At 37.5% G+C, this 72089-nt stretch overlaps 4 protein-coding genes and 1 long non-coding RNA gene across 6 annotated transcripts in view; 3 read left to right on the forward strand and 2 right to left on the reverse strand.

The window, feature by feature from the left end:
• The first annotated feature begins 1510 nt into the window (after positions 1-1510).
• LOC104596151 (Tetratricopeptide repeat (TPR)-like superfamily protein) lies at positions 1511-4456 on the forward strand. The gene has a single exon (XM_010257194.2). The coding sequence runs from the start codon at positions 1651-1653 to the stop codon at positions 4177-4179; it is 2529 nt and encodes an 842-aa protein (XP_010255496.1). The 5' UTR covers positions 1511-1650; the 3' UTR covers positions 4180-4456.
• A 3261-nt stretch (positions 4457-7717) lies between these two features.
• Positions 7718-20785, reverse strand: LOC104596152 (shaggy-related protein kinase theta). Of its 2 annotated transcripts, XM_010257196.3 has the most exons (13): positions 20160-20785; positions 17122-17376; positions 16909-17001; positions 15165-15224; positions 14788-15060; positions 14576-14650; positions 12438-12494; positions 12226-12366; positions 10001-10051; positions 9824-9919; positions 9533-9616; positions 8406-8508; positions 7718-8308 (listed from the first exon to the last, which is right to left on the reverse strand). In XM_010257196.3, the coding sequence occupies exons 1-13, from the start codon at positions 20217-20219 to the stop codon at positions 8247-8249; spliced, it is 1410 nt and encodes a 469-aa protein (XP_010255498.1). In that variant the 5' UTR covers positions 20220-20785; the 3' UTR covers positions 7718-8246. The 2 variants fall into 2 exon arrangements, with proteins under 2 accessions (XP_010255498.1, XP_010255500.1); XM_010257198.3 differs by lacking the exon at positions 17122-17376 and having other exon boundaries at positions 20160-20464.
• Positions 20786-24659: 3874 nt separating this feature from the next.
• Positions 24660-35324, forward strand: LOC148804261 (uncharacterized). The gene is made up of 3 exons (XR_016080799.1): positions 24660-24795; positions 33798-34581; positions 34650-35324. It is a non-coding gene; the product is annotated as an uncharacterized LOC148804261 (long non-coding RNA).
• A 14799-nt stretch (positions 35325-50123) lies between these two features.
• Positions 50124-56912, reverse strand: LOC104596153 (homeobox-leucine zipper protein ANTHOCYANINLESS 2). The gene is made up of 9 exons (XM_010257199.2): positions 55938-56912; positions 55560-55771; positions 55339-55456; positions 54556-55233; positions 54290-54391; positions 53980-54195; positions 52286-52460; positions 51832-52199; positions 50124-51234 (listed from the first exon to the last, which is right to left on the reverse strand). Exons 1-9 carry the CDS (start codon positions 56100-56102, stop codon positions 50833-50835), a joined length of 2436 nt encoding a protein of 811 aa, XP_010255501.1. The 5' UTR covers positions 56103-56912; the 3' UTR covers positions 50124-50832.
• An 11731-nt stretch (positions 56913-68643) lies between these two features.
• The window catches only part of LOC104596154 (large ribosomal subunit protein eL24), a 4021-nt gene continuing 575 nt past the window's right edge, over positions 68644-72089 (forward strand). The window contains exons 1-4 of the mRNA XM_010257200.3: positions 68644-68779; positions 70558-70633; positions 70791-70892; positions 71025-71173. Of these exons, the coding sequence (XP_010255502.1) occupies positions 68769-68779; positions 70558-70633; positions 70791-70892; positions 71025-71173 (338 nt within the window). The 5' untranslated portion in view covers positions 68644-68768. The remainder of the gene's footprint in view (positions 68780-70557; positions 70634-70790; positions 70893-71024; positions 71174-72089) is intronic.

A 72089-nucleotide genomic window follows, 5' to 3' on the forward strand; every position in this document is an offset into this window, starting at 1 on the left:
ATGGGCATCTCCAACCCTTGGAGCCACATCTCCCTGTCCTCCGAATCACTATCTTGATGCAATGAAATTCTTTTTGCTTTTGACTTCACACACATACACGCATAAAAAAAACTAGCATAGGGTGTATTGACAAAATCTGAATAACTATTTTAAATCTCCTTATGAGAGGTTATGTTTGGTTTATGCATTGTGGCCTATATATAAAATTGTGGCGCTCTGGGCTTTACTTCCTAAACTTATCTCTCCCTACCAATCAGCTTTTACACTAACAACTGAGTGGTTTGCCATGAAAAGGCAAAAGGGGAAGATATAGTACTTCATGCTAAAGCTTGACCTAAGCAAAGTTTAATAGCTTATGATAGATTAGGATGGAACTTTGCTATGCATGTTCTTCAATTTTTGGGGTTTTCTTCTACTTTTTGTAATTTGATTTACCGGTGCATCTCCAACATTAGTTCTGCAGTTATGTTAAATGGAAGTATGGAAAATGACTTGAGGCCATCTAGAGGTCTTAGACAAGGCTGCCCATTATCACCATATCTTTTCATTCTTTGCACTGAGGCTCTCTCTCTCTCTCTCTCTCTCAAATTGCATACAAGGGAACTACATGGCAGTAAATTCGACAGAAGCAGACCTACATGTCTTCATCTCTGAGAAATGCTCCATGATAAAAGTGGAATGTTTTCAAGAACAATTTTTGGCTGGGTCAGCGATTTATTGATCAAAATCAATGGTTTTTTTTGCCAATAAACAATTTTCGAGTGAAACGGAACCAATCGAATAACCGATTCCTGATTTTTCCGATCCAATCCGATTTTGAAAACACCGGGAAAAATAATTCCTTACAAACTCTTTCAAACAAACACAAAGATCGCCCAACTACTAAACATCGACAAACAAACACAAACTTGATTTTTTTTCGGTAATGCAGGTTTAATTAGTGGAAGTTGATGCGTCGTCAGCTAAAATGGCTATTGCCTATCCGAAAAAATTAAAAAAAAAAATGGTAAAATGGCCGTCATTAAGTCCAAATCATGGCAATATCTATGTGGCTGCCCATTAGAGGAAGGATTGTAAGATGCGTCACGTTTTCTCCATTAATTAACCTAATTATGTATTTATATCTATGTTCCTAATTAATTACTAATTAAAAAATAAAAAGAATGAAAAACCTTGACCGCATGTGCGTCACTGCCCTCCTAAAGACGCCAAGTTGGACATGTTCGTGCCAACTGCCAAGCCCTTGCATGCAATAATTTACCTAATAAATTATTTAAACAAAATGCTATTGAGGCGGAGGTTGACCCGTTTTTTCCTCTCGGTGGCGGTCAGTGGTTCATCCGTTTGGGTCGAATGGTTCATCACGTAACCATATTTTGTGTATACATACATGTCTATTTACTATATAGTGTATTTTTATTTTAGATTTAATTTATGTTTATGTATCATTTTTAAATTTTTATAAACTATGAAAACTAAGAAAATTATATGATTGTCGCGTTGACGTGAAGCCAGACCAAGCATCGGATCGGCATTATATGATTGATGAACACAAAATTATATGATAAAGATGACGAGTAGGATGAGGATTACGATTTTCAAAGGCAGTTGAGATCAGACGGTCAACAATTGTGCGTGTGTCCAATTTTAATGGGCTCACTTAGCTTGGCAGTTGGAAGTTGGAACTCTACTCCCTCAGCGCTAGGAACAGAAAAGGCGGGAAAGGGGGTTATGAACAGATTGCGTTGTCGACCGTTGTGCTCTCCTCTCAAATCATGTCTCCAACGCATCCACCTAGATTCAGTCCAACAAACTCAATTCCCTCTCCACTCTACTGCTGCTTCCTTTCCCTCCATTTTTGTTTCAAATCGACTTTTGGATGATTTGTCTAAATCGGGGCGGGTTGATGAAGCTCGCCAATTGTTTGACCAAATGCCATGTCGGGATGATTTCTCTTGGAACACCATGATCTCCGCGTATGCCAGATTGGGTCGACTAACCGAGGCGCGACAGCTCTTCGATCAAACTCCAACCCAGACTTCAATCACTTGGTCCGCCCTCATTTCTGGTCATGCTCGTCAGGGGGATGGGCTGGGAGCGCTTGAATTATTTTGCCAAATGCGGTCAGATGGGCTGCAGCCGAATCAGTATACGCTGGGCAGCGTCCTTCGTGCATGTTCAGTCTCTTTTATGCTTCGAAGAGGGGAACAGATTCATGCCCATGCGATAAAGACTCGATTTGATTTAGACATTTTTGTTGTCACAGGGCTTGTCGACATGTATGCCAAGTGTCAGCAAATTTTGGATGCAGAGTATCTATTCAACATGATGCCTGATAAAAAAAACCATGTTTTGTGGACTGCTATGGTTACTGGGTACTCACAAAACAACTATGAGCTTAGAGCAATGCAGTGTTTTCGAGACATGAGAGCAGAAGGTGTTAGGTCAAACCAGTTTACCTTTCCGAGTGTATTGACCGCTTGTGCAGCACTTTTGGAACGTTGGTTTGGAATGCAGGTGCATGGTTGCATAATTCGGACTGGTTTTGGGGTCAACGTATTTGTTGAAAGTGCATTGCTTGACATGTATGCAAAATGTGGAGACTTGAATAGTGCAAGGAGAGTGTTGGAAAGTATGGAGGTCGAAGATATTGTTTCTTGGAATTCTTTGATTGTTGGGTGTGTGAGGCAGGGGTTTGAAAGAGAAGCTATATCCTTGTTTAAGAAAATGCACATGAGAAATATGAAGATTGATGATTTCACGTATCCATCTGTACTGAACTCACTTGCTTCCGTTATGGATGTAGAACATGCCAAGTGCGTTCATTGTTTGATTGTAAAAACTGGTTTTGAGGCTTACAAACATGTGAGCAATGCTCTCATTGATGTGTATGCAAAGCAAGGTAACTTAAATTGCGCTTTCAGTGTGTTCCACAGAATGCCTGAACAAGATGTTGTCTCATGGACTTCACTCATCACTGGCTATGCACACCATGGCTTCTATGAAAATGCACTCAAGCTGTTCTGTAACATGAGAATTGTGGGCATTGATCCAGATCAATTTGTCATTGCCAGTATTTTAAGTGCCTGTGCTGAACTAACAATTTTGGAGTTTGGACGGCAAGTTCACGCAAACTTTATTAGATGTGGCCTCAAGTCTTCTTTGTCAGTAGATAATTCACTTGTTACCATGTATGCAAAATGTGGGTGCATAGAGGATGCTCATCAAGTCTTTGATTCGATGCTGATGCGGGATGTGGTTTCTTGGACGGCTTTGATTGTTGGCCATGCACAGAATGGTAGGGGTGAACACTCTTTAAAGCTCTATGACCAGATGATCCTAAATGGAATAAGACCTGATTATGTTACTTTCATTGGCTTGCTATTTGCCTGCAGCCATGCAGGCCTTGTGGAGGATGGTTGCCGTTACTTTGAATCCATGGGTGATGTTCATGGCATAACACCAGGACCCGAACACTATGCCTGTATGATTGACCTTCTTGGAAGATCTGGAAAAATTGCCAAAGCAAAGGAGATTCTTGAAAAAATGACCATCAGACCTGATGCAACAGTATGGAAGGCAATGCTGGCAGCATGTAGAATCCATGGAAACTTGGAACTGGGCGAGAGGGCAGCAATGAACCTTTTTGAATTGGAACCTGCAAATGCTGTGCCTTATGTGCTTCTATGTAATATGTTTTCTGCAGCTGGTAGATGGGATGATGCTGCGAGCATACGGAAACTGATGAAGTCAAGAGGAATTTGTAAAGAGCCAGGATGTAGTTGGATGGAGATCAACAGCAAAGTGCATACCTTTACAGCTGAAGATAGGAGCCATTCAAGGATGTCAGAGATATACTCCAAGGTTGATGAGATCATGAGCTTAATTAAGGAAGCTGGATATGTGCCAGACATGAACTTTGCACTCCATGACATGGATGAGGAGGGTAAGGAGCTTGGCCTCACCTACCACAGTGAGAAGTTGGCTGTTGCTTTTGGGCTTCTCAGTGTGCCTCGTGGAGCACCTATTCGGATTTTCAAGAACCTCCGTGTCTGTGGGGACTGTCACACTGCTATAAAGTTCATATCAAGAGTCTTTCAACGGCATATTATCTTGAGAGATTCAAACTGCTTTCATCACTTTAGTGAGGGCAGATGTTCTTGCAGGGATTATTGGTAGAATTGTCAAATGGTTACCCCTTCCACCAGTGATCTTCAAGCTATTTTGGTAGTCATGCCATGGTTATGAAAATATATTCAAGTTAATTCCTGCTAAATTGGAGTTTGAGTGGCCAGTCTCTAGTGGTTGAAGTAATTCATTATTTGAAACACCATTCTCCTTTTTCATTTGTTATTCAGCATTCTAATTTTGTACAAAATTAAGTGCTCTCTCTCTTTGATGTACCAACCTAAGGAGAGATACAATGCAGACTGAAACCTGTCTGACCTGGATAAAATTGGTCCAGAAGTAACATAATATACAGTTAAAAGTTCAGCCAAGTGGCTTATGATCCACCAGTTCCTAGTTCTCCTCGTTTTAGAGATAAAATAATTACTCAATGCAGTTATGGTCACATATCTAAATAAAAGTGCTGGTTGCAAAACAAATGTGTTGAAGGCAACAGAAAAAGACAGCCCTGTCATGTAGTGAGAGGGGAGAATGGTGCAAGTTTTATTTGGGGGTGGGGAGGGATTTGGACATATACAACTTCATCTAAAATGGTGGGGGTGGCAATTCTTAACTCATCTATTACAGCTTGGGTTGTGTTTAGTCATTTGCATTTTGCAGGTCAGAACACCCAATAGTGAGATTCATTTTCCTGCGTTTGTTTACTGAGAAAATCGATCAGTTTTGCAATGTGATATTTTCAATTGCTTGACATTGTTCACACCAACACATGCGATAATATGCTATGTTTGCTGACATGGACGTGTGTTTTTCCACGTGGCAATCAAATTTGACAAAACGACAGTTCTTGGGAAATGGGTTAAAAAATCTTCTCTTCATTTCATACAGTATAATATAATCATGGCTAGTAGGCTGACCACGAGGCAACTAATGATCAACCATTCCATCCGAATTTGTTCTCTCGAAGATTCCTTGTTCGCATCATTTTCTTGCGTGAAAGAACATTCCTCTTGGAGTTTAAGCTGATGTGTGCCATACTGTTACAGTTCAAAGCAAGCTTAGCCTTGCCTATGCTTGGTAGGCTTACGTTAGGGACATGCCCGTCATTTTCGCCTGTAAGATTTTTGGGAGAACTGATGTCATCTTCAGGCAGACCACCAAAAGCTTAACGTACTCTTTGAGGAGGGGTGGTCGACCTCCTTGGGTGCCTAATCTTGGCACTCCTAGACCTTCATCTCCTTGCGGGGCGGCCCTGGTTAACGGCTAGCATGGCTATCAGGGTTCCTCATGGGCGCACACTTGCTCATGGGGACAGTGTTGGACCGGCACTGCACTACCGATACTCAAGGGAAGCTTGGCATGTGGGCCTGGTTCAAGCATGTCCCTTCACCTCGCCAGTCCCTTGCCCAAGCTGATTGAGCTATCCCGTTGCCCCTTGCGCACGGGTGTGTACCGGCCCAAGCGGTTGCCTATCATCATGGCACACAGGTGCCTGTCATCATCGGCATACAGGAGACCCTTCACATCGGTGCCAAGTCACCTCATCGGTGCATGGTCGCCTTCCATTATGGTTGTCCCCCTTTAGCACGTAAGCGGCGCCTCCCATGGACCGGTCTGAGCCAGGAGAGTGCCCCGGCCATTGGACTTGAGGTCATGATCCAGTGCTACTGACGTTGGTGGAGCCATCCCATCGGGCAACTCCTAGCCTCTAAGCGCACAAAGGCTTGTCTTGGCCTGCCTTGGCCAGGACGCCGCATGGGTTTCTTCCGCTGTAGAACTACCCCCGTGACAATACGGTGTGGAATTTCTACTATAGTACATGTGAAATTGATGTACGGCTTCTTCGTACATCTGCCTATGTCAAGTATACCCCAGGGCAATGACCTTTGATGACAACATAGTATGTGGCCATTAAAACCTGTAGTTAAGATAACAATGGGCATTAAAACATGCTAAAGATCTTATCAACCCATATCCAAAAGGCTTAGGAAAACCTGTCCAACAAGAAAACATGTCAAACATCATCCATATTCAAAAGAAACAACTAGTCATATGTATCCTGAAACTCCTTCAACCCCATTCACATTAGAATGGAATAAGAAAACCTGTCCTCCATTTCATTGAGAAATCCTATCCAACATTTGTTCCAACAAGAAAACCTGTCAAACATCATCCATATACCTAATCTGTCTAACAAGAAACTTGTCCATCATCATCCATGCAAGTTGACATTTCATTAGGAGAGAGATAGATTTCAAAACTGAAATCTTGAATAAGAGAGAAATAAGGTTTTGTGGACTGTGTGTGCATGTATATATATATATAGATAGATAGATAGATTTGTGGACTGTAAATAGATTTCAAGACTGAAATCTTGAGAGAGAGAGAAGAGATCCCAAATCTGAAATCTTGAGTGTTGCATACATACAAAGAGAGATTTCAAATCTGAAATCTTCAGTTATAACATGAATTTCTGTGATTCTAGACAACCCCATATGATTGAGTTCCCTGATCAAATTCGGTTACCAAGCCATCCAATGGAAAAGATTTTTTTTAGTATGGCAATTATACATAAACAACACCATATAAGTTGTAGGCCTAGTATGTGTTTACAAAGAGAAGACAAAATAGCAATTATTCATAATAATAGTTAAATCCTTTTAACCCATTCCAACAACCTTTCTTATTTTGTGGTGATAATAATAGTACAACACCATGGTGCTCATCAATTTCATTTGTCCACTTTTAAATGAACTTACCCCTACTAATCCTATAAACTCAGCTGTGTATACCCTGTTATCAACAACATTCATCCCAAAATTGGTTTGTATTATCAGCAAAATCAGCACAAAAAAGTATCCATAAATATATTGGTTTGTGTAGGGTTTGTATTCATCCCAAAAATCAGCAAAAAATGGTAAGTATTCATCCCATAAATTAGCACAAAATGAACAGTTAGAGCCACATGGCCCACATCAGTGTTAGAAGAATCGACGTTGAAATTTCTGTTTGGTTAGTCAATTTTGATGATTTTCAGAAAATCAATCAAAATCGATTATTGAAATCAGCCCTTTTTAAGGATTGCCTTGTTTTGGTGATTTTCTGATTTCTAACTGATTATGATTTTTTGAGGATGACATGACATTGAATAATAACTCTAATACAAAAATAATCAGCCCTTAAAAATCAATACCAAATAGACTCGACGCTGGTTTCTCAATACCAAAAATAATCAGCCCTTACTTAGCATAAATGATACTAAACAATAATTTTTTATGATTTTTCAAAAATCACCAATTTCTTTAATCATCATCGATGCCAAACATCACCTATATCAGATCAAACCCAACAAAACAGCTTGTTACCATTTACTGATCTACTAGGGCCTAGGGGTACTTAGGCCATCGGCCTGGACCCTTCAAAATTCAACAAATGCTCAACACGAGCCAGTTTAATTTTAGACTACCTAATGAGTAGCCGATACTCTTGACTTCTGGCCCGATTATTACTTAAATCCATCTCAGGCCCATGTATTTAAATTTTAAAGGCTAGCTTCAACTGCGGAATTTTATCACAAACACAAACCAGGTTCATCAAAAAGGTCTTACTTCTTGGGAACGACATAAATGTCTACAAATCCTCAGATCATAGATCACTAGTTCACTACAGTATAACTACAGTTGGTGGGAAGTCAATTTTATCACAAAAGAGCAAACTAAAATGCCTGATGGCTACTACTGATCTGTAATAGTTGGTTATATATATATAACATCAAAAGTATTACATTGTCATAGATATAATGCCTGCTGCTTGCGATCTTCCAAAACTGCATTCGGTGCGCCTCATAATGGCAATGCTGCACAAAGCCTTTCCTCCGTCACCGCCTAGTGTTTAACCATCATCCTCCCATACCAAATTGGTCACCTTCCATCGCCTATATAGTATAAACCCTCCTCTTTGTTATCTGGCCTTGCTTTGCCATCTTGACCTCTAAGCACCAAGTGGATGGTGAGCTCTAGGCTTGACAGGGCAAGCTGGTAGCCCAATATAGGCTACGCTGCTGCATCAGAGCCCCTATATATTAACAACTACCGCCAAAACCACAATGCCTGACAAATTTACTTCTTCACGTGCTCAGGGATGAGACGCTGAAGCAGTTCAGGAGATGCACCTGCTAGCTCTGTGAAAGGTTACCCATACAAGAAAAGATCAGCCAAAGTGGAATAATGTCAATTGTCAACTGTCAAGAAGAGCAAGGAAAGAGTATTCTACTTTACCTTGAGCTGTGAAATTGAACAATGGTGGAAGGGGCCGTCCATTAGGCAAACGTGCATTAGGGTCCCTCAACTCATCAAAGAAGGGGTGTGCGCATGCCTCCAACTGCAGGAGCCCAGGGCAAAAACAAAACTATAAGTTGATGATTCATGAAAACTGATGGAAGCTTCCAAACAATATCTTCTTTTCTTGGCCACCCTATTGGTCTTTTTTCAGTAGCTTTAGTAAATGACTGATGAGTATATGGAAAGAGTTACAACTTGTGACAACTTCATTGTGTCTGTCATTGGCTATTGACTTGAAGATTTATACGACAGAAGAACACAAGTTTCATTTTGTTTATTCTAATCCTTTATAGAATATAAAGTTTAGCTTCTGACAACTTCATCGTGTTTCATTTTGTCTATTCTAATCGTCCATGGAATATAAAGTTCAGCTTGATGAATTCTGCCAGCCGCATACAGTCTCTACAACGTAAATGAATTGGACACACATGGATTTCGACACCAACAGGTTCTCAACACACTTAACACTCGATTATCCTACAGACATCAAAGAACACAAAGGTTCAAGCATACATCATAGTTTCACCTTCTGGTATAGATACAGTGTACCGAGCAAATTATTCACCAAAAAAAGTTACAAATATCATAGGATCTCCCATTTTTTAATGGTAATAAACTAATAATGTGCGTCCCATGTCCTTGGATCTCATTCCTAGAACACTGCTTGAACTTCTTTCAAAGAGGTTAGGACTTTGAAACTTCACCAATTAATCCACAGTTTTACAAATTTATAACATTCTCAAACCTCTAAAAATTTTCACTTGGGGTTTAATGCAATTACTAAAATCACTCCAGTTTTTGGCAAGTAAGCAGGTCAGGAATTAAAAGGACCCAAATTCTCAGCTGGTGACGGGTTCACTAGTCTGACCAGCTGGGTTGATGACAGGTTGAAAACCTTGGTTGACAGCCCTAAGAATTAACTTTGTAGCTGAAGTTAGTGAAGAAACCAGCAACTTAGAAAAGAATTTGTTGCAGTACTATGAGACAAAAGAAAGAGATCTGGTCCATCAAACAACAATATCGAGACAAATTATGAATTCATTTAAGGTATTTAAAATTCTTACAGCAGTGTAACGCAAATTTGGTGAGTATTGGAGCAGCCTTGACACAAGATCTACTGCTTCAGGAGGCAATCGCTTGTTAAAAACCTGCAAGATTTAAGAGTTAGTGGAGTTTCCAACTGGAAATGGATCAAGATAACAATTTCCAGATATCAAATAACACACACCCCACTTGACTTAGTTTTCTTCCAAAGGTCAAGATGTATGGAAAAACCCACTGAAAACAATTTAACAACTGCCACTAACTATGGGTTAATTTCTATCAATTCCAATCTGACTGAATTGTTAACAGACCTTATGCCATGGGTGAACTTTGATTTGAGGGAACTTGAACTCTGTATAAGTTGGATTCATGCACTTAATCTCCTCTCTTGTAGGCGTCCCCAGAACCTGGTGTGTAACAAATTCATTCATGAGACCTACATTTGTAACAAGTAAACAAGCATAAAAATAAACCAAATAGTACCACACCTTAATGATTTCCACCAGCTGATCAACACCACTTTCTCCAGGAAATAATGGCTGAAAACATTGTACTAAATATGATCAGCAGTCATATGAGATCTTCATAGCGGAAAAAATGATCCACAAAAATGCTTGGAGGACCATAAATGTGCTTATTATTATCAGGGCAAGTTATAACAAGACTGCAGAGATCTACTTTTGAGTGATGTAAGAAAGATGTCCTTGGCAATAGAAACACTTGCTGAGAAAATAAAACTTAAAAGGAAAAGAGTGATACAGTACATTGGGTCTATAAGTCTGCAAATTGGCTGGCAGATGGGTTGGCACGTGGCAAAACAAGGGGTATAGAGAATTTATTTTGGGGGATAGGTGCTCCCATTAACGTATTTCTTCTGAGATAGATCATCTCAACCTCTAGGATGTCTGATCTATTGCATATTTTTGCTTGTTTCATTAATAAACATGAAATAGGGAAATCATAGCAAACCCAAACAATAAAAAATACAATTTCTTCCAAGAGAAATCCTAATATGCATCTCAGATCAAGGTTCAAAGTATCGGAAACGCCAAGTGTATCGGAAAGGCAATTTTAAGAGACGTAACGAGATACACGTTGGATACGCATGCTTATCGGAGAAAAACTAAGATACGCATAAATACGCTTGGAAACACCATAAATACTTTAATAAATCATAAAAATACATCAATAACACTAAATATAAGACCTCAATGAGGTGTATATACATTAAATTAATATATTTTAATGGTTTATGAAGAAATATATTATAGTTAATTATAACTTCATTAAAAATCATATGCTTAACTATAATTTATAAATTATAATTCTTAAGTTTTAATGTTTTATGGGATGGGAAAAACCCAACTCTCCTATCCAACCATAAAACATGCATTGTCACTTCTAAGTGAAAATAAAAATAATAATTATTTATTATTTATTTCCAAAAATATAAAAAATAAATAAACATTATATAATATATTCAAAAAATAGTTTTTAAAGAAGAAATTCCAATTGCTTTGTAGATACGATAGATCATCCATAGAATTATAATATATTCAATCATTGTGATCAAATGATAAAATATAATTAATTATGTATTTATTTGTTAATTCTAAAAATATAAAAATAATAAATTCAATTGATTTGTGTATATGATAGATCATCCATAGAATTATAATATATTCAATTGTTGTGATAAAATAATAAAATATAAATAATTATTATTTATTTTTTTATTCTAAAATATAAAGAAATAAAAAAAATACTAAAGAAGAAATTCAATTGCTCTATGGATATGAAAAATTACATTTTAAAATTTTTATTAATTTATATTTTCCCCAAATATCTTCATGAAATTTCCATAAATTTATTAATAACACAAAAAATTATGATTTTGAATGTAAGAAATGTAGATCAACATAAATTTAAACATTCAAGAAAAAAAATGAAATCACAAGATATTATAAAAAATTGAAAAAACTTCCCTATTTTTGCCATATTTTTTTTAATTTGAAAATTTTTCAAAAAAAATTAACGTTTCACACTTGTTTCTTGCAAATTTTTGCAAACCTAGCACTCTAGGAATGAGGTTTGGAGTTTTAGAGTCATTTGGGGGTGAAAGAAGGCTTATTTTAGGGAAAAGAAGCTTGTTTTTTCCCTTTATTTTTTTCAGTTTTTGGCCATATCTTTTTTGTCAATACGCTACCGATACACCCTCAATACGCCCCGCTACGGTCCGATACACATGGAAAAAAAAGACTAGACGTCCGATTTCCATGTGTATCCCGTATCTGTTTTCGAAAGATACAATACAATACACCCCGTATCGGGCGTATCGTATCGAAATTTTAAACCTTGTCACAGATGAACAAGCTCCACTCTTGGACTATAAAGGAAATTTTAAAGTAGGATCATAAATCATGTTACCAATGCTCAATTATTACTTGAAGCCATGTACAATGCTTCAACAGCTTTATCCCATGCAGATCAACTAAACTAATTCCAGACAATTGTGAAGAGAGAAGCATGGGTTAACTTAAAATGTTCCACATGCTGCAAAGCAATTTGTGCCAAACAATAACATAAAGACAATATTATCAGCAACTACTTCTAATAAAGAAAGACCAAAATGCTAAGTCAAAGGAAAATTGCACTTGATGACTCAATTTCAACAAAAACCATTACTGGGAATAACTTACAAAAGCACACCCACCTGTCCTAGGAGAAGCTCAGCCATGACACAACCAGCAGACCACATATCAATTGCTGTGGTGTATTCGGTAGCTCCAAATATCAATTCTGGAGCCCTATAATATCGTGAACAAATGTATGATATATTTGGTTCTCCTGGCACCTGAAATTAAACAAATAAAAATTATCTTGGAATGAAAAAAAAAATCCAATGCCAGGAAAATAAAGACTCACCAACATTTTCGCACTTCCAAAATCACAAATCTTTAGCTGATGAGTGTGAGGATTAACCTGCAACATGCATCAAATTTTCAACTTAACTTTCCCAAGGTCAAAAACAGCACAAGTACCAAATAATAGTTTCAATTATGTTACAAACACAATAGACTGACATCACTATTTCAAAATGGTTTATAGTGCTCTCACCCATAATTACATATCCAGCCAATTTGGCTGTTTTAACCCTTGGGTGTGTTTCTCTTGATGGAAACCCCAATAATTGAGATGATTTAGAACTTAAAATAAACATATGAAGTTCTATTTAATTCCTCAGTAATTGACTTGGTAGAATCATATTTCATTTTGGAATAATAATTGCATCCAAGAATAACAAAATATTTCAAAAGCACTTGAAAATACCAGCCTTTTTTTGTAAAAAAGAAAATATGATTTTACAAATCCATTAATCCCAAATTCAAGTGGCAGTAGATAGATTCAAGAAAATGGGTCTCTTAATCTTGTCTTACATCAGCTAAGGTGGATGCATAAGACATGCACATTGATACCAAGAACAAAAAAAAGGACCATTATGTATCAAAATCCAGGATATGGATATGGGTGCAAGCATCCAATGCAGTGCGCTAGCATTATACTTCAGTACTTACATCATACTAAATTCAGTGAAATCTCTAATGTTCATGGAGTTCCCCCAGTAAGACCTACAATAAACATATGCATGTGTGCATGTAATAATAATAATAATAATAATAACTGACAGTAAATTGGGAATTTTCAATTCTTAGAAATAGCATCAACACCTTAATATATTCATGAACATGCTACCTTGTACTTTCAGATTCCAACACACTGCTGCTGCCATTAGCATTCTATCAGTTTTGAACTTTAATGAGATCATTTTACTCTCCCTTATTGCATCTCCATTCTCCATAACCCAAGCTTTGAACTTTCCAAACTATTTCTTTTCTACATTTCATTTGTTTAAGAGAGAAACAAAGGAGAGTTGAAAAAGGTACAGGGTAGCTCATAAAAGTTCAAAACTGACAGAATGCCAATGGCATTAGCAGAGTGTTAGAATCTTAGGGCCTGTTCATTTCCTCTTAACTCTTATCTCTTAAGAGGAATCTTACAACTTTAGGAGGAAAATGGGTGTTCATTTCCTCTTATCTTTTATCTCTTAAATAGAAATCTTACAAATTTTTGTTTTCCAATGATACCCCCAAAACACAAATAAAAATTCTCATATATGGGGTTAAAAGGGATATTTGACAATTTTCAGAATTCAGAATTCAAAAATCAGAACATCATTCTCTTCATTCATAGTTCAGAGGAAAGAAAAGTTCACCAATACCAATATACCTCTTAATGTAATTATTGCACTTTCAGATGTCAGATGTCAGAGCAAACAAACAGGCCCTTAAAGTACAGGGTAACTCTATGTCAAAAATGAAAGTTTGGGGACCTAAATGTCACTACTCCTAAAGTACAAGGTAGTTCTCTGTATTTTACCCTTTCTTATTTCACAAAGTACTCAACTAATTAATATGAAAATAAGCATAATGCCATGAAGAACAAAAGCTCTATTTTAAAATGCAGCAAAAAATTGTCAAGCTTGCTATCAAGGAAATAAAATCTCCTTTTAGAACTATATCTCCAAGTTTCTAGATATTAAGTGATGGCTAACTGAAACCTATCGGACAAATTTGTGTCCACTTAAGCATAAAAACTTCTTAGCTTTACAACAACCATACCCACTTCTTGAGATGGAAAAAGATTAATATTTTTTAAACAGTATGAAGGTTTTTTTCAGATGGATAAACATTTTAATAGCATCTGATCATAATGTTCCAAGCAACAGAATGTAATGTCAACCACCTTCAGGTTTATGATATCCAGTTAACATATACTCCTTTAAAGCAGCAAGTCAAATGCCTGCTGAGGTTGACCATGATCATTGAGTAATTTCTAGTCATGTAAAATTTGGTAGGCATGACAATTTCCAAACTCAGAATTGTTCAATGACAGATCTAAAATGGTGCCTAATCCAGATCCACACTTAAACAATTTATCAGAAGTGCTAAACATAACAATCACATTCATAAACCCCAAAGACATAGCATGGAAGAATTTCTTACCAACAGATTCTGAGGTTTAATGTCACGATGGCACACACCAACGACGCCATGTATGTAGTTAAGTGCACGACAAATCTATAACATGATTAGATAAAAAAGGGTTTAGGAAATGAAGAAAGAACTTTGAAAGATCAATATAAATATGGTAAGAGAGTAAGACCCAAATGTACCAGACAGCAGTGCACACGCACACACACACACACACAGCTCACCTGATAAGTATAAAGTTTCACATAGATCAGAGGCATCTGTTGGTTCATCCTGCTATAGTGCCTCGTAACTCTGTAAACAGTCTCGGAGACATACTCCAATACAAGGTTAAGGTAGAGCTCATCTTTGTCAGTAGTTGAAAAGAAACAATGCTTTAGTTGAACTACATTAGGATGGTCAAGTAACCGCATAATTTGCAGTTCTCTGTTCTTGTATCTCTTATCCTGGAGCACTTTCTTGATGGCAACTGCTTCCCCTGTTTCCACACACTTGGCCTGAGATGAATAAATTGCTAAATTTAACAACATTACCAAGATCCATACAGCATGTGACCAAATAAAAGTTTGATTACACACACAATAAAATCAAACCTGTATACCTGAAAGACAACTCCGAATGAACCAGTGCCAACCACACGCTCTGCCATGTATGAGATTGTCTGTAATCAATTACATAAAAAACAGTTTAATTATTTTTCAGTAGCCCCCAAGTAAGTACAGCACAAATTTTATACCCAACTAACCAATTAGGACAATCAGAGATCAAACTATGATGAAGGTTGCATACAAGGCCAAATATGTTGATGCAGGTCAACATCTAAAAAAGGAAAGCAAGGTCCATCTTTTTCTCTCAGTTACACTCATTTATCTGTACAATGGGAAAGCAATTTGATTTTTATAAATCCACATGAACCCAACCAATTCCATGGGCCTAAAAAGCTGCAGCAGTAGTCAGTCCATTCTAGATTGAACCCAAGGCCCAGAAAGTTCAGTCCATTCTAGAAAGCCCAATAAGTTGACGTCAACTCAAGTGGACCCCATATCATTTGGATTTGATTCTCCCAACCAAATGGTCCAAATCTTTGATTCAATTCTGAATGTATGCTGAATAATGGCTGGAACTCCAAGATTTACTTCATATCTTCAAGACATTTTGAATCAATGTTAAAAGGTGTGGAAAGCGTATGCCTCCAGGCAAGGTGCCCCCAAAACACCCTGAGGCGTATGCCAGAGGCATTGATGCTTCTGAGGCATATGCCTCAAACACCTTTTCCATGAGCCTTGCTAGAGGCGTATGCCTCATGTGCCTCATGCACACACACCTCATACAGAAAGAAAGGAAAGGAAAGGAAAGGAAAGGAAAGGAAAGGAAAGGAAAGGAAAGAGAAGGGATAGAGAGTTTTGCACCCCCCCCCCCCCCCCCGCCTTTTCAAGTAGTGTTATACATTTTCATTCTTCCTAATACAAGACATCTCTCATAAAAAAAGAAACAAGAAAAAACATGATGAGATCCGCCTCCTCCTCTTAAATAGGCTTATGCCTCCTGCGTTCTGATCATAAAAAACTTATATTGTTTGTCAATAAATACTTCACCTACTAGTTCATTTAAGCCATCCATTGAACGAAGGATGAAGATTTTTTTTTATTTATGTATTTGGTCCTGAGTCCTAATTCCTAACTTACGAAGCTGTTGTCTCATGAATCTCTAGATGCTGATTCCTAGAGGAACCTAGTGGTGCTGACTCCATTGGGATCTATCTCTAGTTTTTTTTTCCTTTCTTTTGATTGGTAAGATCTATACGTTGTTCATAGTACATATTTCATTTATTAATTGAACATCAGCTTATTAAATTCCTATTACTATTTTTAGACTTATTTTTCTAATTGATTTTTCTTTCTTAATTGCTAAATTACCACTCTCCTACTGTTTCTGTTATTAAGTTTCAGTAGAACATGAACTAACACATTTTTTTGAGAACAAAGGTACACCCGGATTATATCTGTTCACCTTTGTTTTATTTTTTTTACTTTTTATTTCTTATTTCTTTTTGAGAAACTTTTAAGTTCTGTTCAATCACTTGTGCTTGCCATGCTTAAGCCAATTCACAAACAAGCAAGTTTGAAGCCCTCTGTTTTTCATCCTTGTGCTCCTTCTGATTGATTTGCTTACAGCAACATTTCATACCTCATTGATAATCGACCATCATGCAACATGATAGAGGTAGGACAAGGAAAAGCCCAAATCTACTCACTAATTGATGTATGGAAGATGATACTGAAGAAGACAAGAGGCATGCTTTGTAACAAATGAAACAAGTTCACATGTGTGGTTTAAAGAATTACCTGTTTTGGCTGACCATTTCGACCACCTATTGTTGTTGCAATAATTTGACCTGCCTCTGTCCCGTTACCATTTACAATTGTTGCCTCTGCATCCTGCAAAATCAAATAATACAATCAGGACCAATTTTTTTATAAATAAAACAGAATTGGTAAAGGAAAAATTTTGATTCAATGATATCCACAGAAACAGGATTCTGAACAGATGATGACTACCTTATCATCATGGTTCTCAGTTTTGTCATCTCTGATTTTCATTTCATGCATTTCCTTTGGAAGCTGGTCATAACCAGACTTTTCAGTTTTGGAGGTAATAGAAATATTGGATGTGCTCACATCAGTTTCAATAGAAGTAGAAGCCACATGTTGTTCTAGGCCTATACTGGTTTTCTCCATTAAATGAGTCTCATTGGTAGCATTCTGTTCCATTTCCTGATCAACCTTTGCCCTTTTTGATCCAGAATCCCCACCCTAACATAAATACATTAGAAAATTGTTACAAAAAGATAACTAAATAGGTAAAAATGCATCACCAAAGTTTTCTCAAAGGATCTAGCTGCAACAAGTCAGTGTGGGTTCATCTTGATTCCAAATCCTGGGAAGACTCGTCAGGTATTTCACCAATCAGAATTAAATATAAAGAAATCAAAGAAAGGCTTCATAGTTAAGAGTGGAAATTGCCAAATCTCAGGGGTTTGGCATATACAACCAAACCATAACACCATAAGCCTTTTTTTATTGGAAGTGTATGTGTAGCTTGATCAATTCTGGAAGTGTATGTGTGGCTTAGATACTCAGATAGACATTCTTAGTTCCTTACTGACAAGCTTTATAATTGGTACACCCATAAAATTGATCGGAAATCTTACAAGCTGTGATGCTAAAACAATTATTGCTGGTATGCAATAAATGGGCACTACTTTAAGTAGAAATAACACAAAATAGAATACAGATGGCAGCTAAAAACAGTGAGTTTTTTTTTTTCAAGTTTTGGCATGATCTCTTTCACTTAAGGGAAAGGATACTTCACAAATTATGAACTATATAAAACTAAGCTATTCCTGCACTAGCTGACAGCCTGACACAAAATATCTAAAGTGAACTTGTTTTCTATTGGCTGTGTCTGATGCAGAACATCTCCAATGAATTTACATTGATACATAGCAGGCTTCTCAAACCTGTTGAGCTTTAAAACAACCATGGACAAATGTGCAGAGAGATGCTTGGGCCTCTTGCTTAGTACCTCCCTGGGACATCTAATAACTTAGAACCTTGGGAATTTCTTCCTAATTAAAAGAAATGCCATTCTTATTCTTGTAGCTAATGAAATTACTGAGTAAAAAAAAGAAAATACAAATGAGGAAAAGAGTTATTCATAGAAAAGAAAAACCAGGAAAAGTGTTTCCTCTGCCTTTTTCTGATCACAACATTCCCCCAATTGCAATGAACCAAACTGAACCACTTGATTCCACAACCAAAAGGACAGTATACCTTCATATCAGAACGGCATTGCAAATATCCAAATTTTAGGCCAAATATCAATCCTGATTTTTTTTGAAGAACCAGAAAAGCATTCAAAGTTTGAACAACTAATCCACCCTTGCACGATGGTGCCAACTGGCTAAGTTGGCAAGGTCATTGGTTGGTTGTAGCAGAGACTTGGGATCAAAACCCACTGTCACCAGGGTTGGGGGGCATGGGTCGGGAAGGGCTACCTCCCGTTGTGTATCCCCATGAAGAGGGAAAAGAAAAACAAAATCCACCCTTGCACAAGGTGTAGAGTGCAAGTAGTAGTAAACAATTAGTTCCAGCATATAGCATTGACATTGATACACGCTAATTTCCCAATAGGAAACAAACTAGATGAGAAGTGGCCTTGCACACATTTCACATTGCAAAACCACTGAATTTAAGTCACTCAAGCAGTAAGCACCTAGTATCATGTAATTTACTAAGTATTTTAGAATTTCAGTTGGTATTCTTTATACGATGCAAACTTTACCTAATTCTAGATTATGAATAGCACTTCTTTTTAGATGATATAGTAGTAGTTCAATCGAAGTGATGAGTTTATTTCCTATGATGCACCTGGAATGGGGATAGGACTTCAGGTCAGACGAGAGATGAAGAATTCACATAGAAAATCAAAACTGAGGGAAAATAGTGATAAACATTATCAAAATGCTTCAAAAGAGAGGAAATAATGTCTTCCTTTTTGCTCAATAAGAGAAAAGGTATATATCATTCAAAACTATGTGCTTACTTTTTAGCAGCTTGAGGAGATTAGCTTTTTTTAAGCTTACATAATAATTTAAAAAAAAAAAATCTACACTATGATGCAACTATGTGTAGGAATATATTTCAAAGCATCCAAATGGCCTATATCAAATGCAATTTGAATGCTCTTTCATTTTGTTTATAAATAAAATAAAATAAACTTGCGTCTCTGAATGAAGTTAAAAAATAAGAAAATAAAATTAGAAGTAAAAAGGTTCCCCAATACCATCCCGTGCAATTCAAGTTGTTGGCTTATGGTGGTCCATCATTAAATAATTGAATACAAATATACAACATAAAATCCGAAACGAAGTTGTCATAAGTGCTTCCCAAGCAAATACCCATATGCATGGTCCCAACGTCGAGCATTTCAATTCAACCAATAGGTCGACATACTAAGTCATGTCCATGAGATTAGGGCTTTGAGTTCAGTTTACCCACCATTTGATAAACAACATTCCAGTTAATATTAGAAAAGCAAAAGAAAATTCTCTGTAGCTATCAAATGAAATGCAAGACTGCCAAGACCCCAACTGATCCAGGGAGCTAGAGAAATCCAACATAACTAATATTCCAAAAACAGACAAACAAAAACATAAATCAAGCAGCCAGAGAGAGAGAGAGAGGGAATCGGCACTCTAAGGTCCATCGCAAAACAAAAGAAAATAAAAGACATAAACAAATAAACATACAAATATCTCCAAAATAATCAATAAATGCAGATAGAAAGGTAATTAATGTAAGCCCAAAACCCCCTAAAGCAAGAATACATAAACATATAAACCCTAAAGTCTGACATCAATTGAATGTTACTTCAAACTTCACCGATTTACAGAGAAACAAAGAAGGATAGTAATAAAACGATATATCACAAAAAGGGGAAAAACGGAGGTAAGGAAACAAAGAAACACAAACCAAGGATAAAACCATTAAGCGTAAAAAAGAAAAAAAAAAAAAAAAAAAGGAGCGGGACTTACAGGATCAGAAACGGAAGAGCGACCAGAGGCAATACTTTTGAGGCGACGCATAACATGCATGGCTATCCAACGAAAACCCTAGCTTCTCTTCCCTATGTTGTCTTTTTCTTCTCCTGCTATCCCACTCTTCTGATTCTGCGCAGCTCCAGAGAACAAAAACAGACCAAAACAAACAACCCCAAAGAGAGGCCTCTCCTTTTCTCTCTCCTCCCTGTTTTGCAGAGAGAAACAAACAGGGGAGAGAAAAGGAATTTAAAAAAAAAAAAAAAGGAAAAGGAAAAAAACTAAGTTCTAGGTTCTAGCCCTTCCAAATCCACCCACAATCCAAAACAATAATGTGTTTCACTTTCAGATTTTTCTTCTTTTTGCCCTTTGCGGTCAAAATCTGCTCCAACCCAATCATTCCCTTGGAAGGTACACCAGTCAAAGTTTGTTTGATAGCCGTGGATTTCCTATAATGCGACATCCAACGGTGAATAACCGAGCTCAGTTGGTGAATCCAACGAGATGATGTTCCGAAATTACCCTCCGATGGTCGAATGGTTTACGAGAATGACAGCTGCGGGCTCGGTGTGTGACCGGAATATCCGGGAGCATTGTCCCCCCCACGGCCCCACCCCACCCCACCCTCTCTCACAGTTTTAAATATTTAATTATTTATTGCCTCATTAAGCGCGTACGAATCGGTCATTATCCATTGATATTGAACTTCTCGGAGAAATCAATGTTCAATCAAGCGGTTAATCTGATGCCTGTAGCTTAATTAATGCCGACTGATTGATTTGAGATTTGAAAATCTGCCACGTGTACAGGATTTGATCCCTTGGGTGGGCCTATCTGGAGGTGTGTGGGGCCTGTTGGCAAATGGCAATGACACGATGTTAGCTTAGCTCCCAGAAGGCCAGAAGACCGCAAATTCAATGATTATGGGTATAAATTTACCATAAAACCCCACTTGGCCAAATGTGGATAACGCGTCTTCTTCTTCTTCTCCAAACTTTGGTTGGTGTTGACTGTTGAGGCGTCGTCATCTTTTCTTATTTTTTTGGTGAAGTAATGATTCAAATCCAACCAAATGTCCTCCAAATATGTTCGGTTGAACCGACTAACAATTAGCATCGTTCCAAAAAAAAAAAGCTTAAAAAATCATCGTTCAAAAAAAACTAACAATTAAACTAAAAAAGATATGGCTCAGATTTTTTTTTTTTAGTGCAATTATCAATTTCTTGTGTCATCTGTCATGTTATCATGTAATGGGTTGTGATCATGTGAATTAAATCAGAGCAATATCTAATATCTGCAGGACGAAATGGGATTCAGTCAGTGCAAAGCCCTTCAAATAACCATCGTAGCCTTGCATTGAGAATATCTTCCCATAAAAGTACGAAACCGTTCTCGATGCAGGGCAAAGCTGTCGAACGGGCAAGCGCAGCTGTTTCTCTGTTTTTTTTTTTCTTTTGTTGGTAATAATATTCCTATACAAGAGGGAAGTATCTCATACAAATAAATGAAAACAAACTCGCCACGAAGGGGCATAGGGTGAACAACATTAACAGAATCTAGGCTTTCTATATATCCGGTCATGCGCTTCGGCACAAAGCTTGATGCAATTATTCACCTTGTGAAGACCAACGACACCTTTTAGGCTCTTACCAATATAGCATAAGCCATGTTTGGTAGGGGTGAAAAAAAAATCGAAAAATTGAATCGTCCAAAAAAATTGATCAAAATCGAACTGAAAAATTGGTTAATCGAATTGATTGGTTCGGTGCTTTCAAAAAACCAAAAGTACCGGTTCTATTTGGGTTAACTAATATAGAAAACCGATAGTTAATCAAATCGACCAGTATACATATGTTTCTATATTATATATATATATATATATATATATATATATATATATATATATATATATTATATTTTTATATAATATAAATTAATAAATATGCATTATATATAAATATATATTTATAATATATGATAGATTATTTATTATTTAAAATATAATATTTTACATATATTTATAGCTTTTTATTATATTTATATATATATATATATATATATATATATATATATATTATAATATATTATAAAATTTACAAAAATCGAAAAATCGGTGAACCGAACCAACGGTTAACCGAATCAATCAATCGGTTAACTAGTTGGCTCCGGTTCGATTTCGGCTACCAATTTTCCAAAAACCGATAGTACTGATTCGGTTACAAAAAAAGGCCCAAGATTTGGTTAACAAAACCGTGAGCACCCCTAATGTTTGGGAGTGCTTAAATTAAAAATAAGTGCTTATTAAATAAGTGATTATTCGAATAAGCATTTCTTTGCATTTGGCACCCAGCTTTTTCAAGTGTTTATTTTAAAAAATAAGCATTTATTTCATATTGGGCGTTTGGTGGTCTTTTTCTCCAACAAGCACTTAAATAAGCAATTGTGGCTCTTTTATCCTTCATTTTCTTTCAAATTTTCAAAATACCCAATCCAAAGTGAATGAATAAAAGTACTTTGATAAAAGTGCTTTCATAAAAGTACTTTCATAAAAGTGCTTTTGTAAAAAGAACTTTTTTATAAAAGTGGTTCTAAAAATACTTTTCTAACAGTGCTTTCGTAAAAGTGCTTTCATAAAAGTACTTTCATATAAGTGCTTTCGTAAAAGTACTTTTTATAAAATTACTTTTATAAAAGTGTTTGTAAAAGTGCTTTTATAAAAGGGTATAATTGGTATTCTAAAAATTTATCGGGGACAATTATGGGAGAAAATTTTTGAATAAGTGCTTATTGTATGAGCACTTAAAAAGAAGCTAGAAATTTAGGCTAAGAAAAAGCCCTCATTTTTAAAACAAGCACTTATTTCGGGCTTATTTCCCAAACAAAATAAGTGCTTAATGGCCCTAGATACGAAGTTTCTTTTTCTTATGATGAATAGCCTAAATGCAAAGAATTGACATTGTTCTTGTTCTCCATCTTCTAAGCTTATAGAATCTTTGCACCCAACAAAAAAAAATGATAAGGCTCTCAGTTAGGGAGGAGTACAAATACAAATATGTAGAGTGCGAAACCTTGTTTTTCTATTATTTTGTATGTATTTGCATTGTACACATCACTGTTTTCAAAACCGGATTGGACCGGAAAAACCAGGAACCGGTCACCTGATCGGTTCCGTTTTCCTCGAAAACCGCTTTTTCCCTCAAAACTGTTGATTTTGGTCAGCAAACCGCTAAACCGGCCGGTTAACCATTCGAACCGTTCTAACAGTTTTGACCGTTTTCCAATTTTTTATTTTTTTGTCAGAATAGGCCAGCCATTCAAGTCGAACAGTCGGACCATTTGAATCAGTAACCGGACCCCTGACCGGTTCGGTCACCGGTTTATTTTTAAAAACCATGTTACACATTTGTATTTTGTATTCTTTACAAATGAATATGCTTTGTGATGGCGCCATGACAAGTTCTTGAGATGTTAAGAATGTCCTCAAGTCAGAGGGGAAAAGATTGCACCGGATCCGGAGTCCTCCCAATTATAATCTTTTCTAGTATTTCAGGCTTTAAAATAAATAAATAATAATAATAATAATAATAATAATAATAATAATAATAATAATGATAATAATAATAATAATAAAGTTTTATGAATTGATAAAATCAGATAGTTTGTAAACAAATTATAAAAATAGTAACAAATACAAAAAATAATGTTTTAACTTGAATTGTCTTTTCTTACATTCCTGTGCATCGTACCAAATCCTAAGACCATTGTTTATCCTCTCCCTCCTTTGAACACCACTATCACCATCAGCAAAACAAGACCTCTCTCTCTCTCTTCCTACCTTTCCATTTCTTCATCTAACCTTAAGTCCAAACCCCATCGGACATCATGACAGAGCATTGAGCCACCATCTTCCACCCTCCAATGGAAAGAGAGCAAAACCTTCTGTCTCCACCTCTTTCCCACTCTCTTTGATTCTTCTTCTTCTTCCATTATCCTCTAAGTTTTGTCACTACAACCCGATCCACATTCCACTGTCATCAGCCACCAATGGTTACAAGTAACATACAAGCCAGCCCCCCCCCCCAAATTTGTATTAGCAAAATTGGCATCAATTTCTCTATTGTCACTATTACCAAACATAAGGTGAAATAAAAATCTATGAGGTGGGGTAAACTAGCATTCTTTTTTTTCGAATTTACTAATTTTTTAATCACAAGTGGAAAATATATTACCAAAGAGATTCCCCTATCCTTAACAGTAAAAGGAGGATAAGAAGGCATATTTCGTACTCCATATGGAGTCTGATGATAATTGAAATCTAAAAATTAGATCACAGATAAGAAGGCATCTCAATAATAGAACCCAAAGATAAGAAAGAATCTAAAAACATTGTAGTCTTTCCAAAAGATAGCCCATTCTGTCCATAAATAAGACTCAAGTGTGAGTTTAGTGGGGGGGGGGGGGGGGGGGGGGGGGGGGGGGGGGGGGGGGAAGGTGTTGGGAGTGACTTGAAGTATAGCTTTCTCTTTAAGAGTTTTCTTGTATAAGTTTTTTGTTGAGTGTTGTAAGTTTCAAAAATCTCCTTTTGTAATCTTTGTCCTGAAGAACTAGTGTAAGCAAGGCTAAAGAACTCTCTGTAAGTATTTTACTACAACAATAAATATCTTTTGTATGTTGTGTTCTCATCTCTGGTTTAATTCTCCTTTTATTTTTTTTTTCATTATAACTATCAAAGTTCTATCAATAATCTATGTGTTCTATATAGATCTTCAGTAGTTGTTCTAGTTTCCTTCTATTAATTTGGTATCAGAGCCAGATTGAACCTAGAAGTATAATCTTTGTCTTACAGAGATTTAAAACATGTATAGAGTATTGTTAAGCTAGAATCCTAACTATTGACCAAGTCTAGAACCCTTGAACTAAGGTTGAAGTTGTGATAGGGTATGAAGATTTGTTTGACATTGATTGACTGTGTATTGGTGGAGTGGAGAACAAATATAATGAATAAGTTGTTTAAATATGGATCTAATAGAGAAAGTACCTCTAAAGAAGGTAGCTCAAGCTCTTCTCCATCTAAATCTATGTCTATGAAAAATATGGAAGAAATAAATTATATTAATATAGGAAAACACACCAAAACTAGACAATTCCTAAAGTAGCACCCTTAGAAATATATAAAAAGGGAATTTTTAGTCTCAAAACAAATTTTAATATAAGAACTATAGCCCTAGGAAATGAATGCAAAGACTTTCATCTAATAGATAAAAGAATGATAGAGGCATACAAAAGGAAAGTTGATAGTAATTTTATTCATTTTGGACTTGTTCAAGTAGCCATAAAACCACTAATCAGACTAGGACTCCAAACTGCAGCCCTAGCTTGTCTTAGAGATACCAGTCATAACAAGTTCAATGATTCCTTAATAGGAATAATAGAAGAAAGTCTACACCAAGGACCTATTTATTTTAATGCATTTCCTAGCTTTACAGTCTCAATCACATACCAAGGGATTCATGAGACATTAACCTTAAGACTACAAACCCAAGGTTTTGATATGAAACTATGACCCGAGAATGTTACTTTAGTATACAGAGTTTACTTTAAGACTATGAATATTATATGTCATAATACTAGGATCACAGGAATAAAGGGAATAACAACCCTGTTCCAAACCAATGTTAGGAATAATGTTACTATTCCAAAACCAATTATATAGGAAGGTGTACAATTGCCAAAAAGATGGATTATAGCTAATCCAGAGCCACCTAAATCGATAGAATCCATAGAATTAGAATCTATAATCAGTGAAAATGATGGATCAATAAAACTAAGATTCAAAAGGGCATCTATCTCATCTAGACCTTCATATTCTGAACCAGTAAAAGCAAGGTCAATCCCTTATAGGAGATCTATGGACTTATCAGTGCCAGCTTCACATCCGGGAATTATTATGCTACTTATGATACTCCAGTACAGAGTACTCTACCATCAATGTATCATACAACGCCAAAGATAGTTGTATCCTCAGTAAAGTCTTATAAACCAATTGAGGCAAATTTTGAAATAAATATTTTAGAAATTAAGGAGGAATTTCAGATAAACAAAACATTTTTTAAACTAGATTTTAATTCTAAACTAAAGAGAAAACAATGGTTTTTTACTAAATTCTCTAGAGAATAGTGCATCCTTCAATGGAAGACCGCCTCTACTGAGAAATAATAGAATTAGTGCATCCTCCAATGGAAGCCATAAAAATAGGCAAAGATAAGTTAATAGCTATCCCTATTAAAAACTTTATAATCATAAAAGAAGTCGGAGAGGTTACCCCAGAACATTGTTCTCTAGTAGTATAACAGAACAACTATACTAATGTTTTTTTTTTACAAACTATAGGGAAATAGACAAATAGAATAAAAACTCTATTAAACTCCTTATAAGTATCCCATAAGAAAACTACCATTATCAAGAAAGAAAAACCCATGGGAATCATGTGACAATTTCCATTGAACATAAAACTAAAGAAATGGCAACGAGGTCACTCTAAATTGAACATAAAACTACAAAGAATTAATATCAAAATTAATTTCTTTTCAAGGTCACTCTAAATTAGGAATGGCAACGGGACGGGGAGCCTCTCCCCATCCCCATCCCCATAGGGATCCCTATCCCCAAAGGGATCCCCATTCCCCGCGATTCTTTATAATGCTAACCATTTTATTTTTGTTTTTTATGTTATTTAAAAAATAAAAATAAAATAACTAAAATTTACAATTGTATTAGAAAATATTCAAACATATTTTTAAAAATATTATTATATAGATGTATGTTTACATATTTACATATATAACGTATGCATACATATATACATATATATAAGTGGGGAACCCACGAAGCAGGGATCGGGGTCCCGCGGGGTGGGGAGTGATCTCCCCGTCCCCGCCCCATTCCCGCTAACAAGGATGAAAATTTCCCCATCCCCATCCCCATGGGGGAAAAATCATCTCCATCCTTGCTCCATTCAGGGCGAATCCCCATGGGGATCAGGGAAATGGGGAAAATTGCCATCCCTACTCTAAATGGGGAAAAGGAGAATCTTCTACCACTCCTCTCAAAAGGAAAGAGGAAGAGAAGCACATTAGTCAGAAACTATCTAGGACTCCTGACTAGCATTCTCTTAACTTATTAAGTGAGGTATCAGAAACAGTCAAGAGGGCAACCCCAATCTCAAATGGAGCTAAACAAGCTTTCATATAGGAGCTAGAAGCCTTATTACCCAAGGCACACTCCAGTAGACTTTATTATTTGAGGAGCTGGTCAAAAGCCAAGTAAGTTATGATGGAAATACCTTTTATGAGTGGAACCTAGATGGAAAATTTGAGTATCATATTCATGAGCTTATACATCACATGTCTATGTATGCTAGTGCTAGTAAACTAGTAGGAAATAAGGAAAGAGTAATTGCCATGGTAATAACTGAATCCTTTACAAGACAACTTAAATGGTGGTGGCATAATTATCTCAATTATAGAGAGAGAGAGAGAGAGATTACATTCTCAATGCCATCAAAAGAGATGAGGACAAGGAAGTTATGGTAGATACACAAGGTCATCCAACCCAATATGTTGTTACTACCTTAATTTTGAACATCCTTGGTTGCTTTATAGGAAATTCAAATGGCATGAAAGAGATGATAAGCGAACAACTTATAAACCTAAAGTGTGAAATACTATATGATTTTAGATGGTATAAGGATGTATTCTTATTAAAAGTCCATAGATTGGATAATGCAAGGAAAGATTATTGGAAAGAACAATTTATTTCAAGACTTCCCCCTTTGTTTGCCAAGAGAGTTAGAAACCACCTAAGAAGCATAGGTTGAAGAAGATCATTATATCCTCATTATCCATTTGGATATTTGGTACAAGTCATTAAACAAGTAGGACTAGATTTGTATAATGATTTATGCCTTAATGGGCAAATTAAAAGAGAAAAAAGATGGTTCTAGAAAAGAACTAGGAGACTTCTGTTATCAATTTGGAGTAGGACCAAGAATCCTAGTCCAAAATCACTACATAAAAAGCAAAAGTATAAATCAAAATATTGTGCTAAGAAATATAATAAACAAAAGGAAATTCTAATAACAAGAAAACAAAAATATACCTACTTGTTATAAATGTGGGAAAAAGGGTCATTATGCTAATAAGTGTTTTAACAAAAATCCTAAAAATCTTAACAAATTAGCATTAATATGCATTCAATCGAGAAAGAACAACTTGTAAAGATCAAACAAGTACAAAGGAAGGATCAGATAGCATTAATATGCTTTCAATCGAGGAAAACAACTTCTAGACATTCTAGAAGAGATTCCAGATGAGGAGAGTAAAAGGAAACATCTACTTAAAACAATTAAAGGAAATCAAGAAAGGGATAGAAGATTAAAATCTAAAAAAAAAGAACTCCTTAAAGCTGAAAACAAAATCTCATATGAGCAGATTATGAGAAGAGCTAGAGAGAGTACATCTTGCCCTCCTACTCTAATAGATCTTAGGCAAGAGGTTCAAGACCTCAAAAAAGAAGTAAAATTGCTAAAATTAAGAGTGGAGTAATTAGAATCATATAAAGACCCAATTAATTAGGAAATGTCCCTAGAGTCATAGGAAGCAGAAAATATAGAACTTGCAGAATTTGTGGGAGCAAATGAATAAACTCATAAGAAGCTTCAATGATTTCATTATTCGTAAATCCTGGCGGAGCAATAAATTCCCTCGCCTCTAAATATCTTGAGGGCACCATTTTATTGTATGTGGTATAAATAAAGACCAAAAATAGTATGAAGAGATTCTTATTCAAACAAGATCAATTGGAATTATTACAGAGATCCAAAAAAAGACAGATGTAGCTAATTCAAAGCTAGTGATTATTAAATTCCTTACTAAAGAAACGTTGGGAGAATTTAACAAACCTAAATTTAATTTTAGGAAAATTAATAGGAGACCCGGTTATTCAATTACAGGGATTACTAAGATGCTTGGTATAAAGCATTCTTAATCTAGAACATGGTATTTTGTCACTCAAGCTTTATCAGATTTTCTAAAGAATTCCAAGGACCTTACCCCGATTAGGTGTATGTTTGGTGGTCCTCTTAGGGAGCTTCTGAAGATATTTTCCCCCAAAAGGAATTATTAGATAAATTCACAAATTTTAGTCAATGATGAATTAAATTTGCTTATAAGCATGTAGAGCAATTTGAATTCTTCAAGACCTATAAGCTCCCTTGGATTTTGCGGTGCTCCTATCATCTAGATAATTCTTGGATGGCATTTGCAATAGAGTGAGAGATGGAGATTAAGTGGTGGGATAAATTCAACCTCTCGTCAATATTCAAGCCCATCCCACAAGATGACATCTTTCAATCTTTTTTCGAATCATATCAGCAATAACTTTGGAACAAATTTCTTGACCTAAACCACATCCAACTAGAAGAAATGTCCCTCCAGCTTGTCGAGAAAATGAAAGAGAAAAGTAAAGCTGCCACTAAAGATTGTGACTCTGAAAGCATGATGTTGGCTGGTTCTCAATAAGGACTATAATGTTGAAAAAGAAAGAGATTCCTCCTCCTTAACAGTAAAAAGGGGATAAGAAGACATCTTTCGTACTCCATAATGGAGTATGATGATAATTGAAATCTAAATATCAAATCGTAGATAAGAAGGCATCTCAATAATAGAAGTTGAAGATAAGAAAGAATCTAAAAAGATTGTAGTCCATTATGTCTATAAATAAGACTCAAGTCCTAGTTTAGTGGGGGGGTGAGGGGGAGGTGATAGGATTGTGTAGAAATTGAAGTATAAGACTTCTCTTTAGGCTTAGTTTGGAAGGAGTATAAGTACAAATATGTACAATGCAAATACATACAAGATATAAGGTTTTGCACTCTACATGTTTGTATTTGTAATTGTTCCAAATTGGGCCTTAAGACTTGAAGTATAGTTTTCTCTTTAAGAGTTTTCTTGTATAAGTTTCTCATTGAGTGTTGTGAGCTTCGAAAACCTCTGTTTATAATCTTTGTCCTGAGAAACTAGTGTAAGCAAAGTTGAAGAACTTTCTGTAAGTATTTTATTACAATAATAAAGATCTTTTGTATGTTGTGTTCTCATATGCAATATCCGTAGATGGTAGAAAATTGGGAATCAAATACAAGATCCCTATTGTGCACATATGCAATAAGGGAACCTACCTAAAAATTACTTTCCTTATAGTTAAGGATTTAAAGCAAGATGTAATTCTTGGAACTCCTTTTTTACTATCAATATTACCTTGTCAAATAGATTCCTTAGGAATTACAACCAATATATGAGAATACAGGTCACCTATGAATTTTTCCAAAAACCTAAAGTAACAACATTGAATATGCTTAAAGAAAGCCGAAAAAACAAGGTTAAACTTATTCTTGAATTACAACTAGAAATAAAAGGAGAACAACTTTCTAAAACTCTGAGTGATTCAAAAAACCCAGTGGAAATACACAATTTTCAAACTAAAATAGAAAATGAGATATGTGTAGAAACACCAAGTGCTTTCTGGCATAGGAAAAGCATATTGTTGATCTTCCTTATGAGGAAAGTTTTAATGAAGCCAAAATTCCTACTAAAGCAAGACCTATTCAAATATATAAAAGGTTACTAGAAATATGTAAAAAAGAAATCCAAGATCATAATCCAAAGATTTAGTAAGGCCAAAGAAATCTCCTTGGGGTTGCCAATGTTTTATGTGGAACATGCACTAGAAATAGAAAGAGGAATCCATAGATTAGTAATTAGCATACATTCTTCCCCATTGTGGTTGATGGGTGTAATTAGCATACACCCATCAAGCCATCCCCCCATTTGTATTAGCAATTTGGCATGGTGAAATAAAAATCTATGAGGTGGGGTAAACTAATTAACATTCTTTTTTTCTAATTTACTAATGTTTTAAAAGAGAACCTAATATTTTTTATATCAGTACTTCTTTCCCAATAACCAGAGGTATAAACTATATCCAAAAGTTTGATTTTGTATTCAATATTCAATATAATCAACTTAAATAGCTAGAGAGAATGAGAGAGAGAGAGAGTGCTACCAAGGTTTTAAAAACCGACCTAGAGTCAGAATAATTTTGGCCATCGGTTTCTGGGTTGATGGTTCAGCCATCCGATTCAAAAAGATGACCTAATAATAAAGAAAATTAAAATAAAAATGGTCAAAACCGTTGAACGGGTTGAACAAATCGACGGTTTGGCTGCCTGCGTCAATGGATCAATGACCAATTTAACAGTTTTGGCCAAAGACCAGGTTTGGGGTAGAATGGAGCCAATTTCCTGGACGATTCCCAGGCTGAATGGTGCGACCATCCGGGTCAACGGTAGTTGAAAAACAATGGATGCTAGTATTGAATAGTGATTTCTGGAGGTATTAACCCGTTGTATCCTTAAAGGGTAATCACAACAACTTTATTTGTGATGCGTAATGTGATGAACTATCTACTCAACTGAATTTATTCGTTTTTATCAAAAAAAAGTGAATTTATTCTTATATTGTATCAGATATCTATCTATCTATCTATCTATCTATCTATCTATCTATCTATCTATATATATATATATATATATATATATATATTAAAACAAAGCGGTGAAGAAAAATTTCTCCTTTTTTGAATTTTTTATTTTTTTATTTAGATGGGGGGCTACGGTAATAGCGTAGCGCACCTGGGGCCACGGAGTCAGTGTATGCCATGGAGCAAGTCGGGCCATGCCAATGTGGCCGGGGTGACCAGGCGATGATTGGGCAGCCACGTGTCACCTAAGGCCAATTCAACCATGACCTGAACACCGCTCCCCTAGTTCTGAAGTCGAGGAATGAAGTGTTCGGCCGAGGTATAGCGTGGTAGGGTGCTTTGTTTCTCGGCTGAGGAACTCTAAGTTGAAGTTGGTTGAGCGTCTAGTCCACTTAGTATTCCTTAGTGCTTGCCAAAATTTGGGATCCACGTAATGTAGGTCATGGCTGAGGAGTTCTTCGATCATCTGCTACATGATTCCAAGAATTCTAGCTTCGAAATCCGAAGACCACTCCTCCAGTTCCGAAGTCGAGGAGAGGGAGTGCTCGGCCGAGGTATTGTGCAATCATTTATTCCGGCCAAGCGCCAAGGAGTTAAGTTGAGCTTCAAAGTCTGGGCCTCTCTGATGCTCGGTTGTGCTACGCGGCAGAAGAGCTCTTCGTTCTTCAACTGAGGAACTTGTGCATGAAATTTCGAAATCCGAACACAACTCCCCCAGTTTCAAAGTCAAAGAGTGGAGTGCCCAGTTGGGGTGCAGCATGGGCTCCTTTGGTTAGGGGTCGTCGTTGGGCGTCTTGAGGAGACCCGAGGGGTTAGTTGGACCGACGGTCTTGGGTGGACCGCAGGAGTTCGCAGAGTTTGTTGGACCGGCGCTTCAGGGCGGACTGGTGCAATTAATGTCTTTACCGTTGCTTGTCAAGATCGTCGCTTCGGTTCCGAGGCTTCGCTCGTGCGGTGACAGTCACGTCGATTGGTCTTCTAGAGCTTCATCAAAGTGGCGCTTGATCTCCATCGTTGATTTGGATTCAATTCGCACTTCTAGGGGTTATAAGAAGGGGTGGAAGGGCATTTCTCCTTCGCCATTTGCGAGAGGAACTGCTTAGATAGCTCGGCAAGGGGTTGTTGGCATTGCTCAACTTTCGTTGATTCTGCGACTTCAAGCTCGGTAAGATGTCTTCCTCGCCTTCCCGTTCCTCTTCTTCTTCTTCAGGTTCCTCTTCCAATTCAAGTGGCTCTAACTATGAGTCTGAGGTCGGGGACTTTGAGGTTGTCGAGGTCGAGGAAGCTGAGGTTGGCCCTTCTAGAGTGGAGATAGAGCTTCCAGCGTGGGTTGGTCGTTGATTCAGGACCACCCCCCTGCATTTTGGCTCCCGAGGACATGACTCGAATCCGAGCCATGTATGACATCCTCGAGAAGCTCAGGATGAGGTGTCCACAAGTCGGGGAGAGGCCAACGGATGCTTGGCTAGGTGAGTGGTGCGTGTACGAGAACATCTTGGAAGTCGGACTAAGGTTTCCTTTGAACGAAGGGGTAGCCAGGGTGTTTGAATGGTACCGAGTGTTGTCGGTGCAACTGATGCCAAACTCTTTTAGATTTTGTTCGGCCTTATGTCTTATTGCACGGTCCATGACATAGAGTTGACCGGCATGGTGAGCTATCTCCTCTAGCTGAAGCTTCACCAGCAGGGCTACTATTATTTCTTGGCCAGGAAGAACATCAGAGTGTTGGTCGGGGCCCCATCCTCTATGAAGCATTGGAATGAGGAGTTTTTCTTTGTGCACTATCCTTGGGGCATACCTTTCCCGGCTGTGCTGCAAAAGCCGAGGACGAAGGTGCAGCAGCCCAAGTGGCATATGCTTACTTGGGAGGAGAGGTCAGCCCTAAGCATGACCGGTGAGATAGATGTGGTGGCGTACATGTGCTCTGAGATGTTGATGCTTGCCGGACTAATGCGTAGGGTGGTCAGTCTGTTTTGTTGCTTCGGTTTACTTGTGGAGTCCTTTTTTCGCTCTTATGCTTACTTTGTTACAATTATGCAGTGGAGGTGTGGAAACAGCGAGCGAGGAAGAGATCATCCACTGAATGAAGGAAAACTAGAGGCGAAGGGGGGATGTGTGGTCTCAGCCGCATCCGGAAGTGATCCGGCCACCGAGGTCTTCTGAGAGGGCATCCTGTCAGCAAAAAAGGGCTCGACAATGGGGTGACGATGAAGATTTGGTGGTGGTGGAACCAGAAGTCCATCGGGCTTCCGTTCCTCCTTCTTGGTGGATGGAGGTGGGGGGTAGTAGCTCGGCCTACCATATGTCGCGGTGGACGGTCCGTCCCGAGGATGGGCTTGAGACGGTGGAGGTGCCCAAGCAGCTTCTTTGCGGAATCATGACAGCATCCATCACTTGGGAGGCCGAGGAAACTGGAAGTGATGCCTTGGAATGCTCACTCATCCACTGAATGAAGGAAAACTAGAGGCGAAGGGGGGATGTGTGGTCTCAGCCGCGTCCGGAAGTGATCCGGCCACCGAGGTCTTCTGAGAGGGCATCCTGTCAGCAAAAAAGAGCTCGACAACGGGGTGACGATGAAGATTTGGTGGTGGTGGAACCAGAAGTCCATCGGGCTTCCGTTCCTCCTTCTTGGTGGATGGAGGTGGGGGGTAGTAGCTCGGCCTACCATATGTCGCGGTGGACGGTCCGTCCCGAGGATGGGCTTGAGACGGTGGAGGTGCCCAAGCAGCTTCTCTGCGGAATCATGACAGCATCCATCACTTGGGAGGCCGAGGAAACTGGAAGTGATGCCTTGGAATGCTCACTCATTTGAGCAGCGGGTCAGGTAAGTCCGTACTTGTTTCTATTGTTTTAACTAAGTTTCTCCATGCTAAAACTGTTTCTTGTTTGTAGAATGCGTGCTCGGCAATTGCTCTGATTGACCGCCTTCGGGACTTGTGGGGGATGTATGAGAGGGAGCACTCCGAATATTTGAACCCGAAGGCTCAACTGGCCGAGCTTTGAGTGGCTGGGGAGCGGACAACCGCGTTGGAAGTGGAGGTGGCCAAGTTGAAGGGCCAGATAGCCGAGCAGACGAACGTTGTTCGTAGCCTGAAGCAGCAGATCACCGAGTTGAAGCCTGAGAGGGAGCGGCTGAAGCAAGAGGCCATTGAAGCGACGGTGACTCAATTCAAGGGCTCGGTTGACTACCGATAGGAGACGGATGAGTACGCCTCAAGCTCCTATGAGGCAGGGTTCAACGTCTTCTGGAGGAGGGCGTTGTGTCACTGTCTAGAGCTGATTGATATTGCGCAGACTTGGGGTGTGTATGATGACGAGACCCCACCCGCCGTGGACAACCTTATTGCTGATGAGGGCGATGGGGACGAGGAGGGCGAGGAAGGAGAAGAAGCTGCTGAAGAATGAGTTGCCACGGGATTTTCTCCATTTTTCTCTTATTTCTGCTTGTAGTGGCTCGGTATGTCGAGCTTTATATCAAAGATAATTTGCACAACCAAACCTAGCCCAAAGATACTATATTACTATGTGCTCCTTGCTACATTATATCAAAGATAATTAGATATTACATGATTATATCAAAGGGTTCCACTATGATATGAGTTTTGGTCGGTCAAAACTCTTTGGATACCATGTAATTTCCGCATCATAGATTTTTCCTATATCAAATGAAAAATCACATCATGGAATTACCTCATAGACAAAGACTAACCACCGGGTCCACCCAATAGACGCATGCCCAAGCTCACAAACACTTGGGCATGGGCCTTATTGAAACGATAATAAATATTTATTTATTTACTTAAGAATTTTTATACATTTTTATTTCCTTAAATTTTGGGAATTATTAAGAATGCTACTATTTCATTATCTACATACTAAGGATTCGTTCCCACAGCTCCTAATGGACCTATTATCCCTTAATATATTAATTTTTTAGAACTAATTTTGTTCGGTTGCATCCTCATAACGCATCCCTTACCACTTTTATCTGAATTTTTGTGTGACCATTTTGACCTCAGCCAATGATCATATCTTTAATTAATTAATACTTTCAATAATTAGTAATTAATGTATAATTATTTATTATTTCATGAATTCATGTTTAATGAAATCATTAATTTATTGTTTATCAATATTTTATTATTGATAGCTAAAACTAATTAACTAATATTTTCAATTAATTAGTATTTTTTATTAACTATTAGATCATTTATTTGGTTATTACTCATAAAATAATTATTTAATTACCTTAATTTATTAGTTATTTATTATATAATTAATATTTTTCACAAAATATTAGCTATTCAATATTTTATTTCTTAATTTTCTATTGTTACCTAATTAATACGTTATTAATAATTTATTATTATTTAATGATTAAGTAGTTAATTACTAATTTATTAAGATTTTATTAAGTAGTTAATTACTAAATAATTAATATTTAGCAATGGTAATATTTTATTAAGATTATTTTTCTTAACTTTTAAAGTTTTGAGAATTTTTATTTTTGCCAATTTTTGAATAAAAGTGACACCATTATTTCAATACTTTTAGCCTTTTCAACACCAAACCCGACCCCACCCTGGCCCCTTGCCAAAATATTTGTATTACCATGTACTATTTGAAATATGTTTACGATGAATCAAGGAAAAACATTAAGATTAATTTGATTTTTGTAAGAAAGTTGAAAATGTTTGATTTCAAATGCTTATCAGCAATGAAAACTCTGGTTAACACCCAGTAAATATAATTTTTACAGATTTGATTGAGTTGGAGGAGAGTTAACCAAAAATTAAGAAAGTATAACTATTTGAATAAAGCACATAAATCTAATCATATTTCAAATCTAGAAATAGGGGGTTTTAACCTGACTTCTAATTAACTATATAATATAATGATAACTAATATATGATTAATAATAATTAATTATTTTAGACTATATTTTAATCAATGGCACTATTGATTGATAATTATATGATAATTTAATAAATTATTCGTTATTGAATTAGATAGATAAACAAATACTCTCATAATTAGGGTTAAAATGGTCAATTGACAACTTTCAAAACTCAACATTCACATTCAGATAACCAACATTCTCTGCATTCAAAATCCAAAACAAACAAATGTTCACCAAACCTAATATACTTTGACGTATGATAGAGGGAAGAGGAAACAAATAATTAAGGCCTATGTTTATTAGGCGTAGGGACAGAGCCACGTAATTAGTAGAGAGGACAATTTGAGTTGTCCTTCTATGCATTTATAAAAAAACAAAACCATGAAAATCCTTAGGCTGTATTTGGTTTGTATAGGTTTACCTACATTTTCCTTCCTTTTCTTACCCTTTTCCTTCAAATCAAACATAACCTTAGAATTATAAATCGAGTTTAATTGGATGTATCTGGCTTCGTTGATACCTTTATTGGCCAAAAATCAGAACATTTATTTCCTTTCTCTTAACATGTGAGAGAACTGAACCAACATGGGTGAAAGTAAGAATTTTATCCTAAGTTACATACATGATATAATATAGTTCTAGATAGATTTCAAAAATATTATAAAAAAAAAAAAAAAAAACACAATTTGTAAGTAGGACGAGGTGGGGTAAAATGGGAATGGGATTGGGATTTCTAGCCCCATTGGAATATGGACGGATGTTTTGAGTTCGAAATTGGTGATTATGCATACAAAACCCGATTAGTTTTGTATGATGGTTTGATTGTTTGGCTCCATCTCTCGTTCAAGCACCGGTTGGAGTTGGGATGCTCCTGCTCCACTAGTACCCAATTCTTTTCCCTCAAGCGAAGTAGATCGCAAAGTCATACTTTCCTCTCCTCTGCTTTCATGGATTATTTTATTTGATCGAAGGAAGTTAGGTGGTTCATGATTTCAACAAACGAAAGTCTGAGGCGGTATTTGGCATCAATGCCGTTGCCGTTGCCTCAAAAAACGGTGCCACATCAGAAAAAGCGCTCTATAAAAAATGGGATGCTGTTTGGTTTCGTTTTTCCAAAACACTGAAAGAAAACGACCATGCCTTCAAAATTGGGAAGGCGTGGCCTAAGGAAAGTCAGATACAACATTTTCTGAGATTCTTGCACTTGCTTCCAATGGTAACATGACATGACGATGATGTGGCATTAGATAATATACAAGTTGCACTAGTACCAAACAGATGGCGATGTTGTTTCCCCAGAAAACATCTTAATTGGCAACACCGTTTTCTCAGAAAACAGTGCTTAAACCTCACAGATATATACAATACCGTTTTCTAAGAAAACATGTATCAAATAAGGTGTAGTACTGGATTTATAGTTTCTCGCTAGATTTGATTTCCCATTTTCATTGTAGTACTGCTTAGCTCGTTTTTAAGGTGTAATGTGGTTCTTAGAATTTGTATTTTTCCTAAATTATTTGAATTATGAATTTGCTTCACTTCTCAATAAGCCAAGTCAAACTTTGGTCTCGTTTCTAGAATTTGTAATCAGGTAGCGACAACTTGACTCAAGTTGTAGCTGGTTCTCCATAATTCTCCTTTTAACAAGGATAAATTTAATGTTCATTTCTAATGCCAATTTCAAGATATCAAGCTCATCAAAAGCCACAAATATCCTTTATATAAAGATTCTGTGGCGTTTTTGGTAGAAAGCACATACATGTTAAGATTTTAGCTTTTAATAGGGCTTGTATAGAATATATGTTGATCTTTTTTTGTTTTAATCTTTTACCAAAAAATAAAAAATTGAATAAATTGGTGCAAGGACATTTTGGTTAAATATTTTTTATGATACTAGTAAGTGTGCATGTGTTTTGTACATGGCAACTTTTGACAATGATAATGATCACAATATGTTTCCAAAATTTTCTATAATTTCTTTTTGTTTTTATGTCTATAAATTCTTATTTCTCACACTTATTTTTGTTTAATATGATGAATATATGATATTAGAAATGTCTCTGAATGTTTTTTACAACTTTTTTATATTTTTGTATGTTTTATTATTATTTAATTATGACATCAAGGATTAGGGTTATAAATGGACTGGATTCAATTTAGATTCAGCAAAAACCAAATCAGATTCAATTATTGAAAACTTGCATCTGAATCCAATCGATTTTGAAGACCTTATATTCGAATTTGAATCCTAACAGACTCAATTGGAGCAGATTTAGCCTAACTCTGGATTGATTTTTTTAAAATACCAAAAAATAAAAGTTAATTACTTCTTAACTTTTATATATAATAAATTAATATAAATATAACATACCAAGTTTATTATATATAATATAATATATTTTTTTATAATTTTAAGTATAATTATATAAATTTTATATATTAAAGCCAATAAATATTACAATATAATCAGATTTGGATTTTAATCGAGTTGGGTTGAGTGAAATCTAAATCCAATATGATTATGTAAATACATCATCCAAATCTTGGATTATTAGATTGGATGTCATATTGGGTCGTGGAGTTTCAAGTATCATTGTTAAGCTATCAAGGGTTTACACATTTGTCCCCAAAAGGTTGAATTGTTGACTCACCACCAAATAGGAAAACAACTCCATTTTTTGTATTGGTTTTGAATTTGTATATAATTTCTATCATCAATAAAAGCAATTATTCTTTTATCACACTTACTTTATAGGATTCAAAGAAAGTGTGAGAGTTAATACCCTAAAAATAAGACTTAATGAGTAGGCATTGAATAAGAAGAAATGTAGTAGTTCAAATTACATTTTGTACCCTCACAATTATAGAGAGATCAAATTCAAAAATAGAGGTATTCTAGTTAAGAAATAAAATTCTTAAATATAAGACTTAATGAGAGAGATTCGAATGATGAAAAAAGTGATTGCTTGAATTACATTTTATCCTTACAATTAGAGAATAACTAACTTCAAAAATTAGGATATTTCAATGAAACAAAAGGTGCATACTTTCATTTACACTTTTAATAATAATATAAATAAGCAGCAAATGAGGAATGTTAAAATGTGTGGATTAAAAGGGAAAATCCGTTTGAGTCCAAATGCATTGGATCCAGAATCATAAACGTGTAGGCTACGGGAAATTTTTGGTTGTCAACATTGCATGTTATCATCATATAACATGTGTCATTCTCATTAGAATGTTAAGGTCTAACCCACTTAATGTCTCATTCTCTAACACTCCTCCATTTAATGTCCTAAAATGAAAAGAAGTATTTATTTTTTATTTAAAAATCTTTTGTATTTTCTTGCCAAAAAGATACCCCATGCAAAAATAAAAACACCCTTGTAAAAATTGTACAATTGGCCCCTCTAGTTATTCTGCCTTTTGTGTGTGTATTATAAGAAAAAGGTATACTGTCAATCCTCAATCTAGGTCAGTGCACAATATTTTAAGAGTTTTGGGAGATAAGGATGGTAACTTGGACATGTGTTATAACTTGATGGGAGAGCCCTTATGGCTGTGTTTGGTTTGAAGGAAAACGTAGGAAAAGTTTGGGAAACCTTTACAAATTTTGTATAGCTTTCCCGACTCCTTCAAACCAAACATAGCCTATACAACTAAGATCACACGGAAAAGAATAAGAAAACAACTCATCCTGCTCTTTACCTTTGTTTGCTAAGAACATCTGCTGCAGCATTGCCTTCACAAAGAGTGTGTTTGGTAAAGTAACATGTTTAGTACCATTTCACACCATACATCCCCCAAATGAAATTTCTCCCTTTGGGCATTTGCCTTAACCCTAACCCAACCCAACCTAATCAACCTTAACCCTAACTTAAACCAAAGTCCCTCAACCCTAACCTAACCCAATCCAAACCAAATTTGATTTCAGGTTGAATCCCACCTATAAATCTATAATGTATATACATATATATACAAATATTCAAAGATAGGCAGGCCTGATGCAAGCCCAACCCAGGCACGGGCCCAACTTGAAAACAAAAACCTAAGCCCAAACCCAGAATTTCTGGGCTAGGCCAAGCAGTAATGATCTCTCCTAGTTGTAGGCTTGTAGCCTTACCTATAACCCTCCAACCCTAGTAGCAGAGGGCTTTGATCCCAAGTCTCCCACTAAAACCAGCCAGAAACCCAATCAAATATGGTTTTCATATGTTAAGGTGAAATTATCTTGTAGTCAATGTGACAACATAACACCATGATTCCGAGCACGGCCTTGACTTTTAATGTAACACTTGAATTTCTTTTTGTTTTAAACCAAAAAAGGATTATGTTGTTCAAAAATAAATGAATTGATTGAGATTAGACCTGCAATTTTTGATGGTCAATGTCCTTTAAATTAATTGTTAATTGTATATCAAGTGTATAAGGGTGGCCATGAGCCAAACTTTTCACACGCTATTTGAATTCCGCTCGTATAAAACCAGGTATTCGACTCGATTCAATTCAAATCCGTTCTTACAAATAATTCAACATTCTTGCCTTCTTTCTTTCTAGCAAGTCCTAACTCATAGAAAAAGAAGCACATTTTGTTTATGGGCATTATGTGAGCCGATTCCAATAGAACTAAAGAAGATCAATGCTGATCAAGCCAAGACAAAAGTTTTCAGTCCTCAGGAGCAAGGATGTAAAAAATGTTGGATTTTAATTTCATAAGAGATTAAATCCAATGGTTTGATTGGTCAATTACATGAGAAATTGTACCTGCACACTTGATTGAAAAATTAGCTTTTCTTTTATAAAACCTAGTTTTGAACTTGTCCCACATTGGAAAGTTATAAGCTTTGTTTTCAGTATTTTAATAGGAGCTGATTTACATTCCTTAGAAATAGTAGAAGAGAGTATGGGGGTTTGATACCGCGTAACGCGTGCACGTGTGCGGCGCAATGAGGCGCTTTAGAAGCGCACTTTGCTTGCGCGGCTTTGGTTTTGGTGTGATGTTGACCGTTGATAAGATCAATGGTCACGATTCAATCGGGTGTGATCAAGAGGCACAATTCAAAGTTAACAGTCATTAACTGTTCAAGGTGCCTTCTCTAAACCAGCACCTACCTTTTCTTTATACATCTTCATAAACTATTTAAGGAGCATGAATTAGACTTTAAATACACACATTTTCGAAATCCACTTTCTCTCTCTCTCTCTCTCTCTCACACAGTCCGATCTGTTACAGTCTCATAGAAGGTTTCTTCGGAGATTCTTCAATTTTGCTGGTTGAAGATTCTCGCCCAAGGCTATGTTGTATCCTGGGAACGAGTTTGCCTATAACCCAACCACAAACTCAATGAAACTGAGTGGGGGAAAATAACGTTCTAAAGACAGTGTCTTTAAACGCGCCTCAGAGCTTCTCCTCCAAAGTTTCAGTGACCCTTTTCTCCGACAAAAAATGTGAATATAATATGAGCTGATTTAAAAATGTTGAGAGTGGGTCATTTGGTCCAAGTCTTCCTTGAGGTTGACATGAAACGAATTGACTGAACAATTTTAGACATATCGCCCACTAAATGGCCACGGACACCGCCATCACCGTCCAAACACTGACATATCTGGATATAATACTTGGAACAAGTCAACAAGAGACTAGGTTCCAGCGTTTTATGGGCCTGCTCAAGTCGGCCAACGTTTTGACTCGCTAAGGCTGAACGAAATGACTGGACTTGGCCTAGGCCCACAATAACCATTCTAGTTCCATCCATGTGTAATGGTATGGTGTGGTAAACACATAGACCAAGAAGGCCTGACTCAGAACGGAGACATAGTACGCATCTGTACTGGTAAACACATGGACCTAGAAGGCCTATGATTTCATTTTCACAAAAGCCTCTCTTGTAGACTTGTAGAATTGAGAAAACCTGCAGTAACCTCCCTTCTTTTTTAAAAGTATTTATTTACACTTACATCTATCAATCTACATGAAAATTTATTACAATACCCCTAAGAGAATAAAATAATTTTACTCTATAAAGATGTTAGGTCTAATGAAGTTTAGAAGGGCAAATGTGGCATTTTAAATTATATTGAAAGATTAAAGGGTAATTTCATAACTTTGAAGTGTTCATGTTCATTGCTGGAACAAAGATGGAAGGGAGGTAATTGCAGGTTTTTGGTAATAAACTTACAGGGGAGGTTTTTATATTTTACTCGTATTTTTTAAGTATTTTCAAATCGTTTCAAGCAATACTCGTGACATTGAGATCTGTCAAAGACATTTCTAGAAAAAATGTCACTTTACGTTTCTTACAATGAAGGAAACAAGTTTTCCTTTTTGCCCATGTGGCAACTTGTTTAATATCATTGACATTTTAGGTTCTTTGCACATTTTATAATGTTATTTGGTACCAATTACCCATGTAAGGCCATAATTCTTTGTGGGTTTCATTTTTTCATTCATCCATCCATTCTTTTGAAGAATTTGGATTCAGTCCAACTGTGCCTTGGGAATTGTATCAGATTTTTTCAGGCTGACCTTTTTATTTGAAAATTCTAAATCTGCCAAATAGGCTGAAATAGACTATAAAAGTTAAAACATGGCTGATCTAGGGTTTTTTCTACTAGTACATTGATTATGTTGTATAGATTAGCCACATCGTCTCTCAAGTCCCAACAAGGATAGAACCTTCCCTCTCAGAAAATAACAGCAGCATGTGAACCCAAAAGTACCAACCCAACAGTTGGAAAACATGCATTCAGTCGAATGCGTTGTTTGTGTGAAAACATGGTTAGGAGGGAAAAGAAGAGAAAAGCAAAGCATTGGACCGATACACATGCTGTCTTTTTCCTTTTTCAAGGATCAAGGTAGAGAAGATGATGCATGGAACCCTCTTTTCGAACTTCATCAAACTCCCCAAGCAGATGAGATGTTACTATCGGGTGGTGGGACCATTCAAACCGTCAACGTATAACACCTACATGATTCACATGGCGCCATGACTTCAACCTCAACCAGGGAAAATTCAAAGAAATAGTGTAGAGCTTTCAGATCACATTCAGATTTCAGACTTTTATTGTTCATGAATTTCAAGGGAAGGCAATACGGCCGGGCTGAGATGGGTTGAGCCGTGTGCTAGAGGCTTCGAGCCTTATTGGCTGTTCGCATGGCAATTTGACCCTCCCATTAGTCTTGTATGTAGCAGATGCTTACGTTCCAAATAACAAGACACAACGTGAATTGACACAATGCTTACGTTCGGATTTCCTGCACACTACTCTCTACTCACACTCTATCAGCTGTGAATTGCAGTCATATATCACTATCGCTATCTTGAATTATAAGATGTATGGCTGCAATTCATGGCGGTAGAGTGCAGATAGAGGAAATCTGGATTCATTGATCATACGTCCAAATCCACAATGAGCAAGTCATTTATGTGTTATCTTCCTAGCAAGGATTAAAATATATTGATACATCCAATACCCTCATGTGAGCTTTAGTGTGTATTGATATTGATTTATATTATATTATTTTTATTTTCTTATTTTTTAATCATATAAGTAAGAGAGTTTTAGGGTTCGTTTGGTTTGTAGTCAGAGTCGGAATCGAAATGGACTATTCCCATAGTTCGATTGGTTCAGATAAGAATGGAAATAAAATTAGAATCAACAAGAATGAGATTTCATTCCCAATGGAGATGGTGGGAATGGCCATTCCTTCAAATAGGAAAATATCATTCCACCAGAAATGAAAATGAGATTCAGATTCCGCCCAACGAAACAATTAAAATCTAAATAGCCCATTCGGATACTGATTCAAGACCCATATTCTTGTGAACCAAACAGGGCCTTAATCTTAAAAAAAAAAAATACCATTGAAGTGATGTACATGGATATCTGAATGCACCATATTTTAATCCTTGCTTATTAGTCATTAGCTTAATTTGGCCTTGTTTGATGACTATGTACTTGTTAAAAGAAGTACTTATTAACAATCCTTTAGACGGTTTGGTAATCTATTTTTTCAAATATTATGTTTTTAAGTACTTGTTAGGGTGTGAATGTTTGATAAGCTATTTTTCCCATAAATGCTTATATTTATGTAAATGACAATTTTAACCCTCAATTCATAAATACATATATACAATATTTTTCACATATTATACTATACTTTTCAACTAAGAGTCCACATGGACCCCCACGTCGACTACCATGTGGATTCAATTAATGATAATAATAATAATAATAATAATAATAATAATAATAATAATAATAAATCAAGATGTATAAAAATGATTGATCATCCATTCATCCCTGCCTCATTCACCTTAAAACCTTAAACTAGACCAAGAGAATCAGTTCTGCGCATATCCACTTACTAGGCATAAAATCCACATCCAGCATCCATACACTTTTTATTTGTAACAAGGCAAGGTCTCAAAATGATAGATTTGAGATCAGATAGCTTATTAATTAAACTTCTGTGTGACGTCTGGAAACAGGTTTCACATTCAAGTAACACCAAAAATCTATCCAACCGTCTAGATATTGCAGTATTTTGATCATTAAACAAGGTAAAATAAATCCTTTACCATAAAGGTTTGACAAGTTCATTTCATCTGATGAAATCAGAAAACCCATGCACCCCAAAAGAAGTTTCAGAGATCTGAGATCAAGCAAAATATTTGCACTACATATCAGTCAATCCATATCACGAATATAAAAAATATATAGATCTGAGAACGAGCTCTGTTTCAGAGATCTGAAATCGAGCTCTGTTTCGGATTTCAGACTTCACGCAACCAACAATAGATTTCACGATATTAGATCTATGTATAGAGAATTAACCTATTGTCGCTGGTCGTTGTTCGAAGAGTAGATCTACAAAGAATAGAGTTCACGTTAGAGAAAAACAAAAAAAGAACGATTAAATGAAAGAAACTTTTCAAAACATAGAGGAAAGAGGCCAAACGGCAGGTCCGCCGGTCACAGTTTCTCACCGCCGATCGTTGCCGTTGGACCTGCAACTGGTGCGCCGCTGCTGTTAGGGTATGGGGGTCGAATGAGTGGAGAAGGGGGAGGTATGACCTCGCGGGGGTATTTTAGTTATTATACAAATTTGTCAGGGACTGGTTCGTCCTATTATTTTGGAGTATTTTTTCAATAAGTACTTAAAGAAAAGCCAATTTGAAGTCACTTTTTCAAAGAAGTACTTCTTTTCCCCACTTTTTTACCAAACACGCATAAGTACTTAAAAATCACTTAATGTATGATCCCATGTCTTAAAAGTACTTCTTAAAAGAAATAATTATTAAAAGTGTTCTCAAACACTACCTTAATCAACTATGATTATAATTAGTTTAATAATTTACTTTAATCAAAGAAAAAAATCAAAGAACTAATCATTTTAGTGATTAATGCTACAAACAATGGCACTAGGCCATGGTTAATTACGACTTACGACATGGTGATGCAATAGCGAGTATCCTTCAATTAGATTTCCTTCTAGATTTTTATTTCACTTTTGCCGTAAGCACAATACATGAGAGAGGGGGAGGATGGGATGTATCGAGATGATATTTTTCAAAAATCATCGTCAACTTGCTTAACCAACAATTAGAAAGAAAACATCAACATCATCGCATGTCATGTTGATAATCCTCCCTGATTTTCCCTCAAGCCTTGCAGAATCAAAAAAGCTTGGTGATAACTTCAAATCTCCATTAAAATCAGTCAAGTCTTTCTATCACCATCTTGCCTTGGCTTTTGCTGAAACCAACTTTATCTTGGTTAGAGTACCTCAATCACGTGTGCTTAACTCATCAATGCAGGGTTTTTGGTTGAAGGAAGCTGAGCAACTAGATGATCAAATCTAGGCGCTATTCTCTTGTTTCTGTTGTTCAGGCCTCAGGTTCAGATAATATGCCAACCGAAGAGAAAGGTTAGTCTTCCCACTTACAGAGGGAGCTGAGACTGAGAGGGGCCATGGGGACTATAGAAAATAGAACCCTAGCTAGTCTATGCACATAGAAGGGTTTCCGTTTCGACCACCCAGTTATCTATCTTATCTTTCTGTATTTGAAGTGGAAAGAAATCCACCGGCTTCCCACCCACCAACCCAACTCATTAAAAGCCCAAAGTTTATCATATTTGCATTTTTACTTCATTTATGCTTTTTTGGTATGCGCATTCCAATACTTAAATTAGTGAAGAGTTTTAAGAGAGTTAAAAAGCGTGAGAGTTGTGAATGCTAAATTGTGCATATTTATTATGAGGAAGGGGACCCTTTATATAGGCAAATTGTCATGAGGCTCACGAAGCATATCCAAGATCTCCAACCCGCCTTGTTCAGAGGTGGTTTCACGCTTGGAGGTAGACTCCACGTAAGTGGGTAGTACTTATCCAATTGCACCTAAAGCGAGCGAAGTGATAACCAGTTCTTCCGACGTGGCGTCATGATTTTGGGGAATCAGAGATGATAGCCTGCTTAAGGAGTAGGTTGCCCAGCGTGTCAGGCAGGTCGCCAACTGGATCCAAGTTAGGTCAATAAAGTATCGGGGGAGGTCGCCCCTAATGCCAAGGTCCCTAGCTCGGTCGTGACTAGGTTGCCAACTAAGTCTTCATTAGATCAGCGGAGGTAGGTTGCCTCCTCTACCAACCTAGTCCTGACAAGATCTTACACCGTTAGGTCAACAAAGGTAGGTCACCTCTTTCGCTGTCCTATTCCTGTCGAGATCTTATGCCATCAGGTCAGTGGAGGTAGGTCGCCACCTGGGTCTCTGTCAGGTTGGCAGAGGTAGGCAGGTTGACCACCGCGTCATGTAGGTTGCTACCTAGACCTTAGTCTGGTCGGTGAGACCTTGGCGAGAGGTCTCCCTTCATACTGAGGTCTCAAGCTCGGTCCTAAGGTGGTCGTCCCGATCTTGATGAGGTGTCTACAGGTTGGCCATGGCGAGGTGATGGCGAAGTGCCCTCGGGGCGTGTAAAGCACATCTGACATGATTCTGAATAGGTCTCCATTATTTGTCTAAGATAAATCATCGCCTACATGGTGACAGGTGTCATGCAAAGATTTTGAGATCGCCACATAATGCATTGTCACTAGAGGGCCAAATCAGCCCTCATCATCTCCTAGGTCCATTTGATTTTTTGAAGCATGAAACATGTATATTTCTTTAGTTAACCAATGGTTATAGTATTAGTAGTATTCCCTCTGAAGTTCATTTTAATGCTACAAAGAGAGGTCACTTTGGCCTGAACTGAACATAGGAAGCTACAACTCTTTAAAATGAAAAGATAGTGAGGTACAGATTTTCATGCATGGAGCAAGACAAACCCGTTTTGATTTTGGGACAAATTTTCTCCTTTTTTATTAGAAAAGAAAATTATCATACATCTTTTTTTGTATATTACTTGTGTTTTTTACTTTTAGGACAGAACTTTGGTAATTCCAAATTATTAAAAGAAAAACATGTTGTAGAGGTAAAACTTTTTGAATGGTCATATATATATATATATATATATATATATATTTGAAATTCAATCATCCTGCTTTGAACAAAAGTTCATTTACACAAGGGATGAAAAAGAGTTGCTTTTGTTCTTTTTCTCTTTGCCTGATTTACACAATGAATTTCTTTAATAAATGCTTTCACAATATTAGAAATTTAGAGTAATTGGCATCATTTAACGGAGGGATGGAATAAATAACATGTGAGTCTTAAAAAGAAGAAGAAGTAAACCAGATGGCGTGTTTGTATTTCACCAAAATCATAAGGTGGTATAAGTAATTTACCTTCTTTTTTGTTTGATAAAAGATGAAGTGAACTCTTCCTTAGCTGTCAGACCAACCTGGCACAAGTCTTTAATAAGAGAGCTTCAATGATTTATTACCAAAATCCACTTCTGTCATAAAAAGCCAAAAATGCCTTCTTAATTATCCGTCCCTTTTTCTACCGAACAAATTACGGTCTTTTTGGATTTTTCTCCCTTTTATAATTACACTTACAACTTTTCCCTCTCATTTTTCCAATTACCTTAATTTACCACGTTTTTGGATAGAGATCAAAAACATCAATTCATACAGGTCTTTAAAACTTTTGGACGATGGTTTACATCTCTATAGAAAGCTGATAATATAAGAGAATACATCAATCATATAAATACACACCATTGATGGTATCAGGCTTATTGATATTTTGATCGTTGATTTTTTGTCGTATTTCCTCCTGTTATGATGAAATTTTCTCAAAATAGAGGTGCTGAATTTATAGAGAGAGCAAGCACAATGGATTAAGAATTTGGATTTAGTCCTCCTAAAAGCGTCTTCGCACCGTTTATCTCCATACTTATATATTTTTATTCATAAGAAAATATTTCCAATACACAACTGTCAAGGGGGACTGAATCCTTTTTCTTTTAGGTAATAGACTGCACCCAAATTTCATGGATTAGAGTTTATGACATATCCATGTGTCATATTTTCATTGGATTATTCAAATATTAAAAACGTAAAAGTTAGAATCATTTAAGACAAAGAAATGAGATGAAATGACGTGGAATGGGGTGGGTTATAGTAATGCATTAATAAAGGCCGTGGTTTCATGGTTTTAGCCCGGCGCTACTCTTGAACGTTCGCTCTGTACAGTAATTTATTGTCGGCAGAAGCCGCTGGGTTAATAACAACCGTTCATATATCCACGTGGGCGTCTTCGAGTTATCTTTCCGACTTCTAAGGCCCAAGTCCAGTCAAGTCTTTCTCTTTCCTAAATAATTAAATAGTTAGTTAGAGGATAACCGCCACTGAAACCATGGATTTGGTTCGAGGCTCCACCGCTCTGGTTGGGTCGGCAAGTAACAATGTCACCACCTGGCACACAAACTAGGCATGGAAGTTTGAAGTCAACCAGATAGGTCTAGTAACATTATAACATCCATGATCCATCCACCACCGTCCCCCATGTACAGACATATATCGCATGCCCATGCCAAACAGCACCTTATCTCACAATCTGATAAATTTGAATGGAGATTTATTTGCCTCGTCTGGATGCCAACTGCCCAGCGGTGCAATATTACAATGGGGGGGGGGGGGGGGGGGGTTTACAGTTTACACGACACGCAGCGTTATTTTATTGGGTAGTAGTAGTACTAGTACACGCAGATCATGACAATGAAAATTTAATGAGATATACTGCTCCACGGGCGCAATAGACGATCGCATTTAATGCAAATAGGCCCAGCCCCCAGCGCTACTCATCATATCACCACACACACTACCCTCTTCCCCGGGGCCCAGGCCACCACCCGCCCAGACACAGTCGCCTCTCCCGCCAACCGCCCAACTCCACTCTCAACTCTCAACCCTCAACCATTTTTACCACCTACTGCAAAGCAAAGATTTCAACCACCTTGAGATCTAGCGACAGCAAAGAAAGACAGACGTACAATTTTTCTACATGTAAATGGAAGTGAAATTAACAACAATAGACAGCCCGACACTTACACACATTTCCATTAATTCCGAAACAAAACAAAACAAGTTTTAATTAGATTAAAACAAAATGCTGCCGATTACCCAGCACTATCCGTCCATCTCTAAGGACTCCCAACCACTAATTCAAGAAAAATAAATTAATAAAATGAGACAAAACAACACCAGACAGACACGTCTACTTTTCTTTTTCACATTAAATTTCTTCTCGAGACACCCTCCTCGCGGGTCTACGAGTCAATACCCGAACCACCACCCTTGCGTTGTGTTAAGAACATGGACGCTACGAGACACAATTTTCAGAGAGAAAGAGAGAGAGAGATGGAAAAACACAGTCACGTACTTGGCCTGGCCCTGGCCTTGCTTGTGTTCCCACGGTCTCACCACCCAGCAAGGATTCTCAGCGCGCGGTTCGTTCTTGACTCAAACCCCCGTTGTGAGCATTGTCCCAAGGAGAGTGAGTGACACCCCCCCCCCCCCCCCTCAAACACACTTTATGCTTCTCTTTAATTTGATTGAAGAAAGATTGAAAAAGGGGTCATTGTCATTCATTCAACTCAGTGCCTCACCCCTTTCTCTTTCCCTTTCTACCTACACTAACTACCTCTATATGATTAATATATATAGAGAGAGAGAGTCCTCCCGCAATTGGTAGTGTGAACGGGACGAAGATTGCCCTTTGGCTCTCCTCCTCAGCTTTCGCAGTGCAAAGCGGCTTTAATCTTTTGTACGGTGCAGGAGATGAGATTGTTCACTGTGTCAACCGACTCCACTGTGAGCTTCGCTGTAGGCAGATTATTCACCAGGATCTGGAACGCCACCGTCAACAGTGACCCACCCACCCTCTGCTGCGAGCTTCCGTTGCCATTCGCGAGGGGGCCGTGGTGGTGGTTGCTGGTGGGACCACGTGATCCCGGACCATCTGGTACGATGGAAAATCCCGACGGTAGCAGAGCAACGTATGCGGAATCGCCACCGTTCATCACTACATGCATGGCCGGAATGTCAACCGGGGCGTACACCACCAGGGACCCCGATGCGTCGAAGCACGTCTCCTGCAGTATCAGCATGTTGCTCTGATTGGCGTTCATCGCCTGCAACAGTTCGAAATATATATAAAAAACATTGATAAATCGAATTAATTAACTAATTACAGCTTAAGTAAATCCCCTCAGCTTCTGCTTTCAGCTTTCAATAATGTAATTAATTTTCAGGTGAGGACCTGACCTTTCCAGGGAAGCATTTATACGGAGAAATCAGTCGGTTTCGTTACAGCGAAGAAAAACAAAGTCAGAGTTGCACCGGGCAGAAGAGAGAGAAGAAGGGAACTTTCATCCATCTGACGTGAGAAATAAATCAGATAGGTGACAGGCGTCCCCCTTTACTTTGACTTTTCAGGCGATGACAGATAGAAGGGTTAAAAAGAAAGAAAAACCGGGTCCATGCCACGCCACTGCGTTGTGTTTGTGTAGATAAATCCATGCCCCAACTTTCTAAAATTCACACACGCAAGTGGACCCACCAAGGACAAGAAAACTACCCTTACCTCTGGCTCTGGATAAAGGGACATGGCAGAAAGATATACACATCACTGCCGGCCGGAAACTGTTGGCCGTGGAGAGATAACAAATGCGGGCGTTCAATTTTAATAGACCAAATACATAAAATATATATGAATGAAAAATACTTACGCTGGCACGAAGAAGGGAGACGCAATTTCCAGGATCCTGTCCTTTGGCGATGTGGGCCATCTCCTGCATGGGCCCTCCATTAGATAGTATGTCCCACTCGCTCCTCAGACGTTCATCCCTCAGGAAATCAAACAGCCGCTGGGGCGATACCGGCAGCCACACCGACGTCGCCGCACTCAGAACCACGCCTGGTGGCTCGCCCGGGTCGTCCACGCTCTTCCTGGTCATCACCCTCACGTCCTCGTCCACGTTCCCTGTACACAGCTTATTCCACTTGTGAACGGCCGACGCACACACACCAGCACAGAAATTATCCGTCATCCGCTGTGCTAACTTCAGCATACTTCTCCGACCGCTGGGAGTTATGGCTGCACCACAACATGCATTGACAATATCATCAGACCAGCCTCAAATCGGGATCAACCAGTTGTTGATCAAAGCATAAAATACGTACCGGTATGATCCCTAGCCGGGACGGTAGAAGACATCAGAATAGCCAAGCACTCGCACTGCCTCTGTAGGGTGGCCACCCACCTCTGGGCGCCAAAGCCCATACCTGCTCTCAGCAAGGGGCGGTAAAGCTGGTGAATTGCACTCTCGTCGTACTCCGCATGTTCGACCCAAATCACCTGCGTTAAGCTCAGCAGGTTAACCATCCGCACTGACATGCAACCAATATGGGTGCACCACCATTTCCAGCATTACGCGAACTCGACTAGAATCATATAAAAGAAAAACTGAAAAAGAAAAAACTTTTCATGCCACAGGGCAATCCCAGTAAAATACGAAACTCCCATCTAACAAGGAAAAGAAATGGGATGGTCAACGTTGCGTTGTACACTTTGCTCAGAACCGATTTTCATTGAAACGTCTCAACGAACAAAACAAAAAGCCAGAAAGGGAGGACTGAGAGACAAAGACGACTTTTTTCTTTTTTAGACATGGATTTCTAATTGTGTATAGATGATCACGTAATCTAGACAAGTATCAGAGTCGATCAATTATCATTGCACCAAACAAGTCTCAAATCTCAACAATAAAAATCAGGAGGAGCTATTTAAATTTTAACACACGTATATAAATATTAGAAAACAAAATAAAGTATCCCTTGGGAACGGGCGACTGGGCGAGCGATGATGTGGATGGTTCTAGGAGTAAGGCAGTAAGATATCGAGATTTGAACAGTTTGATTATGATAATCAGATAATTGGAAAAATTAAACTAATAATAATAATAATAATAATAGGCATAAATACAGGATGGACTGGGTCTTGAAGCTTGACTGAAGGTCTCCCGGCAGTAAGAAAACAATACAATATATACATGGGCTGGAACCAGATCATGCTCAGTCTCATGGTCTCATGGCATGGTATCTGTGACGATTTAATTTAATCATAAAAATAATGAGGAGAGGATCGAGGAGGGTTAAGAAGAGACAGAGAGAATCGAAGATCGGAATAGAAACATCAAATATATATTTAATTAACCAAGTTGAAGATTACAAGGCTTTACCTAGATATAAAGGCTATGAAATTAATGTGTTCGAGGTGCAGAAACAGGAGTAGTAGAGGCTTCGATTAATATAAAAATGTGAGAAACCTCGATTTGATGGTGTACGAAGCAAGTAACAAATTAATTTGGGGAAAAAGACAGTACTGCACTGATGAGTGATGAACCTTGGTGTGGAAGTTTGAAACTTATTGGATTATTATCTCGGAAGATGCAGCATTTAGATGACTAAAAAAAAGTTGGAACAGCGGGAAGGTCCAGATTCTTCGGAAAAAAAAATTAAGGACTTCGGATTGACAAGAGTGAAGCGAGCAATACAATAGACCCAACAAAATTCTTAGAAGCATGAGCCGAAGAAACACGGGGAGTGAGAAGGCTCATGGATTCTCTTTTACCTCACTCACCTCAATACCTCATGTAGATGAATTAAATGTGCTCATCAACTAAGACCCGAAGTGGGAGTTAGATCAGGGACCTCATTAAAGGCTTAAAGGAGGAGAAATGCCCACTTGGGTAAGTTTATTAAATTAAAAAGCTCAGCTTCTGCAATAGAGTAATAATATATTTGTGGAGAACGAGAGTGGAGAGATCAGAGCTGAGGAGGGGCTAGAGAAAAGTTCAGTCAGGACTTTTAATCACCTTGGAGTACCCATTGGGCATATCCTGCACAACACAGCCGGATGGAAGCCTCCTGCAGCTCGCAAAAGTGGGCTCGTTTGAAGTTTCTCGAAGGATGTGGTCGATGGACACGTCCACCACAGCCCACACCCCCTCGGCATGCTGCTTGCAGAACCTAAGAAATTTGACCTCGCGAATTGGGACAAGCGGCGATAGAACTTGGAGCTCCGCATGCATCTGCAGTCACAAATGCAGATTGCTCTGATTCATTCAAATGAGATTAATTGGTGCAAGGACAAAGTATAGACCGGAAAACCCACAGATGACTTACCAACTGAAGTGCACAATTTCTCGTTCCGCCCATCCCACTTGATAATACTTCGGTGGTGGAGGTTCTCGCGATCATACATGGAAACATTTCTGCCCATCGGTTCTATTCCAGGAGAAATAATAAAAACACAACGACCAACAACAAATATTTAGAACCTGCTATCCAGACAGTGCTCTAATTTTAATTTCTAAAAGATAATGAAAGAAATGACCCAGATATGGATAATTCCATCAGAAACAATGGAGAGAGAAAGTTTGGAAGATTACCGCATCCATTAGCGTCTCAACAAGAGCCAAGCTGTTGATGATCACCATACCAGTCTCTCTTGTGGCCTCGGTCACAAAACCAGAAGGTTTCATTCCGATACAGGGAGGGAAAGTCTGCATGTACTCCTCCTGGTTCAGTGTTTCCTTCCCTCCTTCCAGACCTGGGAGCCAAAGAGATTTATCGCTTTGAGCCATCTTAACCAACTCATCCATGGCAGCCAATGCAAGGTCCAGAAACATGGATCTCTCCAGTGACCTATCAAGAATCGTCACACCAGGTGTTGGCCGGGTTTGAGGCACAACAGGCAACGTATTAGAAACTCCCCCTACAAAATCGCTCACCAGAGGCAATGTTGTGGCAACAGGGTTCATGCCACCAAAACCATTGCTGCCGACGGCGAGTTCCAAACTGGAACTTGGCATGGGAGTAGCCAAGGATGATACCGGCCTGCCTAAGAACTTTCCGGCAAGGGCGCACACCCGATCAAGCTCATCCTTCAACCGGGCATTCTCAATCCTAAGATGCTGTTCTTCTAAAGATATGTCACCAAGCATTGCCGGGCCACCGCAGTTGCTGCATATAGGGTTCCTCATCGCTTCCCTAATTGACATGTTCTCAGCTCGAAGCTTATCGTTCTCTTGTCGAAGTATTGTGTTTTCATGGCGCTCCAGTTGGGTCTGGTTTAAGCAAACATATTAAAGAGTCTCGATATCAATACTCAATAACTCAACTCCAGTGAAGAACAGGGAAAAGTGATGAGAGAGAGAGAAGTGAAAGCTTGCCTTCATCTGTGTCCGTCGATTCTGAAACCAGAACTTGACCTGCCTACTTTCCAAACAAAGTCTCTTGCTGAGTTCCATCCTTTGTTTCTCATCTGGATGCGGACACTCCTTGAAAAGACTAAAAGTAGCAAACAACAGACGAAAGAAAAGTTCAGTCGCGAAATTTTCGAGATTAAGGGAAGCAACAGAAATGGATATTGCATAAACGAAGCAAATCTTACGCCTCGAGCTCTTGGATTTGCTGTGGGGTGTGTCGATGGTATCTCTTCTTCCTTGGTGGATTGTCCCCGTCCTGATCATCACCGGAAGCGCCCTCCATGTTATCGCTTCCAGATCTGCTCTCATATTCGTCTTCCCTGTTCCTCCCCACTACGGTAGAATCCAATTTTTCCCCAATCTGACCTGCCTCGCCCTGTCCTTCCATGCCAGTTTGCTGCTCGTAATTTCGGTAATGAATTAGGAGATTAGTTCCGACGTACAAAACAAAGCAAATGAGATACACAGAAATTAAACTAAGGCCCAAGATATATCGCATAAAGAATCGAGAAGATATATAAATATATATATGTATGTGTGAAAGGCGAATATAGGATTCGTACAAGAGCGAGAGAGAGGCCCGGAGAACTGAACATAGACTTAGCCAGAGACGGAGCGACGAGGCGTGGCTGAGCGATCGCACCAGCAGGCATGTTGCTGTAAGGTATATCGGCCACGACTCTTGCACCACCACCAGAACTACTATCAAGAAAACCCCCAAAACTCATGAAAATATGCCTCCGTTCCTATCTTACCTTGTCTTCTAGTTCCCCCTCAAAGTCTCCTCTTTTATTTAGTTATTAGGGTCTAATGAAGGCACTAGGTTCTAGGCTGAAACGGCAACCACATTCGTCGATTCACCACCGTCCCCGATAAATGACTCTTCCCGCCCGGAAAACATGCTTCAATTCATTAACTCACCAAACCACGCCCAAGACAAAAGGGCAAAGCCAAAACAAAATGGAAATTAACGAGGTAGGTAGCCCGGGAAGACTCCCTAGGAAGATATGTTAACAGATAGAAGAAGAAGAAGAAGAAGAAGAAGAAGAAGAAGAAGAAGAAGAAGAAAGAAAGAAAGAAAGAAAGAAAGAAGAAGCTCAAAGTAAACCAACAAGAGAGAGAGAGAGAAGACAAAAGGGTAGGCTCTGCAGAAAGGTTGCTCCAGAGAGAAAGAAAGAGAAAGAAGGTTAGCAAAGAGACCTTATTGCTGCTTAACACTTCGTTCTCTCCCCGTCTCCCGCTCTCCCCCTTTACCCTATCGGTCTGTAGAACCAACCATAAAATAAATTAACCGTTAAAATATCAGGCGAACAAAGAAAACCCTAGCTTGCTGCTTTCCTATATTTTCCTCTTCTGCATGCTTGACTATCTAAGCTTCCATGACTGACGACTAGAAATTAAAAATGAGTCGGAGAGATGGAGAGAGAAAATGAAAGGCCTAAAGATGGCACAGAGAGAAACAAAATAGATAAACGCCTATGTGGACTCTTCGAAGCCTTACAAATACATAAAAGCCAAGGCAAAGAAATGGGTCGGTTGACTCTCTCTCTCTCTCTCTCTCCCTCTTGAGTAACAACTTTCTTTCTCCAGTGATGGTGAAAAAAACGAGTCCCTTTTTCACTGCAAGTAAGAGTGTAAGAATAACCCTTTTCTTTTATATTTTTATTATATCCACTCTATGTAAAAAAATTCCGAGAGAGATAAATCCGTGGACCTTTGATCCTTCTCCTTCCCTCATCTTTCCTCCTTGACAGACGTGGGGATCTGTACCAAAATGAGAATTATAAAAACAGAAGTAAACAGCATTATATTAAATAGCAAAAAAATAGATCCGAAGCTGACTTACAAGTTACAAACGTCTGCACATAACCACATAGCGCTCGTTAGTCAATGGCCGTGTTACTCCCTCCCTGCCCCCCCCCCCCCTCTCTCTCTACCCTTCTTTTGCTCAGACAAACAAAGTAACTGACATATCTCGCCGTTTGCCGGAAAAAGGTTACGGAATCCCGGCAATTGCGCCGTCCTTTCACCGGCTTCACTCTCGCCAACCTACTACAGTAGCGCCCGTACAGTTTCGCAATATTTTCTAGCTACCCGAAAGAGATAGACAGGTTGTTTTCTAATCGTTTTTCGAGGAGCTCGACCATTTACTAGTGTATTAAGGATGTGTTGCATACTTCTTTTGCTCATGGTTTTGTAACCTGAACTCGAAATCTCAACCGTCAGATTGTAATCCGACTAAATCTTATTAGACAAACATGGCACCTGCCTGCAACCCTCCAGTCGGTTAAGCAATAAATACCGCCTTATACTATACAATTTCACACTACATCAGTCCTTGATAAATAAAACGGTCAATATACGTCAGAATTTCTGAGAGAGAAATAAATATGTAAAAAAACTAAAACAAAAATAAAAATCTTTATTTACGGCGTCCAGTGTGCAATTGGGATTTCTCGCGCGCGAAACCACAATCACATCACAAGGAACAGAACGGAGAAAAAGACCAGTTTATCCTTTACCTTATAACATAATTGCATGGTTACAGAGCCTCTGATACGTAGCCAATCTAGTTAATGACATACGTATCTAATCTAGTCAAATTTCGATCTATTTTGCAGCAATGAACTGAAGAAAATAAAAGATGAACCTGTTTAATACATTCGGGAGTAGAATTGCACCACTAACAGACGTTATCAAAAGATTTTGCCCTCGGGCAAAAATATGACCACCATAATTGCAATTTTTAGATATATACGATATGAAATCTAATCTATATCTATATTGAATATAAAAGTGTAAATTGATTGTGAAATTTTTTTTATTAAAATTACCTTTTTTTTATAAAAGGTATAAAAGTTAATTTATTACAGTTCTAATGGCTATTAAAATACCTATAATTGTGTATTTAGTCATTTTCTAATGATAAGGTTGAAAATATAACTTTAATTATTATTTCTTACCCCATTTAATCCCTTCTCATTTAAGTCTTATACTTAAATTATTAATTCCCATTTTATTATTAAATTAGATTTGTGTCAATATTTTCAATAATATAAATCTATATATTTTAAAACTAACTTAAAAACAAAACTATTTTTAATCTAAGTGGTGGCTAAGCAATTCAATCATCCAAATCAAATTGATCAACCTACGAAATTATAGTTAGGTAATAAAATTTTTAAATATAAATAAACATAGAAACTTACAAAAAAATGTAGAAAAACATGAAAGTAAGAAAACTTGATGGTGCGCGATCTGGTTGTTCCTAGCTAGATGGCAACTTAGACGTCGATTGCTTAGTTGGCCAATTGAATTGCAAAACATGAAAGTTCAGAGAACCTGGGGTAGCTCACTCAGCGTGGTTACTCTTATGCTTAAATTAGTATCTGGTTGTGTAGCTGAAAACTTGAGAGTAAGAAAGCTATAATGCACTAAACCGCACATACCTTGTACCACCAAGGTAGGTGCCCTTGTATAGGTGAGTTGTCGTGGGTCTCACTAAACACTTATGAGATCCTCAGCCCGCACTGTTAGGAGTCTGTTCCGCACCGGGAGGTGGATATTGTGCTAGTCGATAAGGCTTATCATGTTTGTTCGATCCGAGCAGGATGAGGATAAGACCCATAGTCATGCGGCGTGATCCCCAAGAGCGTAGAGACAGCTGGCATGCTTCTAGAAGTCTGCTACGTGTCACCTCGGTAGGTTTGACTATCCCGAGCTACTTGGATCTTGGTCCTGGCCGAGGTGGCTTGACCTTTTAAGGTGATAGGAAATACTAAGTCGATGTCCAATCAATAGGTCGCATCCACGTGTTCGCTATTTAGAAAGTCGAGCCAAATCATCCCTCATCAATACTCATTTTTGAATTTAGTCCCTATTTAATTATGATGTTTAAATTATAAATTAAACTAGTACTTTTTACCCTATTTAAATCTTACATTTTTTTGATAAATGGACGAAAGAAAAATAAACTGAAAAGATTAAATATTACTAAAAGAAGAATCTAGCCAAGCAAGTGGCCTATCAATGATATTTGAAATTTTACGACTCGATCCAATTATCACATGTGTGGATGAGGTGTTTATGTAATTAAATTTAGATTTGAAATCCTCATCCGATTAATAATAAAAATACAAAAAATATAACAAAGTTCATAGAAAATTTTGGATACATTATTACTATTATTATCATCATCTAGAATTACCATGTGTGCACACTTTCTAGTTATTATTAAAAGTATGAGTGATAGTATAACTATTTTTTTATTAAACTATTCCAATTTTTAAATTTGGTCTCTCTCTAATTGTAAGGTGGGATATGTAATCTAAACCACTTTTTTCCTTCTTCAAATTCTCCACATTAGGTATTCACATAAATATTCATTGAATCTTATTCTTGACTAGAATACTCATATTTATGAATTTGGTCTCTCCCTAATAGTAAGGGTACAAAGTTTAACAAAATTTGTAGAAAACATTTAGGTACGTCTCTAATAGTGTATATTCATCATATTAAACAAAAATAGGTGTGACAAATAAGAATAATTTTTATAGACATATAAATATAAAAAAAATGTAGAAGATTACAACAAATTTTGTAGAAAATATTTAGGCACATCTCTAATATTGTATATTCATCATATTAAACAAAAATAAGTGTGACAAATAAGAATAATTTTTATAGACATATAAATATAAAAAAATGTAGAAGATTATAACAAATTTTGTAGAAAATATTTAGGCACATCTCTAATATTGTATATTCATCATATTAAACAAAAATAAGTGTGACAAATAAGAATAATTTTTATAGACATATAAATATAAAAAAATGTAGAAGATGTTGGAAATATATTATTTACCATCACCATTATCGTAAAAATTTGCCACGTACAGAGTATGAGCGCACTTACCAATGTAATCAAGATTTTTAATAGGGGTAAATTTCTTAAACTACCCTTATGGTTTAGTTAATTGTCAAAATGTACCCTTACTATTTGAAATTTGACTAACACTACCCCTACTATTTCTAACAATTAACTAACTCTACCCTTACTGTTAGGTTCTGTTAATATTCTATTAAAACTCATAAACACATAATTTTTTTAAATCCCAATTTTACCCTTCACCTCTGACCTCTCCCCCTTTCATTTTACCCTCCACCTCCGACCTTCCCCTCTTTCACTGTAGATTTCTCCCTTTTGCTCTCATTCTCTTCTCAAGAACTATGAACTGCAGAGATCGAATGCTATAGGGGAATCACAGTTATGACCTTTCTCCTCTTCCTTTTTCCTCTTGTTCTCTTCTTCTCCGGAACCATCGAAACTACAAAGGTCGGATGCTATATAGCCACTGATTGCCCCATGGATTGCAAAATATTCAATATTGCTTATGTGTAAATTTGACAATTGTTGGCCCACCACCTTGTCCCAGATTCAGCCATTTTGACCCACCTGTCAATCCTTGAAGATGAACCTAGTTGTCACCATTTGCTTACCCCAGCATGACATCCCTTTCGTTCTACTAGAGAAGAGCTATCAATCACTGAAGATGAACCTAGTTGTCACCGCTTGCTTATCCCAGCACGGCGTCCTGTTCTGCTAGAGAGGAGAGACTGCATAGCTTCTCTTTGGCAGTACATGACTTACGATCGATTAATGCTTCACCTCTCTAGTTCTATGAGCTCCCTTTATTGGGCTTGACCCTCGACTCAAATCCCTCAAAAACCCTTAGTCACAGCATCCACCTGTGAGGGTTCTCTCCACTTCCTCTTCACTGAGCCGATTGATGTTTTTCTTGACATGAAACTTCCCCCCCTCAAAATTTTTCAGCTGATGCTCACGAAAATTGAAGGTAGAGGTTTGATGGGTTCGAGCTGTTCAGGGCCTTGATCATTGGAACATTGGAATCGGAGTCATGGAGCATGAGAATAGTAAATCTCTTGAATGAAGAGAAGGGAACAAAAAATGAAAATGAAAATGGAGAAGAGAGATGGGGCATTGTCGGCAAGTGGTTGCCGATGGGGTTATGGCATGGAAAGAGAGAGAGAGAGAGATGGGGTATCACCGGCAGGTATGCTTCCAACGACCGAGAGGATTGATGCCGGAAATCTCCATCAAACTGTCGCCAGCGTTCGATCATCGAGAGGGATGATTCTTACGCAGATTACAAAAAATATATCTAAAGGGTAAAATAGTCTTTTTATATTAAAGACTATTTTAAACAGTAAGAGTACATTTAATCAATTCTTAGTCAATTATGTAAACCTTGAGGGTAATTAAAGAAATTTACCCTTTTAATAATTAACGTTAATAGGTCCACGAAACCATCCATTACATTGCCCGACCTAAAAGAGCATCAAAACATTCTTTGCATCCAAACACACAATTATCACTCTCTATATTTAATGCTTTGTAAAAATAGATGCCTTCTTTATTTGTGTCATTACATTAGTTATTATGAAAAGTTGTTTTACCTTAATGGTCGACTCCAACATTACACTACACAACATAGCCTTCCTTATTTTCTAATCTCTCTCTCTCTCTCTATCTATCTATCTATCAATATATATATATATATATATTGAAACCCTAATCTAATATTGAAACCTTACCAACCAGACCTGTGGAATTGTAGGCACTTTGTGGTATGGGTCAGTGGACCTTTTGTTTGTTCACCTTGCTTTATCCTCACCCATTTATCTCCCTATAATGTGTAATATGTAAAAACATTTAAAATTAAAACTAAATTCGAAATTGAAGAGACACAATTTAAAAAGAAAAGGTATAATTCGGTTAAAACAAAATGATTCGGTGTATTGCGCGTGCGTACACGTACACATACCTGCGCGCCGACCCGGCCCGTGCGTACACGTACACTAGATCACTAAGGAAGTGGTAACAAACATGATGAAACTGTCATTTAAGAGAAATCAAAGATCTCTATAATCTGCTCTTGAGTGGAGCTGATTTAGATCTGATTCCGCTACATCCATATCCAATCCAATTATTGAAATTTCAAATAGAATATCTTATTTAAGTTTGATATTCTGAATTTTGGATCAGATTGGTATTTAAACTTGCTTCATTTTATTTTGGATTTCTAAGCCTTGTATTTGCACTCTTCCCAAATTGAGGGATGGAAGTTGTGATTAAAGTTCTATCACCGGTCCAAGTGGTTTGTTGAGTGAAAGAATTGATGCAATAGTTTTGGGTTTAGTATGACTAAAGACTGGAAGAGTACTGATATAGAGCACCAATAAGTATGTAACTATTTTAAAATCCACCATTGATTGCTGATCAATGACTTCTTTGAATTTGATTAAATCTGAATTTCTTACCATTTGGTTATTTAGTGAATAAGAAATAAAGTTGATCAAACCCATGCATGGGTTTCTTATTCTTAAGTGAATAATTTTGGTTCTCATTGACCGAGAAATCTATGTTCTTTTTTAATATTTATGTGGGAATAGGAAAAGTTTATTATTTTCTTGGGTAGCACTTATGGATAATTGATATCCATCTCCTATGTGGGTAAATAACTTTCTGACATGGGGAAAGTTGCCAAAACTTGAATGGGACAAAAATGCCCCCTTTAATAATAAACTTTTATCTTGTCTTATTTACTTGTGAAATAAAAAGCATAGGCTATCCTGGTAAGTAACTTATCAAAAAGCGAACGGGGCCTAAATACTACAAATTAGGACATGTCATCTTATTTTCCTTGTTCTCTTCTATATTTTTGTTGTCTTTGGGTGGGTTAGGAAGGAGAGTTTTAATGTTTTATATTTTCAGGTTATGGGCAAGGCAGGCTATATTCTCTTATATTATTTTAATAAAATTTTAAGGTGGTTGCTCCTCTACCTTAAATAAATATTTTTCACCCAGAACTTTCTCCTTTATGCCTTTTTTTCCCCCAAAGTGCTGGTTATAGGACTTGATTCCGCGTCAATACTGTAACAACCCAACTAACACACCAACGAGCCTATCCTCGGTTGGTTTGAGGCTAGAAAGAAAAACATTATTAAGAAGAAGTATCACCCCTTTGTGCAAGATAAGTAGAAATTGTGTATCAAATAATGTAGTTTAACATTGCTTATATTAAATCTGAAAAAATGTAAATGGTATGATCTTGCCGGTAATGAAACTTCTACCAAGTAGGGAAATTTTGTTGCAGCTTTTGTTATTGTAAAAAGAGGTTTCAAATACTTAGACCCATGCACACAAATGGAGTTATTTCATATTTGCCGCTATTTATGGTGGTCTATCATTAAACACATGAATATATTTAAATGAGATAAAACTCATAATAGCTTGTCATGATTTTTCATTTAAAGGATGGAAAGACTTAAGAGCAACTCAAGCATTTTTAATTGTTATCTCATGGTGTCGGGGTTAAGGTTCTCATCTAACCAATTCCATGCAAAGCATTTAAATAGCGTGTGTTTGGTTAGTGGGTAGCTGGTTCCAAAAATATCTTCAGGTACACATGAACCACTTATGCCTACAAGGTGTTTGAGTAATTGCTCAAATTGCATGAAATACAACACTATAATTGCTCAAATTGACTGGTAAAATTCTCATGTGATTGCTCAAATTACATGAGTAATTTCTCATGTGACTGGTAAATTTTTTAAAATTCCTAAACTACCCTTTTACTTCCCATTCCTCTCTGTCCTCTCAATGTCTCCATCTTTCCCTTTCTTTCCTCTCCTCTTTCCTTCCATCTTCCTTTCTTGTCGTAAGGCCAATGTTAATGGATTACGAGAAATCAACTACAAATCGACGTTGTGTCGTTCTCAGACTGCCTATTCTCCTCACTTTTCATAAGAAGGAGATGGTTGTGAATTAGGGAGGTCGTTGAAGAATTCCACCCAGATATAGAGAGATAGAGATAGAGAGAGAGAGAGAGAGAGAGAAAGGGAGAGAGAGAGAGAGATGGTTGTGAATTAGGGAGACCGCTGAAGAATTTCACCCATAAATACCCTGGAATCTGTATGATATATGGATGAAATCACCGATCACTGAGTGAGGATAGGGGAGCAAAAAAAAAAAAGATTTTGTTGCCAATTGATTTCAGGTAAGCAACACAAAAAATGACGTTATCCCTCTCATTCCCTCACTTGGTCTTGTTATATGATTAGGCGATGTTACATCTCTGGCTAGATCTAGCACGGAAAAATATATTTGTCTCCCGGTTTTGTGATGGCCTCTCATCGATTGGATCTCAATGGGAAAATGTAGCTAGAGCCATCCACGGTGGAGGTCGATTACTAACTAGACTCTTTGCTTCTAATTGTGTTGAACATGATTGGAGATGTGAAGGCATTGGGCCATTGCTGCATTGTGTCATGTTAGTATCATTTCGTGAACAGACTGATAGGGAAAGGGTGCAGATTTAACCACATTGGCAATGACATGTTGGATGGAGGAGTTTTTTTTGTCAATACTCTACATTTTACTCACCAAAATTGAGATTGTATCTTCGACGACAAGTTATGATCAAATAGTTGGGAATAAAGTGAAGGTAGAGAATATTATTGCTCCACGGAAGCTAGGAGTCAACTAAGATATGAATCGGGGCCAGTTCATGGCTTACTGGTCATATAATTGGTTTGTTCGCAGAGACATCGGTCTTTATGATCCCTAGAGTCCCATTCTCGATCGACCCAAGAGCATGATCGTTGCATGTTCATCTCCTCTACCCCCTCTACAGTCTACAGCTCCAAGCCCATGTACTCTCCTCCCCCCACAAGTACGAGGGCTCTTTCGACCTCGTCAAACTCCGCTACCACATGGATTGGAGGGGTTGCTGTTGCTGCAAATCTTTTTCTTGATTGAGAATAGGCGGTTTGAGAAATGACACGAACAGGGGGAAGAGAGGAAGAATAAGAAGAAGAGAAAGAAGAAGGAGAAGAGAGAGAGGGACTCTCTCTCTCTCGCATAGCTCTCCTTTTAGAGAACCTATTTATCTATTTTCTCCCTTTTTTGAAATTTTCATTTTTTAATTCCATGTCATTATTGAAATAACCAAGGAGATGCAATTTCCCAATAACCTAAATAATCTTTTCTACAATTTCTCCTAAACTACCTCCCCCACTATTCTTCACTTTCTCCAAAATTATCTCTAATTAGTGGGGATCTGTGCGATGCACGGGATTTATTAAGAAAAAGGTAAATAATTGAAAGGGACATATAATGAAACACCTCTCATAGTTTCATGGATTTACTAAAATCTATCCTATAGTTAGAATTTTACTAAAACGCCACTTATAATTTGCAACGGATTTAATCAATCTTCCATTAGATGACAATGGAAATTGATAGTGTTGACCCTAATGTTCATTTAAATAAATTTAATAAAAAAATAAAAATGCCATTTTTGCCCTTAATAAGACACGGGCAACCACTATATTGGCTAAATTTGGCTAATTTTGTTATCTATACAAAAAAGTGTTAGGGGTGTTTTTGGAATAAAAAATCATGGGCCTAATGAGAAAACAAATACTCCTAATGACAAAACAAAAAAGTGTTAGGGGTGTTTTATAACAAATTGCAATCATACCTTTCCTCTGGGAAATATGTTGTTTCATCCTATTAATCCCTCCCCCTTTAAAAGTCTTTTGAAAATAAGGACATGTCATTGACTTTGATCCATTAAGAGGGTCAAATTTAAGGGAAACATGCTCCCAAGAAGAATAAGTTTTTCCCCTAACATTTGATGAAATGGGCTCTTGTGATGGAGCTGGATCAGATGTATTAGCATTTGGACTTTGAGATTCCATCATCTTAGTTCGATCAAAGAAACCCAACTCAAAAATCACTCCATTAGAAATGAGAGTAAATTGCTTGCAAAAATTTAAGCAAAATTTTCAGCATTAGATCATCATATGAAAATTAAGCAAAATATGCATATAAAAATTAAAAACAAATTAAGCCAGATTAATTAAACAAAGATCTAAGCATTTGATCATCAAACAAAGTTTGAGGTTCAACGAGGCATATAATCAACAAGAAACTGATAAAAAAATACAAGCAACAATTTTCTGCTAATAAATCTATTAACTTATTGTTTGCTGCTCCTAATTATAAACTATAAAGTATTCACTAAAAGCCTCTGCCTAGCAGGTCCAAAGCAAAATGATGAACCAAATGAAGAACAAATAGGGGCTATGAAACAAATGAATAAAAAATTCAAAAAATCAATTAAATCACAAAAGAAATTATACCTTTAGGGTTTCACTGCCTTGTGTTGGTAATGGTGGATAGTGGATTCGCCGCCGGTGGGCTCGAGCAGTCGAGCTTGGTCGTAGGCAAGTTGCCACTGCAAGCCTGCAAGTGCTGAGTGCCAAGTGGATTCACTACCGCTACAAGCCTACAAGTCGGGCTTGGGCTCGCCAGTGCAAATGCCGAGTGCTAAGTGCCGCTACTGAGTGCTGCTGCAAGCTCACCGTCTGCCACTGCAAGCTTGCCGTCTGTCGCTGCAAGTGTTGGATATTCTCGCCGTTGGATGCCACTGCAAATGCTGGGTGAGGGTTACTTTTCGCCACTACAAGCTTGCTGGTCGCCGTCGATGTGTATCGCCGGAGGTGATGGCCACCGTAGGTGATCAGTCGGTAGGGTGTGAGGGTTGAGAGGAGTGAGGAGGGAATTCGAGAAAATGGGAAATAACCCTAAAGCTAAATGGAAATTGAATAAGGATTCGAACTGGTTGGGACATAATGGGTATTTTATTTTTTGTTTTCTTTATTTAAGACATTAAAAATAAAAATTTAACCCACGAACCGCTGCCCGGGTCGAACGGTTTATCGATCCGATCGCCCGGGTCAGCGATTTTTTGAAAATCATGCTCCTACCAACTCTCTCTCTCCTGTCATCTCTCTCCTTATAAATTACAATAATGCCACTCTCTCTCCAATTGAGGGAGACCTCATCTCGGCGTCTCGGCTACTAGGGGACCTGCAACCAAAGGTAGTCGAGTTCAAGTCGAGCCGAGCTCAAACTTCTGAGCTCAAGCTTAAGTCTCTAATCCAAATCAACCTCAAGCTAGACGATACCTCGATCACTGAGGGAGACCTTGGCTCAGCACCTCGATCACTGAGGGAGATCTCGGTGCAACACCTCGACAAATAAGGGAGACCTCAACTCGGCCCCTTGTCAACTAAGGGAGACCTTAGCTCAACACCTTGCCTGATAGGGAAACCTTAGTTCGACACTTCAGCAATGGATGGAGACCTCGATTTGGAACCTCGGCAATTGAAGGAGACCTCTGCTCAAAACCTTAGCTCGGCACCTCGGCTGCTTGAGAGACTTGTAACCAAAGGTAGCCGAGCTCAAACTTTCAAGCTTTTTACTCTAACCATGCTCAAGCTCATGCTCAAGTCTTTAATTTGAATCGAACTCAAGCATGATAGTTTATGAGCGAGCCCCTGCAACACAAGACCCCCCCTCCGCTAGTTAATCTAAATTAAAACAAATTTGAACAGATTGGACAGTCCAAACATTAAATTGAACCAATCCGAAATGGTCTAAAATATTCATTAAATTGGTTTGAACTTGGTCTTTTATAATGGACTCTCATTTGACCGGATAGGATTGGACGAAATCCAATCCAATTGACACTCCTACCCAAGAGCACCATAACTTTGATATTGTAGACATAATATTCTAAATCAGTTGCGCATGAGCACTAATCTTCAATCTAAGAAACAAGTACATTATAACCATAAAAAAATGAAAATAAATGGGGCCAACCTGAACCCAAACCAAACCCAGCCTGATCACTACACGAAACCTTGGCCTCAAGCTTTGGGCATAGTTTAGGCCTAGTTTTATTTGTCAATTTGATTCCTCAAGTGAGGTATTTTGTATATTTAAATAAGTGCATATATGGGATAAATATATTTCATAAAAGATTGCATATATGGGTTGGGTTGGGCTTGGCTCGATTTTAGCTTAGACCTACCTAGTACCTTCTCATGCTCCAACTCAAGCTCAATGAGCCCAGCCTTCATTCGAAAAACCCAAGCCCAGCTCGTGCGATGCCTCCGATAGATTGCATTTTGTCTATTTTTAATCGCGAGTTGATCATATTTCTTCATATCCATGTGAATATATTATAATCCAACGTTTTAAAATAAAATGTGTAAATGATGTATGCATTTTCGATGTACTCCAGCAGATCCCGTATACAATTTATTGTGTTCTGTACAAAGATTCCAATCCAAAGCTTTGTGCTATAGATCTGAAATCTGCAATATGGATCCTATTCTATTCCATCATAACGTTTTAGGTTGTTCAGTTCTATACTTCATCAGTTCGGCGCTTTTAGGGTTTTGGCTCTTAGGGTTGCTGCAACGAGCGGAGAGGTAGAGAGGCAACAGCAGCAGCAGTCATGGTTCTGAAGTACGTTCTCCTTCCTTTTCCTTTTCTTTTCTCTTTGTGAAATCAAGTTCCATCCTCCGTTAAAATCATGCTCTGCCTTTCGACTAATCGATTATTCTGATGATTGTTATCTCCCTCTTTCGCTCATATTTTATTTTTGAATTTCTTGTTGGGAAGTTAGGAATCTCCAGAAACCGATTACATGATATCAAAAGTCGTAGGTTTAGGACTGGGTCTTTAATGCGAACTGTATTTCATGAATACATCTTCTAGATATGTACTCAAATGGGGTTTCTTTCTGAACTTTGTCTCGATCATTGGGGATGAGCTTTGAGGTTTATGAATTTTGTGAGTCAGCTATTGATTTTGTCTGGTTCCTTTTTCTCTCAAAGTCTCAATATTTGATAATGTTTAGGATATTATTAGATTCAATCGTTTACCAATCACTTCTATTTTATAATTGCATCCATTACTGTATTAAGATCCTTACAATGGTATCTTCGCTAAAAAACTAGTGGGTCACCACGTAAATCTAGATAATCGAACTGATATAAGAATTTAAGATTCACTCTTAATCGTAATCTTGTTGCGATTTAACGACCTTTTAGATTTAATAATTTGCCCATAACTTATATTTTGAAATTGTGTTTATTTCCATTTCAGTTAAGATTTCCTAATAGATTACCATACCAAAACCCTGATGATGTTTCCTATTGCTGACTGTTTGTGGCTTAACACAGGGATCTGGATAACTGAACTAATTTAAAGTTAATTAAATTCAATCATAACTTTGTGGTGATTTTAGTTATCCTTGATGATGATATCAATAGGTTGTTTGGTTATTATTTTATCCTTAATTGGTTCTGTAAATGTTATCTTTTTAGGCTGTATTTGTTTGTGATACAAACACAGAACCTGGGTTTTTATGCATCCCGGTTCAGATTTTTGAGTGTTTGTTTGAAATACAAAAATGCAACGATTAGGAGAGGAAAAATATCTTTTTTGACATTTTTGTAGTGTGAGAGTGCATTACTGTACCTACTTTTTGGGTACAAATTTGTATTTTTTGAATCTTGAGCTGATCTGATTCAATTGGAGAGAGACCATTGTACAGCCTTTTGCATCAATTTAAAACAAACAGGAAGAGAACAAAAATGGGTTAGAATTTAAAACGTACTTTGCATCCTTGAACCGAAAAAAGGTATTTATGCATGGAACATATTTGCGTTTGTATCACAAACTAACACAGCCTTAAGGTCGCATTGTTTATTCAATCCAAACAAGTAGTTAAATTAGTTATTTATCATTGTAGTCAGAATGTACAAGCACTTGTTTGCTACTCAAACTTAAATTTGGTCTTACTGTTGATGTTATGTCTTCTAAATCTCAAACATCCACACTATGTGTTAATTGTCACCAGAGAAGGAAAGGGGCATTGCTAGATATTCACCATTGCACAAGTTATTACTTGTAAGACTATGGATTTCTGGTATAGCTCTTTTGGGGGTGATCAACTAGTGCAACATGCTTGATGCTGCCTTTCAATAACTCTGGATTTTGGTGTTAGTGTTCAATAATGGGGAACTAGCATCCGAGTTTTGATTTAATGACAAACTACAAATAACTAGATGAATAATTTAATGGAGCATGGAGCACCATGCAGATTGTCACACGAATTACTGTGTGTCCATATGGCTTTCTGGGTTGGTACTTGAGCGCCCATATAGTTAGATGTGATTACAAAGTAAAACGGCACCTATAATTGCTAGATCTTATATTCTGCACTTGTGGCATTTCAGGACTGAACTCTGCCGCTTCAGCGGTGCCAAGATATATCCTGGTAAGGGTATCAGATTTGTTCGTTCAGATTCGCAGGTAAGATTTTAATGCCATTTTTTTTTGTTTTTTCTCCTCTTCTTTGGTATGTATTGACTAGTGCACTCACTTCATAGTTATTTCTTGTTTTTGTCAGCATGTATTTCTGTGTGTGACCAATTTCATACTGAATGACTTTCTTGATTTTTCAACTTAGGTTTTCCTCTTTGCCAATTCAAAGTGCAAGAGGTACTTCCACAACCGACTGAAGCCATCGAAGCTTACCTGGACAGCCATGTACAGGAAGCAGCATAAGAAGGTAACTGTATTATTGAAATGCAAGTTCATTTTTTTTTTCTCTTGTTAGCAAACTCATCTTTGCTGCTATTCACTTTATTGTTTATTTGGTTCGTTGTAGTTAACCTGAATTCAATTCCTATTGTACTCACAGGACATTGCTGCTGAGGCTGTAAAGAAGAGGCGTCGGACCACTAAAAAACCTTACTCAAGGTCCATTGTGGGTGCTACCTTGGAGGTGATCCAGAAGAGGAGAACTGAAAAGGCTGAGGTCCGAGATGCTGCGAGGGAGGCTGCCCTGCGGTATGCTTAGTAATCTGCTGTTATTCACTGTTTGTGGTTTTCCCCTAAAATTTCATTCCACTACTAGCAAATGATCTTGTGCTCAGCTCCCAAAGATATTATCAGCCTCTGATAAATAACAACTGAATATTTTTAACCGTTTTTTTGTTGTTAAGTTCTTTTAATTAGAGCCAGCCACCCCAATGGTTAATCAAAGACAAAAGAGCAGAACCAGAGCTGACATAATGGGTTTGGTCGGTTCTGTTCTGTCAGGTAGACTCGACCCATTGACGGCCTTAACCCTGATTCCACATTCCCAATTCTTTTTTTTTTTGTATCTGATAGGGAATAACACCCTTTTCTTTTGGGTTGAGGAGTTATATAAAGAGAGGGGCTTGTGTAGGATAAATATTACTTCTTTATGAGATTTGGCATGGGGCCGAAATTCATTGATGGCAACTTTTGGTTTCGGTTAGAACTTTTAGGATGGTATATCTATCAACACATTTTTTTTTTGGTTTCGAATTAGAAGTATCTTAATCAGTTTTGCTTCTTTATGAGATTTAGCATGGGGCCCAAATTCATTGATGGCAACTTTAGGTTTCAGTTAGAACTTTTACGATGGGTATCTCTATCAACACCATGGTTTTTAAAAACGAACCAGTGACAGAACCAGTCAGGGGTCTGGTCACCGGTTCGAATGGTCCGACTATTCGACCCGAAAGGCCAACCTGTTCTGACAAAAAAATAAAAAATTTAAAAAATTGGAAAACAGTCAAAACGGTTCAAGTGGTTAACCGGCCGGTTCAGCAGTTTGCTGACCAAAATCAACGGTTTTGGAGGAAAAAGTGGTTTTAGAGGAAAGTGGAACCGGTCAGGTGACCGGTTCTTGGTTTTTCCAGTCCGGCCGTCTGGTCCCGTTTTAAAAACAGTGATC

Source organism: Nelumbo nucifera, chromosome 1 (assembly GCF_055504915.1).
Source record: "Nelumbo nucifera cultivar China Antique chromosome 1, China Antique-T2T, whole genome shotgun sequence".
Lineage (NCBI taxonomy): Eukaryota > Viridiplantae > Streptophyta > Magnoliopsida > Proteales > Nelumbonaceae > Nelumbo > Nelumbo nucifera.

Bases quoted from the DNA above. Each gene is read 5' to 3' on its own strand.
- LOC104596151 (XM_010257194.2), top strand. From the start codon at position 1,651: ATGGGCTCACTTAGCTTGGCAGTTGGAAGTTGGAACTCTACTCCCTCA.
- LOC104596152 (XM_010257196.3), bottom strand. From the start codon at position 20,219: ATGCATGTTATGCGTCGCCTCAAAAGTATTGCCTCTGGTCGCTCTTCC. The intron at 15,061-15,164 runs GTATACAGGTTT...TATTCATCTCAG, and splicing joins CATTCGGAGTTGTCTTTCAG to GCCAAGTGTGTGGAAACAGG. The intron at 14,651-14,787 runs GTGAGCTGTGTG...ATCATGTTATAG, and splicing joins TGAAACTTTATACTTATCAG to ATTTGTCGTGCACTTAACTA.
- LOC104596153 (XM_010257199.2), bottom strand. From the start codon at position 56,102: ATGAGTTTTGGGGGTTTTCTTGATAGTAGTTCTGGTGGTGGTGCAAGA. The intron at 55,772-55,937 runs GTACGAATCCTA...AATTACGAGCAG, and splicing joins CGGGCCTCTCTCTCGCTCTT to CAAACTGGCATGGAAGGACA. The intron at 52,461-53,979 runs GTGATTAAAAGT...AGCTTAACGCAG, and splicing joins TGCCCAATGGGTACTCCAAG to GTGATTTGGGTCGAACATGC.